The 72,089-nt window shown below is 38.0% G+C and overlaps 4 protein-coding genes across 5 annotated transcripts in view; 2 read left to right on the top strand and 2 right to left on the bottom strand.

Moving 5' to 3' along the window:
* LOC138883556 (serine/threonine-protein phosphatase 7 long form homolog) overlaps window positions 1-758 on the bottom strand; it is a 913-nt gene extending 155 nt beyond the window's left edge. Inside the window, exons 1-3 of the mRNA XM_070164253.1 lie at window positions 381-758; window positions 106-291; window positions 1-28 (exon numbers count right to left, since the gene is read on the bottom strand). The exon at window positions 1-28 is cut by the window's left edge and continues 155 nt beyond it. Of these exons, the coding sequence (XP_070020354.1) occupies window positions 1-28; window positions 106-291; window positions 381-758 (592 nt within the window). The remainder of the gene's footprint in view (window positions 29-105; window positions 292-380) is intronic.
* A 3,030-nt stretch (window positions 759-3,788) lies between these two features.
* LOC104243110 (thioredoxin-like protein CXXS1) lies at window positions 3,789-7,541 on the top strand. Its single transcript, XM_009798259.2, has 3 exons — window positions 3,789-3,957; window positions 4,153-4,278; window positions 7,184-7,541. The coding sequence occupies exons 1-3, from the start codon at window positions 3,856-3,858 to the stop codon at window positions 7,334-7,336; spliced, it is 381 nt and encodes a 126-aa protein (XP_009796561.1). The 5' UTR covers window positions 3,789-3,855; the 3' UTR covers window positions 7,337-7,541.
* A 27,034-nt stretch (window positions 7,542-34,575) lies between these two features.
* Window positions 34,576-37,659, top strand: LOC104222751 (transcription factor ILR3-like). Its single transcript, XM_009774040.2, has 5 exons — window positions 34,576-34,946; window positions 36,191-36,253; window positions 36,645-36,719; window positions 36,880-37,042; window positions 37,128-37,659. The coding sequence occupies exons 1-5, from the start codon at window positions 34,822-34,824 to the stop codon at window positions 37,392-37,394; spliced, it is 693 nt and encodes a 230-aa protein (XP_009772342.1). The 5' UTR covers window positions 34,576-34,821; the 3' UTR covers window positions 37,395-37,659.
* Window positions 37,660-38,149: 490 nt separating this feature from the next.
* Window positions 38,150-41,504, bottom strand: LOC104222750 (sulfite exporter TauE/SafE family protein 5-like). 2 transcript variants are annotated; one of them, XM_009774038.2, is made up of 4 exons: window positions 40,242-41,504; window positions 39,200-39,334; window positions 38,816-38,965; window positions 38,150-38,723 (listed from the first exon to the last, which is right to left on the bottom strand). In XM_009774038.2, exons 1-4 carry the CDS (start codon window positions 41,037-41,039, stop codon window positions 38,415-38,417), a joined length of 1,392 nt encoding a protein of 463 aa, XP_009772340.1. In that variant the 5' UTR covers window positions 41,040-41,504; the 3' UTR covers window positions 38,150-38,414. The 2 variants fall into 2 exon arrangements, with proteins under 2 accessions (XP_009772340.1, XP_009772341.1); XM_009774039.2 differs by having other exon boundaries at window positions 39,233-39,334.
* Between the last annotated feature and the right edge of the window lie 30,585 nt (window positions 41,505-72,089).

Genomic DNA, 72,089 nt, shown 5'->3' with positions numbered 1-72,089 from the left:
ACTCATCGCTGTATGGCGTCCAGATGAACTACCAAATAATAACATAAAAGTGAGTATGCGCAACACAACTCAATTTAAAACAAGTAAGTGTAGGTACATATTTACCTGTCCGTCCACCAACATATCTAGCACATCCCTGATAAGGGGGAGATTGTGATGAGCATCGGTCCCTCGGTAGTTCCCACGCCGGAGAATCCACCTAGAAGATAGAGGGATAAATGGATAAGACTCACCGGGCGCAAGTGGTGGTAGATGTGGCTGCAACGGCATGATCCGCTGCCAGGCCCAAACCTAAGATAAAAGGTTGATGTAAAATTTATGAGTCATTTCGACCATATAGAATTCGGAGTAATGAATAGAGTATTCGAAAATGTTGTCACCTGTAGGAGGGGCAGAAAATCACATATGTCCACCGCTGGGCCCATGCTCGACCGGCACATGCTCCTATACAGGTATGCGAGAACAGCAGCACCCCAGCTGTACTGGGGTAAATCATCCAGCTGCTGAAGATGATGGAGAAAGCGCATACTCACGAGACTCCCCGAAGTGTTCGGGAACAAGACACACCCGAAAAACAGGAGCAGCGCCAACCGCGTGTACCTCTGAATATGGAGATCCTCCATCTCACCGGTAATGTCTGGGTGCAAAACAGCCATATGATCTCTGATGGCTGACAAAGCAATGCGACTGCCCCCAACATCATCCTGAGGTCTATAACCAGTAAAATGCCCCATCATATCCAAAAACTGTGCACGCATTATGGATCTAATGTACTAGGGCAGTGCCACGGCCCATCCATCTACGCGCAGCCCGTACAAAACCTGAACATCCTCCAGCGTGATGGTGTCCTCTCCAGTGGGCAAGTGAAAAGTGTGCGTCTCCGGTCGCCACTACAATACCAAGGCCGTGATGAGAGACCAATCAAGTTTTATCCGTCCAAGCTCAAAAATCGTATAGAAGCCCGTAGCCTATAGGCGCGCGACTACGCGGGCATGGAAAGGATGCTCCACGATGAACTCCCACAAATCGTCAAGTCTCCTGGGGCGGAGAGCCTGCATCGATAACTGTCCCTCCTATACAAAGGAGGACCTATGGTCGCCCTGCAACAGTAGTAGCTAATCCTCGGCAGGTCCAGGATGCGCAGACGGAGGAAAGTTCATATCGTCTACTATAATTTAAACAAAATTAATTGTGTGTGTTAGTTTAAGGAATTAAATAATTAATTATGTTTAAAATTGGACTGAATAATTATGTATGGGTTCCAGGCTTGATTTTTGAGGCCCGGTAGCACCGAGTTATCTTTAATTATTATGTTTGTCAATTTCAACATTTTTAGAATTTTGTTAGTTTAAGGAATTAAATTAAAAATTATTGAATTGAACTGAATAATTATGTATGGGTTCCATGCTCAATATTTGAGGCCCGGTAGCACCAAGTTATCTTTAATTATTATGCGTGTCAATTTCAACATGTTTAGAATTTTGTTAGTTTAAGGAATTAAATTAAAAATTATTGAATTGGACTGAATAATTATGTATGGGTTCCAGGCTCGATATTTGAGGCCTGGTAGCACCAAGTTATCTTTAATTATTATGCGTGTCAATTTCAACATTTTTAGAATTTTGTTAGTTTAAAGAATTAAATTAAAAATTATTAAATTGGACTGAATAATTATGTATGAGTTCCAGACTCGATATTTGTGGCCCGGTAGCACCAAATTATCTTTAATTATTATGTGTGTCAATTTCAACATTTTTAGAATTTTGTTAGTTTAAGGAATTAAATTAAAAATTATTGAATTAGACTGAATAATTATGTATGAGTTCCAGGCTCGATATTTGAGGCCCGGTAGCACCAAGCTATCCTTAATTATTATGCGTGTCAATTTCAACATTTTTAGAATTTTGTTAGCTTAATAAATTAAATAATTAATTATGTTTAAAATTGGACTGAATAATTATGTATGGGTTCCATGCTCGATATTGGAGTTAATTTTACAACATATATTAATTTGCTACTTTTGTAAGTTTATTGTTATAAATTAAATAATTAATTTTGTAAAGTATAATTGGATAGAGTTTGCAGTTACTACATACTTAAACTACATAGACTCTACGCTAAAAGGCTCTATATTTTACTACACTAAAAGGCTCTATATTTTACTACACTAAAAGGCTCTATATTTTACTACGCTAAAAGGCTATTTATTTTACTACGCTAAAAGGTCACTATTACATATAAAAACAACTAACAAAAAATACAAATATGAACAACAAACAAAATAAATAATATTAATTTTTTAACAATACAAATGATTCATCAAATTTTAACAATTTTTTGTACCAAAGCTAATAAATCAATCCGGGTATAAATAAGATACAAATTTAAACATAAACATAACACAAATTAACATGGAAACACATTAAACAATACAAATATGCACGTACTATACGAGTTTCGACACAAACAAAATCGAAATACCTCGATTTAAGTTTTTTTGAATTTGATTGAAATCAAATTTTTGCACCCGAAAGAAGGAATCCAAAGCTTATCTTGTGTGTGGGACTTACACTCCTTGCTCTTTAGGTGACGGGTGGGGCCCAATTTTTTTTTTAAAGTTTGACCAGGGGGGACCAGCAGAATCCGAAATTTTTTAATGGGGTTCGTCGGTTCTATGGTCCAAGGAAGAAAAAGGGGCTTTATTTTATTAAAGCAATTCTCAGTATTATACTACGTTTTAGACACAGTATAATACTGCGAATTGCTTTAATAAAATATAACTGGGCCCAGATTTTAAGTAAAACGCAGTATAGTACTGCGAATTAGTTTAAAAAAATAATTTTTAAGTAAAACGCAGTACTATACTATGTTTTACTTTAACAGCTAACTTTCCGTTAAAGTAAAACGCAGTATAGTACTGTATTTTACCTAGTTATGTAACTTTTTTTTAACATTACAAATGTACTTTGTGTCCAAAAAAACATCAAAAAGGTTTCGGACTCTTCCTTGTCCCCCTCCCCCTCCCCCTCCCCCAAGTGGACCCATAAAAGTTTGACAAAGTTGCAAATCAGCCTTGTCAGGATACTCTTCATAGCTGCTCTTAAATAGGGCTGTCAAATTTGGCCTAAGTCCAAATAACCTCTTCAACCCGCTCAAGGTTGGATTGGTTATTGACTCGCCCATTTATTAAACTCAATTTATCTTGACTCAACAATTTAAGTTGAGTTAATTTTTAGCTTAAATTGATGCATAAGTAATTTTGTCAAAATATTTTAAAAATAAATTAATTTTTTTGGTAGATATATTATATATGATCATAACAAAAGAAAAAAAATCTCCTTTAGTAATTATAAAGTTCATAAGAAAACAACATATATTAACTAAAGATTGATAAAAGTTGTACGGGTTGAACTATAACTCAAATTTTAGCTTATCTTAACTCAAAGTAACTTTTAGACAGATTATTCCACCAATCCAAAAAATAACTCAACCTATTTTAATCGGCCCAACCTGTCCATCTACGCCCCTAATGCTCTAGAATGTTACTGCAATTCCTTAAAGAATAATTGTGCAGTTGGGTGCCTAACCCAATTGTCATTACAAAAATCATACAAGGAAACACAACAATGATAAAGTTCCAAACTTTCATGCTTAATATCTAGTCCCAATTGACATTATTAAAACCAGATAAGGAAGAAACTTCGAAAAAGTCCAAAATTTCCATGCTTAGCAGAAAATAAATTAAAAAATGTGGGGTCCAATGCTTAATTCTATTGAAACTAGACATTCTTTCTCATCTCTACTGTTTAGGATAAACACAAATTTGGCCTTGTCAATAGTGAGTTCACAGTAAGAATGGAAAACCAAGAACAGGGGTCCAAATCAAGAGTTATGAAGGTAGACTCTAAGGAATCATGGGATTTCCATGTTAATCAAGCCACAGTTCAAGGATGCCCTGTAAGTAAAACCTGCATGGCTATTTAAATCTTGATTTTTTTTTACCTGTGAGTTTAAGCTTTTCCAAGAATATTCCCCCTTGTATTCGTGATTGAAGCTTATTCTTTTCTTCAAGTTGGAAACTCTTTTTTGGAGTTTTTTATTTGTAATATGTGTCAATTCATTTTTCCCTTTTTTTTGTTTGTTTGTTTGTAGATTGTGGCACACTTTACTGCTGCTTGGTGTATTCCCTCTGTGGCAATGAACCCCTTTATGGAGGAGTTGGCTTCTATGTACCAAAATACTATTTCTTTTCTCACAATTGATGTGGATGAGGTCAAGGTAATTTCTTTAGCCCTTTGGTGTAAAAGACACTACTTTAAAGCTTAATAGATGTAGAAATTTCCTTTGCTGAACCTACTGTTAAGTGCCAAAGAATGGTCTGGTCAAGGGAGGTTAGTTGCCCGTGGCCAGAGGCGGATCCATGATTAAATTTAATAGGTTCAGCTTTTAATATTTTTAGTATTGAACTCATTATACTGTTAAAATTATGAGTTCAAATCTAATACTTGTTGAGATTTTAGTAGGTTTTTACATATAAATTTATACTATGTGTCAAAAGTTATGGTTCAGTTGAATCCGTAGGGGAAAGGCTCATCCGCCCCTGCCCGTGGTTGTGGCATCCCCTTCCATGGTATAAGATTTTTAATGGTAGTGTCTATTATATTGTGTGTCTTCCTGACTTTAGTTAAAGTGGTAAAAGGAAATGCAGGACTTTAATGCATGTGACATAGCTGAATTGATGTCTTATACTAGTCCTTTTTAGCTTTCCAGTAGTATATCTCTCTAATTAAATGCAGCATGTTGAGATCTCATAAGCATAAGTATAAAAGATAGCGAGAACCCAATTATCGGGCTGTACCAATTCATCCTTGTCTACAAGTTTGTCGATACTATCCGTCTAAAAGCTCACATCTTCATCAGGAAGGAACTTTGAGACAGAGATTTGGAAAAGGATGTGATATATAAGACTAGATATATCCTCTGATCAAACATTTAGTTGTCACGAACTGTTCTGGTTTCTATCAACCTTGGGTTTAATTGGTCTTGCTTTTACAACATAGTTTGATGTCATAGGTAGTGATTTCATTTGGCATCATGAGGGTCTTTTATAAATCCATTACACCAAGAAAAAAAATTGGTCCTCAAACTGATGACTCTTAGAATGTCCTTAATTGAGATCATCTCTTTTATTTCTCTTTCACTCAAACGTGTAATTCATGAGAAAACAATTTTAAATCTCTTTAGTTTCATGAGCTACTGATGCACGCATATCATGCCTGTCTCAGAGAGTTGCTTAGTTGTGTGGCCTTACTTGTCTTCATCTGTTCCAATGTCTTATAGAGTCTTGGTTATGAGTTATGACGAATCAGTCATACAATGATGTCAGAATAATCTCATACGCATGCAATATGCCAATATTACATTGTGCAACAAGAATATGTTCGTAGACAAAGTGAATAACACAATTAGTTTCATAAAGTGGTGATTCCTTTTGCCTGTCTACTATGATGAGCCTTTCAATTTGACGAGGAGGCAACTCCTGTTGTAAAAAGGCTGTGTCTTTTTCTACCTAGTTAGTATCATCCACTTGAAAAAGAGATTTGCATGAAAAGGAATTGTTTGGAGAATAAGATGCTTCAGATGGAATTTGTTTCACTAAAAATCCTCCAACTCCCTAGTGAAACAGGCTTAAGTTTGAGCTTTTGGATTGTCTGCTTAGCTTGTATGCTACAACTTACTATTGTTTTGCTTACATGAGTGGGTCAGAGAGATCAACATCTCTATTGTTTTGCTGAAAAGTTTTTCTACCCTTTCTATTTTCTGGTGTAATATTCCGAGTTTCACTTTTTCTATTAAAGGCATTTATTCTCTAGCTGTCCCAACTTGACACTTGGGGCCAATTAAACTTGACACTTGGGGCTAATTGGCTTCTACAAAGTCATTTGATATTGTTCGCAACTTCACATGATTGTCAAATGTCAACTGAGTCAACCATAATGGTATTTTTTGTCATGTCTTCACCCAATGTAAAAAAAATTGTTTTGCTGTTCTTCATTTCCTGAAATATTGAGCATTCAGGAAGACTTACATCTCTCACTATAGTACTTCTAGAAATCCTCCCTTACCTTTCTCTCGAAAAATACTTGAAATCTGAAGAAATTAAAACCATGAAATGATTTCCAAAGAAGTAATGTCTAACACACAATGTTGGAATTTCCCATATTGAATCAGAGAATAACCACTTGGTTTTCGTCTTTCAATTTAACAAGATATAAGCTCATTGATCTTTAAGATATTTAAGAGTAGAATAGTCTTTTCAATTATTTGCAAGTGGCCAAGTTGAGAGATTCTTCCTCTCCTGGTCGCAAATCTTCTTATGTGCATTGCAATCAGACACGGAATATGCAAATATTTTGTCTAGGGAAAGGCTTCACGTTTTATAATCATAAAATATAATGCAATCACTTCAGATACTGTCTAGCATTACCATAGATATGTTAGATTAATACTACAAGATTCTCGTTTGTAGAGTGAGTTTGATGATTATCTAACCGGATTCTTCTCCAGCGATTCCTGATCTTTTCTCTATTAGTTGTGGATGGAGAATCTGATTGATAATAGCTAGGTATTTGCATTAATTTTCGTAACGAAAAAAATAATAATTCAAGTTCTAACTAGTATGAAACTGTATTCTAGGAAACCAAATGCATTTATCATTTTGACATTGAAGTGATCGTTGATCAGCTACCAGCGAACCCGTTAAGATTTTCTTTAGCTACCTAGTTTCTAATCTCTGTTTCTGAAACAGTACTCCTCTGTTGTCTATTTGATCTGTTGAAAATCCAATGGCACAAACCTTCGTTGACAGATGAATTTCTCCATGTTGTCTGAAGAAACTATTGTCCACATTCAAATGCAAGATTTTGTTATTTGTTGTATGTATTATTCCTTTTCAGTCTTGCTAGTTTCTGGTGTTAAAAAGGCTGTATATCACAACCTAACTGCTTATACTGGTAAATATGGCAGCTATATTGTATTTAGCTACGATAGAGAACCTTTTAAGTTTTAAGCAAGGACTCTGAGTTTCAGGTTCCACCTAATATACGCAGATTAAAATGTTTGAATCTTGTTTTACCGGGATGATAGGTTGGTGATTCACATTATTTTTGTTTTTGTTTGCCAGGAGGTGGCTAGCAAATATGAGGTGAAAGCCATGCCAACATTTCTTCTGCTGAAAGATGGAGTGCCAGTAGACAAGCTAGTTGGTGCAAATCCAGATGAGATAAGGAAAAGGGTTCAAAGTTTTGCTCACTCCTACCCTACAGATATAGCCTAGTCCAAATAATACATATATTTTGTTATATAATGTACTGAAAAACAGATTATTTGAGTGTGTGGCTTGTGCTATTTCATCGTTAAATTGTAGATAATTCCATATCCACTTATAGAACACTGTTTAATAATAGTGCTTTTCTGTCTTCAAAGCGTGTAAGTAACAGATAAGTTTAACTTAATTACCCTATGAATGGCTTTTGTGGACACTGAGAAGGTATTTGGCCTTGTGTAAGATAGTGGTCCTGGAATCTATGTGCATGCCAAGCGCGAAAAAGGAATCAGAAAACGAAAGGGCTCTGTGTCATTTCTCCTTGCACTAGTAAAGGAGCGATAACTGAGACTCGTGTTTTTATTTCAACTTACTGCGAATTATTAATTTGAATTTTTTGTTTTTTATTTCTTTTATGGATGTCGCTATTGTTTGACCAAAAGATATATTGAAACTTTTTTGATTAAATCAATTAAAGAAGTTGAAGGGGTAAATCTTAGAGCTCGTTTGGATTGGCTTGTTTTAAGTGTTTTTAAGCCAAAATAACTTTTAAGTCATTTTGTAATGTTTGGATAAAGTAAAAAAGTGCTTTTAAGCACTTATTTTTAAGCTAAAATGACAAAAACAAGTCAAAAGCAAAAAGTTAGAATTCCTAATTTATGGCTTAAAAGCTATTTCGGCTTAAAAGTAACTTAAAACAAGCCCATCCAAAACGGGCTCTTAGTCAAACATAATAAAACTCCAGATCTGTAAACAAATCGTGTGATGATACGTAAAATGAAATAGGAGCAATAAATTGTCGAAACCTTTCATTTCTTCTTTCACCAATCGGTGAATATGACTGTTGTACATTTTCCATGGAAGATTGTTTTACTTTTTTTTTTACTAAGGAGATTACATAGGAGAGGAAGAGAAAAAGCCCCCTTTTCTAGGAAGGTCCCATCCCTTTATACAACCATGGAGTCTTTGCTATGTATTTGGGCCAAAGCCCCTTCGTACCACGTCCGTTTTCATCGTTTCCCGAATATTGTCCTTCGACTTAACAGACATTGCGAGCACGGGATTCGGAGCAAGTCATGGCGTCTTTCCTTACCCGCTGTTGTACGGGGTCCTGGTTGGGTTGGCCACAGCGGTCAGATTTTGACCAATACAGTTAGTTCCTCGTCTGCTGGGGTCATCTCTAGTCGGGCCTGGTAGACGGATCATGATGATCGCTTATCTAAGAGAAATCTGACTGTCTAACCCTTGGGTATGATTTTCAAAATCAAGTAACGTATCGGCGCTCTTCCGATATCTCTAAACCGTTGCAGCCGTTTTGGAATCGAAACATCGTTTAATCTTGAAATGTTATTCGTGGTTGTCGTCATTATGACATACGTTCCCTGGGAATTGAACCGTTTCGTGCCCCATCAACTTCGATTGGCGACTCTTGGGTTTCGTGCTTGGGGAAATTATGTCTCTTATAAATAGAAGGAATGCACCATTCGAGCGACACACTTCCTTACCTTTACTTGAAAGAACTTTGCGAATTTTCCTTTCTCTTGATACTTCGGATTTTGATTTTCTCCGGTTAGCCAAGAACTTTCATCTTTTCTTTTCTTTGCCCCTTTCCTTCATCAAACTGATACAAATGGCTGGTGATTCTTCTCGCACTGACCTTCCCACCACAATTTCGGCGCCGGAAGATGATGTTCTGGCCACTGGAGGAGTAGAAGTGGCAGAAGATGAGGAGGTCCCGTCGATGGCTGAGATCTTGCCTCGCCCTGGGAAAGCATGGACTGATTTCCACAGTCCCGTCGGGGAGGAACCAGAACCTACTTTTTCCGTCATAAACGAGGAGGGGATTGCAGACTTGAGGGCTAGGTGGGGAATTCCTCACTATGTCGAAATACTGCTTGCAGTAGGGAACAACATAGACCGTTTTGATCGCCCAGGGTATTGTGCGTTCTACGCCTACCCCTTTATTGTTGGGTACACGCTTCCTCTCCCTCTCTTGGTGGTAGATTTTTGCCGCTTTTACGAGGTATTCTCGGCTTAACTTATGCCATACCTGTATAAATTATTCCTCATGCTGCTCAAATTTGCGGAGCTTGCCGGTCGTGAGATCACTTTGGTGCACATGCTCAATATCGTCTTCCCTCAACTCATTCGTGGCACGATGATTCACATGCGCCACCAAGGGTCGAAGAGCTTGGTGGCTAAGATGGACGACAGAGCCAACCGTCGCTTCTACGAGAACTACTTTTATGTGCGGACTGAGCATCTTGTGGCGAATCCTATGGGGTTCCCCGAGAAATGGAACTTTGCACGTAAGTCCCTATACTTTGGGTCGGAGTGATACCCGACTGCTTTCCTTTGAAAAGTACTAAAACTATGTATGTTTTTTCAGCCGCAAAACGGCCTCCTGCACCCGTTGATGGTATCCGCAAATGGGTAAACACCATCCTTCCTCATACGGCGTGGGTACGCATATGGTCGTCCTCTATGAGAAATACGGATGCAAGCCCCTTACCGGTGAGTAATATAATTTTCGTTCATTGTTCTTCTTCCTTCCCTTTTTACCTTGTTTCTTATGTGATGTTCGTCGATGTCAGGGAGAGTGCGGAGAGTGAGGGCTCCTCCATTAGCCTTTCGTCAGCCTATATCGTCTGTTCGCCCTGCCTCAGCATCTACTGCCCGACCTTCGTCGAGGGCTGCCTTAGTTGAATCTACGACTGCGGTTGTACGTACGGAGGCTACCCCTCACGCTAGGACTCTGACCCATGTCATTTACCCAGCGGAGGGACCTTCCCATGCCGCAGAAGGGGAGGGGCCGTCAAAGAGGCGGCGAGTGGAGACTGAAGCGGCTTCTGCAGTTGTGATAAATCTGGAGGAAGACCTTCCCCTGATGGGGTCTGAGGCGAGATTTGATGCCACTCCACCTGTGGAGATAGATCAAGCCGTTGTGTCTGCCCCATCGACAGAGGTCCCGATTGCTATGATTGACCGGCAGCCTGCCGCGATGGGGGGTCAGACTCCTGAGACCGTTGTTGCTGCTTTGGACGGGCCTTTATCTTCAGTGTTGGGTCGTGCTTCCTCATCGGCCGCAGAGAGGAGAAAGGGTATCGTGGTCGACGACTACGAATCTGAGTCTGACCTTGATCGTGATGATGTTCGGATATTTGAAGAGGGTCTTACCCGTTTGGTGGTTCATGCGGGAGGTCCGTCCTGTATTCTTGAGATCTCGTCGAATATCAATCTCCTGGGGGATATGGAGGACCTGGTGCCGCAATTTGACATCTTGTGCTCTGCTGCTGAGAATGCGTCTCTTCGGGACGTTCCCGATATTGATTTGATGCATGAAGTAGCCGCTATGGGCTTGAGAGTACGTTACACTTTTCTTTCATATTTCTCTCATTTTTCTTGGTGATATGGTTTTAACCCATCTTTTCGTTTTTCAGACGTACATGGTGGAAATAGAGAGTGCTAGTAGGGCCAACATTTGGGCCAAGATTTTCTTGAAGATGCTGGAGAAGTATCGGCGCTATGGAAACAAGTGACGTGAGATGCACAAGCGGCTAAAGGCGAACCCTGGCGATCAATCTCTCGGCGAGGAATTGGAGAAGAGGGATCATGAGTTCATGCAAGCTATTTGCAGTAAGAATGTACTCGAGGAGCAACTTCGTGCAAATGACGAAGAGCTTGAGTTGGGCAAAGGGGTTGCTGCAGAGTGCGAATATCTTCAAGGGAAGCTGAGGTCGATGCAGTCTAAGATGGATCAGAATCTTATCAAGGTCGAGGCGATGAGCGCGGAGTAGATGGAAAAATTGTTCGAGTTAGAGAGAAAAGTTTCTGGGTTGGAGAACATCGAGACCGCCTGGTTATTGGCACTGGAAAACACTATCTGCGTCCTTCGATCAGAGCAGGAGTCGGAGAGGGCGTCGGGCACGCTAAGGGAAGCGAGGTTCGAGGAGCTTATTGGTGAGATCGACCGGAAAACGTCGTCCTTAGGAGATCGGGTCGCTTCCCTAGAGGCCGAAAAGGTGCAATTGTTGGCTCAAGTCGAATCTTCCTCCGCCGATGTTTCCCGTTATTTGCATGAGCTTTGGGTTCATGCTGAAGCCCAGGAGGACATATATAAGAACTTGTGGGAGGCAGGCAATGTTACCAAGGCCGCATATGAAGGAGCTCGGGCGAAGGCACGAGAGGCTCGTGTCAACTGTGGATATGACTCTGCGACGCCGGAATCCGATGAGGGAGCGAATGATGATGGAGGACTTCCTGAAGATGGTGGTGATGATTGTAAGCATGTGATTTTTTCTCTATGTGAGAATTACTCCCAAAAAAATTCAAAATAAAATAATTTTCCTTTTGTGTGCAATTTTGAGAATTTCGTGGCATTTTTGGATAATTATTTGTATTTGTCCATGCATGTTTATTTGTTAAATTAATAAAAAATACAAAAAAATATGTCGCATTTGTATTTAAAATTTAGTTCTACAATTAGGAGCAATTAAGTTTGTTTTACAAGAACAAAAAATTATAAAAATAATGTACGTTGCATTTTTAGCATTTAATGTCCAAATTGTGTGATTTTATCGTAATTGCTATTTAATTGTGTGTTAATTGTTATTGAGAATTAATTTACACTTTTATAAATTAATTAAGTTCTATAGGATAATTTAGGATTTTTAGAATTTAGTTTTAGTTTAAGAAAAAATAAAAGAAGAAAAAAGAAGCATGAGAAATAAGAAGAAAATCGGATTGGGCCACCTTTTAATTTAAATCAACCAGGCCCAAACCAAATAAACTCCTACGGGGTCGACCCGACCCGGTCCACCCCTAACCCAAACACCCCCCCTTCTTCTTCCATTTTTCATTTTTTTTTCATCTTTCTAAAAAAAAACCTAACCCACAAAACTAAAAAAAAAACTAAAAAACCACCCCCACATCTTCTTTCTCCTCCTGCTCCAACGACCCCAAGCTCCCATGGCTGTCCTCCCATGGTTGCCCTCCCCGTCATCCCCTTCCCCCTCACGCCATCCATGGCTGCCCAAACCACCATCATCTTCTTCCTCGTTCCAGCAACGAACCAACTCCATCGTCCCCAGCCCCGTCGTCGTCACGTCCAAACGACTAGTCACGACCCTCGTCGACGACACTGCCTACGACGACCATTTACTTTGTCGCCCAGTTCGTCGTCACACCGCCTCCAGCCTTACGTCCAAATGCAGTTGTTGCCCTCCCCGTCATCCATCTCCCTTCAACCAATGAACAGCTCAAGCTCTCATGGCTGCCATCTCATCGTCACCACCCCAGCTCCACCAGTTCGTCGACCAGCAGCTCGTCCAAACAACCAACTTCATCTCCTTCGTCGAGCTCACCCCAAGTTGCCGGAAAAAAACCATCGCCAAACCACCAGCTCCCTCACGACAAGCAGCGCTGCTGCTGTCGCTGTTGCTTCTTCTTCGTCAGCAAACTCCATCTCCAGGCAGCACGTCGAGCTTCATCTCGCATCGAGGTCGTTGGCAGTCTTGGTTCGAGTGGTCCGTTTCCGTTGAGGTCATTGTTGTTCGTCGAGATCCGGTACGTTGAGGTTGTTGTCCGAGTTTCTGTTCCGTTGCGGTCATTTCGGTTAGTTGGTTTAAGTTTCATTTCTGTCCGTATTTTGTTTAATATTCTCGGATCTGAAATCAGTATATGTTTGATTCTTTTTCTTTGTTTATCATTTCTTGATTATTTCTTTAGTTTGTTTTTATTCATTTGTTCTTGTTTAGTTTTAATATAGAAGTGTGTTAGATTTAATTCGTGTTCATTTTTTGTTTGAAGTTCGTTAGTTTTTCATCAAGTGATTTAATGTGAGTGTTTATGTGTTGGTCTTTAGTTTTTGATTTAGTTTGAATCATTCATCTTTGTTATGATGTTGTTTGAATTTAGTTTGAGTTCAACTGATGTTGAGTTTAGCGATTTAAATCTACTTGTTTGTCCTGTTAAGTTTGTTGATATGAATCTGACTCTGTTAGTAATTTATGAATGTTGTTAATTTGGCAAGTTTATTATGCAGAATTTGATTATTAGTTGGAAATTGATTAGATGAATTGGTTATAGCTGCTATAGTTTGGTTAATTGATTTAGGAGGATTGGATATAGCTTAGGGGGTAGAATGGTAAATTGTAGTATTTTCAGGGGTAGAATGGTAATTTCAGTAGTTTCAGGGGCATTTTCGAGATTTAAAAGAGTCTTAAAAAATGATTAATTTGAGTGCTCCGTCCACTAGGTACTAATAATATTAAATTAATACATAGTGGGGGACAAGACATGTAGTAGTGAGAATTAATACATTGTTTAATATAGTGGGGGACAAAGCATGCGGTAGTGGGGAATAAGGGAATTAAATAAAGAAAAGATATATGTTAGTGGAAATTAATATATTTGTTTAACATAGTGGGGGACAAAACATTAAGTAGTGAGATTCAAAAGGGGAATGGATGGAAGATAGTGGAATTTAATTTAAATGCTTCTGTTTTTGGACACAAATAAGGAGTTTTTTGGACAGAATTGAGGAAGACTTGAAAAAAAAACCTTGGAGAGTTAGAATTAGAGAGTTAAAAAAAATATATAACTAATTAAGGATTTTATCATAAAAAATTCAGAGCTTAAGTTGAAAAGAAAACCGGTTTGTCAGAACTTAAGAAATTCAGTCTTTGAGAATTAAAAATTGAAAGTGAAGCCTTTCTTTACTACTAAGAATCAGAATATTGTTACTGCTTCTGTGGTTTGCATTTGGTACTACTGATTTTCAGATTGGTTTTTTTTCCTGGGTTTTCTTTTGGTTTTGGAGTGTTATTTCACTGAATGCTTGGGTTTCTGGTATTGGTGTTGCTGTCGGGTTATTTTTGAATCTGTTATGGATGTGGAATCATCTCTGTTGGTTTTAAATCCATCCCTGGGTGTTCAATTTTCTACTGTTGTTGCTGATTGTTCTTGTTGCTTTGCTACTGCTGATCTTTCTCTTCTTTTACTTCCAATACCAGGTACATGGCTGTAACCTTGTCGATATAGTAAGCTGAAATGTGAAAGCATGAATACATATGAAGAATGGAATTTTGAAGTTTTAATTTAGCTTTTTCTTTGTTTCTTTTACTGATTGTATTTAGGCTATTTCATGTATTAATATTCTGTAAATTTCTGTCGCTTTGCATAACTAGGTATCTTGTAGTGATGTATTAAATAATACTCTGCTTTAGTTTGGATATTAGGTAGTATATGTTTAAGCATGCTCATTACTGTCAAACTGTTTAATAATTGGAATAAGAGGAAAATAACATAAGTTGGTCTTTAGTGAATCGGCTTGGCAAAACTGGTTAGTTCACTAGCTATGAAGGTTATAATATTGTCAACAGTAGGTTAATCGTGAATATGTAGCTAAATTTAGTTAAAGTATGAATTTAAATTAATTTCGTGAATTAGGCATTATGGCATGATTTGAGTTCAAACAAGACGAGTTAACGTTTAAATTTAATAAACTTTCGAATATGCATTAGTAATTAAGATTGATTCTAGTTTCAAATAGTTGTAAATAATTAATTCCAACGGTTCAAGTCATCTAACAATGCGAGTTTAATCTAGTTATAGGATAATTAGTTTCTTTTGAATATATTATTTGTCGATTCCGTATTTTATTTATAATTTCAATTTTAGTAATATTCCTTTCCGTTAACATTTGTCTTAATCTAGCATTTAATATGTTACGCCTTTTTTTCAAGCATGTAATTAATTAAGATTTTCTCTTTTATTTTAGAGACAAATTTAATGGAAATGTAGTCACTTTAGGATATCCTTAAAATAAATGAGGCGTGCTTCGCCAAAATAAATCACAAGTTGCGGGGCCCTCTATACGTGTTTGTAAAGTTACTTAGATACCGGGACGGGCCGTTTAGCAAATTTCACGGCCCTACCCAAAATAATGATACGCTAGTCGCTTTAGGCGCGTATTTAATAAGGTTATCTTCTTAAACTCGGGTGCACATTTATGTGACCCAAATCCAAATCTCAACAAAGTTGAAATGTGCCAACAACCACGGGTGCATTGATGTGACGTGGTTCGAGATGTATTTTCACGATGTTGCAATTCTCGATAAAAACAATAATAATAATAATAAAAGCGGTAAAGAGTTTAAAATTCGCACATATGTTCATAATTGTATAAAATCAGGCAATCAAGCCGAATATGACAGTTAAGCGACCGTGCTAGAACCACGGAACTCGGGAATGCCTAACACCTTCTCCCGGGTTAACAGAATTCCTTATCCGGATTTCTGGTACGTAGACTGTTAAATAGAGTCATTCTTTTCCTCGATTCGGGATTAAACCGGTGACTTGGGACACCATAAATCTCCCAAGTGGCGACTCTGAAATAAATAAATAAATCCCGTTTCGATTGTCCTTTAATTGGAAAGACTCCCTTCCGCGCCCCTTTCGAGGCGGTGCGGGCAAAAAAAGGAGGTGTGACAATGATGGTGGCGGTGATGACGCCGAGTGAAAGAATGTTGTATTTGTCTGTTTTCTGTCTTTTTTTTATTCGTTGTTTGTTGTCGTTGTTTCTTCCTTTTTTTTAGACTCTGTTGGTTCAAGTCGTATGTAATCTGTGACTTGCGCAGTGACTTTGTATAAAGAGGAATTTTTCATTATTATATGCCCTCTGTACTTTTTCCCTGTTTTGCTTTTCGTAACTTTGGTGCGAAGTAGATTCCCGCATGACGAGTTCCCTACTCTTTGGGAATTTAGTGTCATGCGGGTTGAATGGGACCTTGATGACGGCTTTGGCTGGCGAGACGGTGTTTTCGAACTTGTGTCGAGATGCTGTCCCATCATAGTCTGAATGGTAGCGAACTATTTTTCTAATAACGACCTTAGCCGTAGGGATATTACCTTCGGGCTTATATCGAAGTATTATCCCGTCGTGAGTCCCAGTCTTTCTTTCCTTTTTTTTGAAAAAGTATTACACTGTCGTTATTCGATCGAGGTCAAACTTTTCTTTTTGGCGAAGGCCCTTAGCCTCAAGGGTGTTATTTCGAACTTTCATCGAAATATTAACCCGTTGTTGTTCGATCGAGGTCGAACTCTTTTCTTTGGCGAAGGCCTTTGGCCTTAAGGGTTATTTCGAACTTTCGTCGAAGTATTAACCCGTCGATGTTCGATCGAGGTCGAACTCATCTCTTTTGGCGAAGGCCTTTAGCCTTAAGGGTGTTATTTCGAACTTTCGTCGAAATATTAACCTGTCGTTGTTCGATCGAGGTCTAACTCATCTCTTTTGGCGAAGGCCCTTGGCCTTAAGGGTATTATTTCAAACTTTGGTCGAAATATTAACCCGTCGTTGTTCGATCGAGGTCGAACTCATCTCATTTGGTGAAGGCCCTTGGCCTTAAGGGTGTTATTTCAAACTTTCGTCGAAATATTAACCCGTCGTTGTTCGATCGAGGTTGAACTCTTTTCTTTGGCGAAGGCCCTTGGCCTTAAGGATGTTATTTTGAACTTTCGTCGAAATATTAACCCGTCGTGAGTCCCGGGTTTTTGGAGAGTTGGGTATCTTCTAGGGGAGTCCCAGTTCACCTGATTTTATTTGCACCAGGAGTGCGATGTCGAGAAGTAGAGAACGCCGCTGCTTTGCTCACACTCGTTTTACGCGCATATTAGAGTTTCCCTATCTGACTTTTTACTTTCCGGTCTGAAAATGTCATTGGCGGGCGGGACGATGAATTACACTTTAACTTTAGGGATTTTCCCCTCGTCTTCCCCGTTTTTAGGTCCCCAGGAAGGCCTTCTTGGGATGCCTTCTTGGCGAGGACGAGGGAGGACTATTCAAGGGGTATCGTTTCCTAGGGGCTGGGTTTGTTTTGTGGGTGATATTTCAATTGTTTTGTAGTAATTTTTCCTTCTTCAGTTGGGTTGTTTCCTCACTCGCTCGCCCATGTGGTGCCCACGTTCTTGTTTGAGCAATCGGCAGAAGGTGGGCCAGGATGATATTTCCTTATTCCGATTCAATGAGCTGGAGAATGAAGGTGGATATGTGGCGTTACTCGTTTTGCTTGGCGCTTTGATGGTTGATGGGGGTTATGTTTTTTGAATTTAGTAACTGTATTCAGCTTTCTTTCCCCTCATTTGGTCGCGAAGTGCTTAATTCTCCTTTTCCGTCTCCTCCATTTTCTTTGAAATAGTTGTAAACATATCATTATCGTTCTCTTTGGGAGGTGGCCATGTTTCCGGTTTTCGATTTGGAGAAGACTAGGAAGTTTTCACTAAGAAATCCCCAAAGACGGCACCAAATTGTTTGACCAAAAGATATTGAAACCTTTTTGATTAAATCAAGGCAAAATACATAAGTTGCTACCTAAACCTTTGACCTAAATCTCCTTTACACACTTTCTGTGGATGATAATAACATTGCATACGCAATATTTCTAAAGTGTATCTAGTACATACCTCTTTTGACCAAGTAAGTTTCACGCAAAAGGAGCGCGTGAAGAGGTGAAAAATGAGAATCTGCATGATTATTTGAACGCTGTAGATTTAAATTAATTGATCCAATGGTCTAAATAATTTTTTTCCTTTTTATCCTTTTCCACCTTTTATTATTTCACACAAAATACAAAAAGAAAAGACAAAAAAACATAAACACTAATACCTTCGTCCGATCGTCCCCAAACCCTATTCTGGCAAACTGACAAACTGGACGACTTGAGCAAGATTTTGATTTCTATTCGTCGTGGTCTTTTACATCTTCACCTATGCTTTTCTCTAATGCCATGGATTTTACAGAACCCTCTTCTTTTATGTCTTTTGCTTGTCGGAAATGGAGTTTTGCTTACTCCGGCCGGTGAAAAGTTTGGATATTTAGCCATGATATTTTTGATGAGTATTTTCTTGTGGGTTTATATTCCATGGCTGCTGAGGTTTAGAGGAGAAATAATTGCACATTTCTACCAAATCAGAAGCAAGATTAACAGAATCAATAACCAAAAAATTTCAACTAGTAGCTTCTTTTAGGCCGAAATACCATTGACATTAGGAGACCCATCCCTAATAGTAGCATGACATTTAGAGGTTGTAGTTGAAGAAGAAACAACGGTAAAGATGATGAGGGGTTTTGGGGGGCGAGGGGAAGATAAGAGATGGATGGGTCGGGTGGGGCAGTAAATAAACGTTAAGGTAAAAACAAAAGGGTCGGGTTTAATAATTTCAAATGGGCTAATGTCAAACGCGTGCATTATACGGATATACTTTTTACTTGTCCTGGTCAAAAGAGGTGTGTACTAGATACACTTTAGAAAGGTTGCATGTGTAATGTTATTATCGTCCACAGAAAGTGCGTAAGGGGGATTTGGACCAAAGGTTAGGGGACAACTTATGTGTTTTGCCTTAAATCAATTAAAGAAGTTGAAGGGGTAAATCTTAGTCAAACATAATAAAACTCCAGATCTGTAAACAAATCGTGTGATGATACGTAAAATGAAATAGGAGCAATAAATTGTCGAAGCCTTTCATTTCTTCTTTCACCAATCGGTTAATATGATTGTTGTACATCTTCCATGGAAGATTGTTTTACTTTCTTTTTACTAAGGAGATTATAGAGAAGAGGAAGAGAAAAGGCCCCCTTTTCTAGGGAGGTCCCATGCCTTTATATAATCATGGAGTCATTGCTATGTATTTGGGCCAAAGCCCCTTCGTACCACGTCCGTTTTCATCATTTCCCGAATATCGTCCTTCGACTTAACAGACATTGCGAGCACGGGATTCGGAGCAAGTCATGGCATCTTTCCTTACCCCGCCGTTGTTCGGGGTCCTAGTGTTGGGAATAAACCCCTTACCAAACTAATATTCACGGTAATAAAGCGGAATAATAATGTAGCACCGAGATACGGTAATTAACAAGAATAAAAGAGTAACAATGACACCAAGATTTTTACGTGGAAAACCCTTCTGAATAAGGGAAAAAACCACGACCCCGAGAGGAGCAACTGATATCACTATAGTAAGGAATTTTACACTTTGTAGGTCGGAGATAAATACTCCAAAGACCACTACAACACTCAAAAGAAATAACCCTCTTTTGATATTCCCACCTCACTACAATATCGCTCACTCTCTATTTTCCTCACAGACTATTTTCTTATACCTTGTCTGTGAAACCTCACTCTTTCTTTCTCTCTTTGTTGGTGTGTAGAAATGAGAGTTGAAGCTCTCCTTCCAGGTATCACACATTTAGACAACCACTTTGTTAGCGATTAGGTCTTAACAGATTTAACAACCACACGTTGGCATGAATGCACTTATACAGTTATTCCTTTCTATTATGCGTTTGCCCGATTGCATGCGTCATCCCGGCATTTCATTCCTTGTTTCATTTTTCTTCTCCTCGCCTTATCCCTCTCTTGTGCTTTTTCTTTTCTCTCTCTTGTTTTTCCGCTCTTTTCTTTCTTTCTATTTTTCTTGGTTTTCCTTATATTTTCCTTTTCATTCTTTTTGTTTTCTTTTCGGTTATGGTCGAATCTTATGGAGATTGCCTACGTATCGTGACCCCGCACGAATCAAACCAAGCGTAGTTCATGAAGATAAATGTAAAAATAAGGGTGGAAATAAAATGCTCAACTTTCATTAATAAACAGACTCTTACAAACTCGACATCTTTTGTTTTGGAAAGAAACTAACAAACGCAATCTGAAAGCAAACAAAAACTCTAAGCTTGCAAACATACTCAATCCAGAAAGATAACGGACGTACAAAAGACTGACTCAAAATGGTAGACCCACCTCACTACAATATCGCTCACTCTCTATTTTCCTCACAGACTATTTTCTTATACCTTGTCTGTGAAACCTCACTCTTTCTTTCTCTCTTTGTTGGTGTGTAGAAATGAGAGTTGAAGCTCTCCTTTTATAGCCAAAGCTTCACCCTCTAAAGCCTACAATATTTGACAATTTACACACACTTTTCACAATTCAACAAAGTTGGCTACCAAACCAAAGAAATTCAACAAGGTTGGCTACCAAACCAAACTAATTCAACAAGGTTGGCTACCAACCAAACCAAGTCAACAAGGTTGGCTACCAAACCAAAGAAAACTCTTATTAGGCACATGCCTAATACTTCTTCAATGAGATGGACATCATCAATCTCCCCCTCCAGTCTCATTCATCCAGAGGAGGTAGCACTGTCTTCTAGTTTGAGTGCATGCCGACAAGTTCTTTGCATAGCTCGAACTTGTTCCTTGGTACCACCTTGGTCAGCATATCTGCGGGATTCTCATTTGTAGAAATCTTCAAGACTTTTAGAGATTCATCATCTACCATTTCTCGAATCCAATGATATCTCACATCAATGTGTTTGGTCCTTGCATGGTACATAGAGTTCTTGCTAAGGTCTATTGCACTTTGACTGTCACAATAGACGACATACTCCTTCTGATGCAATCCAAGCTCTTGAAGGAATCGCTTGAGCCATATCATCTCCTTGCCAGTTTCTGTAGCGGCAATGTACTCTGCTTCAGTTGTTGAAAGTGCAACGCACTTCTGCAACTTAGACTGCCATGATATAGCTCCCCCTTGAAAATGTAAACAAATATCCAGTAGTGGATTTTCTGTTGTCAATGTCACCCGCCATATCAGCATCTGTATAGCCCTTCAAGATTGGATCAGATCCTCCAAAGCACAAACAATCTCCCGTGGTACCTCTCAGGTACCTGAGTATCCACTTGACTGCTTCCCAATGTTCCTTTCCAGGATTTTCAAGAAACCTGCTGACAACACCAACTGCGTGAGCAATATCAGGTCTAGTACATACCATTGCATACATCAAGCTTCCGACTGCTGAAGAATAAGGAACTTTAGCCATGTTCCCTTTCTCCTCCACTGTTGTAGGACACATCTTCTTACTCAACTTTAGATGACCAGCAAGAGGTGTGCTGACTGGCTTAGCATTCTTCATGTTGAAGCGTTCTAGTACACGTTCAATGTACTTCTCCTGAGATAGCCACAACTTTCTACTTGTTCTCTCTCGAACTATCTTCATCCCTAGAATTTGTTGTGCTGGGCCCAAGTCCTTCATATCAAATGACTTGGACAGATCTCCTTTCAACTTTGCTATCAACCCCTTGTCTTTTCCTACAATTAACATGTCATCCACATACAACAACAATATAATAAAGTTATTCTCAGAAAATCTTTTGAAGTATACACATGGATCAGAATAGGTCTTTAGGTATGTTTGACTTTTCATGAATGAGTCAAACTTCATGTACCACTGCCTTGGTGCCTGCTTCAATCCATAAAGACTCTTATTCAATTTGCACACCATGTGTTTCTTTCCAGCTACTTCAAATCCTTCTGGCTGCTCCATATAAATCTCCTCTTCCAAATCTCCATGAAGAAATGCAGTTTTCACATCCAACTGCTCCACTTCAAGATCTAGGCTAGCTGCTAAGCTCAAAATTGTTCGAATAGAAGTCATTTTGACAACAGGTGAGAAAATTTCATCAAAATCAATACCTTTCTTTTGTTCGAAGCCTTTAACCACCAATCGAGCTTTGTATCTGACCAGCTTGCCATTTCCATCTTTCTTGAGTTTAAAGACCCATTTGCATTTGAGTGGTCTTTTACCCTTTGGAAGTTCAACCAGCTTGTATGTGCCATTTTTCTGTAGAGATTCCATCTCTTCTTGCATAGCTTTCATCCACTGGTTCTTTTCTGGATGGGACAGCACCTCCTTAAGACTTTCTGGCTCCCCCTCATCACTGATGAGGACATACTCTGTGGAAGGGTACCTGCATGACTCTACCCTTGGCCTCTCTGATCTCCTCAGAGGTTGAGGTTGTTCTTCTCCCTGAGTGGGGTGCTCCACTTCCTCGACACCTTCATCAAGTTGCTCCCCCTGCTCAATAACCTCACCAGGTTGCTCCACCTACTCGGCAACCTCGTCGGTTGTACTTTCTGCACTTGTGGGATTGTTAGAAGTAGAAGGAATAGTAACAAAGTTAGGAATTATACCATTCTTCGCTTTTTCTAACATATCAGCAGCAGTTCCAACTTCACTTTCTCGGAAGACTACATCTCTGCTTCTGATGACCTTCTTCTTTACAGGATCCCATAGTCTGTACCCGAACTCTTCATCTCCATAGCCGATAAATATGTAGGGAACAGATTTATCATCCAGCTTTGTTCTCTGCTCTTTTGGTACATGTGCAAAAGCTCTGCAACCGAACACCTTCAGATGCGAGTAGGACACCTCCTTGTTGGTCCAAACTCTCTCTGGGATTTCAAACGCCAACGGAACTGATGGACTCCTATTGATCAGGTAACAGGCTGTCTGAACTGCTTCACCCCAGAATGACTTAGGCAGTTTAGCCATTCTGAGCATGCTTCTCACCTTCTCCACAATGGTGCGGTTCATCCTCTCGGCTACGCCATTGTGCTGTGGGGTTCCAGGAACTGTCTTTTCATGTCTGATCCCATGACTTGAACAATACTCTTCAAATTCCCTTGAAGTGTACTCACCTCCATTGTCACTTCGGAGGCGCTTTAGCTTTCGACCCGTCTCCCTTTCTACTAGAGCATGAAATTTCTGGAAAACTTGAAACACCTGATCTTTGGTTTTCAAAATATAAACCCATAATTTTCGTGAAGCATCATCAATAAAAGTAACAAAATATTTGTTACCGCCCATTGATTCAATTTCCATTGGGCCGCAAACATCAGAATATACTAAATCAAGTATATTCAATTTTCTTTCAGACGATGTCTGAAATGAGACTCTATGCTGCTTACCAAATAAACAGTAGTCACAAGGTTTTACAGTTGTACCTTTGGCATAAGAAATGAGTGATTTCTTGGCAAGAATCTGCAATCCCTTCTCGCTCATATGACCCATTCTTTTGTGCCATAAATCTACAGAAATCTCATCTTGTGCCGCGTTCAATTCACCTTGGCATATTTCTGCATTTGTCCTGTACAACGTGCCACGAGCAACTCCCTTTGCAATCACCAATGATCCCTTAGTGAGTCTCCACTTTTGATTTGCAAAATAACTCTCGTATCCATCTCGGTCTAAAGCAATTCCCGAGATCAAGTTCATCCGCAAATCAGGTACATGCCGCACATCCTTTAGAACCAATGTGCATCCGACATTTGTCTTGATACAAATGTCACCAATCCCCGCAATCTTTGAGTAACTTGTGTTACCCATTTTCACTGTGCCGAAATCACCTGCTACATATCTGCAAAAAAGATCTCTTACCGGTGTGGCATGGTGAGATGCCGCTGTGTCAACCACCCATTCCGACTCTGGACCTGACAGGTGCATGCATTCCTCTTCCTCATTTATAAAGAGGACAACATTATCATTATTTTGCACCATGGCGGCTGTGTTGTCGTCATTCTTCTGGCCACTGGTTTCACCTTTGCCCTTCCTTGGATTTGGGCAATCTCTTTTGAAGTGACCTGGTTGATTACAGTTGTAGCAATTTCTGACTCTTGATTTGGATCGGTTCTTTGACTTCCCACGAGCTCCGGATCTACCATAGTTGTTCGAACTCCTTTGATAACTCCTGCCTCTACCTTCTGTGATGAGAGCCTGTCCTTGATTTTCAGGCTTCTTTCTCATCTTCTCATTGAGTAGAAGAGCCGATGTGACATCTTTCAACTCAATAGTAGTCTTACCGTGCAGGATGGTTGTTGCCAAATTATCGTACGAAGATGGCAACGAGTTCAATAGCAAGATGGCTTTATCTTCTTCCTCGATTTTCACTCCGAGGTTGGCAAGCTGTGTGATTAGTCCGTTAAACACATTTAAATGTGACAAAAAATTCGTACCTTCACTCATGTGTAGGGCGTATAACTGCTTCTTCAGGTACAATTTATTTGTCAGCGTTTTGGACATGTATAGGCTTTCCAACCTTGTCCAAATTCCACGTGCAGTGTCTTCATCAATGATGTTATTTACCACATCATCTGATAAGTGCAACCTAATTGCACTAGCAGCTCTTTCATCCAAGTCAGCCCAATCCTCAGCTTTCATGGTATCAGGCTTTTTGGAATCAACATCTAGAACCTTGTGTAATCCTTGTTGGATGAGCAGATCTCTCATCCTTCTTTGCCATGTTGAGAAACCGTTATCTCCGTTGAATTTTGCTACCTCGTACTTTACTCCGGACATTTTTATTTTTCACCAAGTATAGTACTACCGACAGTGAATAGTATTTCAGTGAACGAGCAGAACCTGTGCTCTGATACCAGTTGTTGGGAATAAACCCCTTACCAAAATAATATTCACGGTAATAAAGCGGAATAATAATGTAGCACCGAGATACGGTAATTAACAAGAATAAAAGAGTAACAATGACACCAAGATTTTTACGTGGAAAACCCTTCTGAATAAGGGAAAAAACCACGACCCCGAGAGGAGCAACTGATATCACTATAGTAAGGAATTTTACACTTTGTAGGTCGGAGATAAATACTCCAAAGACCACTACAACACTCAAAAGAAATAACCCTCTTTTGATATTCCCACCTCACTACAATATCGCTCACTCTCTATTTTTCTCACAGACTATTTTCTTATACCTTGTCTGTGAAACCTCACTCTTTCTTTCTCTCTTTGTTGGTGTGTGGAAATGAGAGTTGAAGCTCTCCTTTATAGCCAAAGCTTCACTCTCTAAAGCCTACCATATTTGACAATTTACACACACTTTTCACAATTCAACAAAGTTAGCTACCAAACCAAAGAAATTCAACAAGGTTGGCTACCAAACCAAACTAATTCAACAAGGTTGGCTACCAACCAAACCAAGTCAACAATGTTGGCTACCAAACCAAAGAAAACTCTTATTAGGCACATGCCTAATACTTCTTCAATGAGATGGACATCATCACCTAGTTGGATCGGCCACAACGATCAGATTTTGACCAATATAACTACCTACTTGGAAAATTGCAGCAAGAGAAAGTTGGATCATGCGAGGCAAATTATATGTATATATAGTTTGAGGTGAAAGCAATGAATTCATTTTATTGAATTCGATTTAGATCCGCGTTTGATCAAGATGTAAAACAACAGTTTTTAATACCTTGGTGCCACTTGCCAAGAGGATACGTCGAGATTCCTCAAGCACTATATGTATGTATTGGGCATGACAAACGGGTGGATAAATGGAGTGTGGCTTTCTCGCTTTAGTTGTTTTCGTGATGCATTAATATACTGTCGTGACTACATATTAGCTTGATATTATTGATAGTTTCAATGCAGTCTATTTCTTTAGGCAGAAGGATGCTTCATATACTTCTAAACCTTTCAACTTATAAGGACATAAATTACTAATCGACTTTGGAAAAAAATTTAGAATTTTTTCAAAACATCTAGATAGCGAAAGATTATTCTTTTATATTTCTGTTCGGCAAGCTAAGCAAGTCATGAAATTGACTAACACCACCTCGAGCAGAGTGAGCTAGCACCCAGAGCGTGGTGGCTGAACGCACCTTCATTGTCACATATTAAAAAGCAATAAAGGATGATTTACTGTACTAAACTCTGCCGAGGTACAAAGGAAACCGATAAACCGTACCAAATCAATAATTCGAGTCAAATCGAAAAAAAAATCCGATTATGATTCGGTTTGATTTGGTTTGGTGTTGACAAAAAAAAATTCGACCATAATTAGTTTGGTTTGGTTTTAACTAAAAAAGGTCAAATTGAAACCAAACCAACCCGACATTACATATATAATTTTTTAGATATATTTAATAAATAAATATACTTATTATGATGTAATTTATAAATATTTTTAAACGTGTTCATAATTTTATCTTTTTAAGGTATTATTTCAAGGTAGGACTTATACCTTTTGAATGTTCCAATAATTCTATAGCCATTAATATTAGTAACTCAAATAATATTAACAAAACCCAGACCAAAATCAAATCAATACTAAGGCTAACAAAAGACATTCAATTCAACACTAAGAATGACAATGTATTGAATACCAATTTTTTTTTTTTTTTGCAATGATTTAGATAAAAATACATAACCTATTTTTATTTTTTCTTTAGGGTTTATGTAATTATACTTCCTTATTAGTCTAATTATTTTAGCATAACTTAGTACTTTTAGATTATGTTTATTTTTTATGTTTTTTAATTAGCAATATTTATATTACGTGATTTTATTGTCTTTATTGTTGAATATTTTAGGATAATGTCACGACACGTCTCATATTTTGTATTATTTTCTTGAAAATACCTTATATTGTTGTATCTTACTATGATTAAAGAAATATTTGGAGCACAAGTTATATATTTTATGCTACGAAGATTTTACCGAAAAAACACAAAAAAATTCGAAAACCCAAATTTTATTTGTTTGATTTGATCTTTAAATTTAAAAATCACACACAATTAATTTGGTTTGGTCTTTACAAAATCCGAACCAACCAACCTATATACGCCCCTAACTCTCGCTATCATATCACAGGCTTCGAGAATGGGGTAGGTTTTATTGATTATACCATACGCAAAATAACTTTTTGCATTTGTATGATCAGAAACTATTTTTGCCACTTATATCGATGACCTATCGGTCAAACAACAATAATTTTCACTATTGCTTGAAGACTCACTTGCCAAAAGGAAATACCGAAAACGTTTAGAGCGTTTCACATCATAGAGTGACTTGTGTATTGGTTACGTAAATGGATAGACAAATGGAGAGTTGCTTTCACGTAGATTATTACTACTAATACAAATGCTAAGTTTGGTTACATGAATATAATGAAGTCAAAAGGAATAGTTGAAAAGGCAGCGTCCACTCATGAATGAAGATAGGCATATAACATTTCTTTGGAATAAAATATCTAAGCATAATTTTGAAGAGGGACCATATAGAAAAGAGACATTTTTAATGGTTGGTAATAATGTTGAAACACAACCACACTTTGAAGGGCTGTGAATGCCTTATTCCCAGGACAAAGAGTATCCTTTCTTTTTTTTTCTTCATTCTTTTCTATCGTTATTGAATCCATAAATTAACTATTTTCATATATTCTTGTCGTCCCAATAAGAACGATGATTTTGAATTATGAGAACCAACATATTCAGTTTTTTGGTATATATTTGAATATTTGTTTCTTATTTTTGTGAACTCAAATTTTGATAAAAAAAACTACATAAAGAGTAATATGATTTACTATATCATTTATTGTTAAATGCATTGTCATAAAGTTTCAAACAATTATATTAGAAACTGATTTTATTCTTTAAATTAAAGTGTCATAAAAAATAGGACAAGGATAGTAATAAACTGAGAACCCTCTGAACTATAAAAGCAGTTCGTGATTTTTATATTCTTATAGACGTGGCAAATTGTGGTACCAGAACACTTCAACTCTTAGTAAAGAAGTGTACCTCTTCGCAATTTCGCATACTTATTCAAAGTAAACCACATATTGTTGTAAAAATAGGACGATATAATCAGTTTTCGGACTAATCATTTAAAAATAATCAGTGTTTACCAAGTCAATAAAAAATAGCCACTATTTTGTTGCAACAGAGACCGGTCCAGCATAATATACTGGAGTTCGGTGCACCTGTGTATGAACTTCCAGCATATTATGCTGAACCGTTGTACTTTGCTCGCTCCAGTATAATAAACTGGAGACTGGAGCACCGGTGTTCCAAACTCCAGTATATTATGCTGGACCGGTATATTATACTGGAACTCCAGTATATTATGCTGGAATATTTTTCCGGATTTTGAACAGTATTTTTGTTTAGATTTATCTTTACATGAAAAGTGGCTAAATTTCAATTACTTTTGAAATTGAGCTATTTTGAACGACCACTTATAAATCTGGCTATTTTTAAATTTCTCCCCATATTTTTACATTGCAGGCCCAAGAGCAGTGTCAGAGCAAGAATTTTCGTTAAAGGGTGTCAAAATATCTAAAAATAAACATACCAAAAAATTAAGGAGAGTCAACGCATAATATATATATAATTTTTTTTACCTACCTATACAGTGAATTTTTCCCGCAAAGGGATATCATTTGACACCCCTGTTGCGGAAGCCAAATGTATATAATGTGAATGAGTCACAACTACTCTACCAAAAATTATGGCAGCCACCAAATAATAAATAATACAATAAAGCAACAATAAAGGAACCCCAGAATTTACGAGGTTCAGCCAATTTTGCCTACTTCCTTGGACACAACCAATATTTTATTCCACTCCAAAAATACAAGTGAAATAGTACTAAAGAGAGAAGATACAAATGCCTTAAGAAGATAAAAAGGCAAATGAGAGGTGTATTTAAATCCTAAACATTAGGCCTCTTTTTGTAAGGGAAAAATCCCAACAATTTTTCTCCCCAACCGATATGGGAGTTTAACAACTTCAACAATCTCCACCTTGACAAAATTCCACATTTTCAATTTTCTCTTAATAACAAATTTTGGTTGTGTCTTCATCTTCAATCTTCAGTGTTCAACAATGTTGATCAAATCCAAACAATGTTGAAACTTGACCGCAATCATCACTTTTGTCAACATATCAGCAGGATTCTCTGTAGTATGAATTTTCTTCACCGTAACTCCACCTTCTTCTATGATTTCTCGTACGAAATGATACAGAACATCAATGTGCTTCGTCTTTGCATGATAAACTTGGTTCTTCGCTAATTGAATAGCACTTTGACTATCACAAAAAATTGTGATACCTTTTTGTTCAACACCAAGCTCCTTTAGCAATCCTTGAAGCCAAATTGCTTCCTTCATAGCCTCCGTAATAGCCATATACTCTGCCTCTGTTGTAGACAAAGCAATTGTTGACTGCAAAGTAGACTTCCAACTAACTGGTGCCTTTGCAAAAGTAAACACATAACCAGTAGTTGATCTTTGTTTGTCCAGATCACCCGCAAAATCTGAGTCACAATATCCAACTACAGACTGATTGTCTTCCTGCTTAAAAACTAACCCAACATCTACAGTATTATGAATATACCGTAGAATCCACTTCACAACTTGTCAATGCTCCTTTCCGGGATTATGCATATATCTACTAATAACTCCAACAACTTGTGAAATGTCTCGTACAGACCATTGCATACATCAAGCTACCAACAACATTTGCGTATGGTACCTTTGACATATATTCTCGTTCAACTTCATCTTTTGTCGACATAGTAGTACTTAGCTTAAAATGGAAAGCAAGTGGAGTACTAACTGGCTTAGTCTTCTCATCTATGCCAAAACGTTGTAGTACTCTTTTCAAATATTCTTTCTGAGATAAATAGAGTTTCTTTGAACGTCTATCTCTTATTATCTTCATGCCAAGAATTTTTTTTGCCTCACCCAGTTCCTTCATCTCGAACTCCTTCTTCAGTTGAATCTTCAACTTATCAATTTCTTCCGAATTCTTGGAAGCTATCAACATATCATCAACATATAGGAGAAGATATACAAAGGAACCATCTTTAAGCTTGCGCAAATACACACAATGATCGTATTTGCTTCTCTTGTACCCTTGCCGCAACATAAACTCGTCAAATCGCTTGTACCATTGTCTAGAAGATTGTTTCAATCCGTACAATGATTTTTCAAGTTTGCACACCATATTTTCTTTTCCAGCAACTTTGAATCCTTCTGGCTGAGTCATGTAGATTTCCTCCTCCAAGTTTCCATGTAAAAACGCAGTTTTTACATCCATCTGAACTAGTTCCAAATCCAATTGTGCTACCAAAGCCAACATAATTCTAATGGAGGAATGTTTTACAACTGGAGAAAACACTTCATTGTAATCAATTCCCTCCTTTTGAGCATATCCTTTGGCCACCAATCTTGCTTTGTAGCGAACATCTACTTGGTTAGGAAATCCTTCCTTCTTTGCAAATACCCATTTGCACCCAATTGCTTTCTTTCCCTTCGGGAGATTGGCCAATCTCCATGTATGATTCTGATGAAGGGACTGTATTTCATCATTCATGGCAATCCTCCACTTATCTTCTTCTGAACTTTGGACAGCGTCTTTATAAGTAGTAGGAACATCATCAGCTACAATTGAGGTTGCACAAGCAACCGTCTCTATGAGACGAGCAGGTTTCGTTATTGTCCTTTTTGGCCTACTGGTTGCTATTGATTCAAGTTGTTGTTGAGGTTCCTGAGTTGGAATCTCCTCTACTGGCTCTCCTTCCAGAGGATAATCTTCATTTGTTTCCTCATCTGCTTCTTGTGTAGGAAAAATAAATTTTCCCTCAAACTCCACCTGATTAGAAGCACCTTCATTTTGTTTGGTATCTTCTGTTACCTTATTTACCATAGCAGATTCATCAAAGGTAACATCCCTGCTGAATATTACTTTCTTTGTCATAGGACACCATAAGCGATATCCTTTGACTCCAGAAGTAATTCCCATAAAAATAGCCTTCTTTGCCCTTGGATCCAATTTTGACTCCGTCACATGATAATATGCAGTTGAGCCAAACACGTGCAAAGAGTTATAATCTACAGCAGGTTTTCCATACCATTTTTCAAATGGTGTCTTGCCATCAATAGCAGCAGATGGTAGACGATTAATGAGGTGGCATGCATATGTAATTGCCTCAGCCCAAAATTCTTTGCCCAAGCCAGCATTGGACAACATACACCGTACCTTCTCCAGCAAGGTCCGGTTCATACGTTCTGCCACTCCATTCTGTTGTGGTGTATGTCTAACAGTGAAGTGTCGGACGATGCCATCATTTTCACAGACCTTATTGAAATGATCATTTTTGTATTCACCTCCATTGTCTGTGCGAATACACTTGATCCTCCTGCCTGTTTGATTCTCCACCATCGTCTTCCATTTGAGAAAAATTCCCAGCACTTCATCTTTGTTTTTCATTGTATACACCCACACTCTTCGAGAAAAATCATCAACAAAGGTTACAAAATAGTGCTTCCCACCCAATGAAGGTGTTTTGGAAGGACCCCAAACATCAGAGTGTACATAATCCAAAATGCCTTTAGTATTATGGATCGCTGTACCAAATTTAACCCTTGTCTGTTTCCCTTTGACACAATGCTCGCAAAACTCCAAGTTGCAAGCCTTTACTCCTTTTACCAATCCTTGATCTGATAAAGTTTTCAAGGATTTTCCTCCAGCATGTCCCAAACGCATGTGCCATAGCCTGGTTGCTTCTGCCTCTTTTTCGTCACTGGATGTTACTGTCGTTGTCCCAATAATTGTACTGCCACGATAGCGGTACATATTATTATTCTTCCGATTAGCCTTCATTACCACTAGTGCACCGGAGCATACTCTCATCACTCCATTTTCTGCAATGATTTTGAACCCTTTTGATTCTAGGGCTCCCACAGAGATGAGATTCTTCTTCAAATCCGGTACATATCGAACATCTATCAATGTTCTGATCATTCCATCATGGTTCCTTAATCGTATTGAACCAATGCCATATGAGGTAAGAGGGCTGTTATCCGCTGTGTGGATGACTCCATATTCTCCTTCTTGAAATTCCACGAACCAGTCCCTGTTGGGACACATATGATAGCTACAAGCCGAGTCCATCAACCATATGTCTGATGATGTTGATGACTCTGTTGTAACTAATGAGAAGTCTGAATCATCACAATCAGCTACATTTGAATCCATAATGGCCTTTCCATTGTTATGTTTGGCCTTATTCTTCAACTTCGGACAGTCTTTCTTCCAGTGCCCTTTTTCTCGACAAAAGGCACATTCATCTTTGCTGGGTCTGGATCTTGACTTGGATCTTCCCTTCTTTGTCCTCGTTTGATTTTGAGGACGACCCCTCACAAATAGTGCTTCTCCTTCTCCGCCCTTCTGTTTTTCTCGCTTTCTTTGTTCATAGCTGTACAAAGCCGAACAAACTTCTCTGAGAGAAACTTCGTCATTTCCATGGAGTAGAGTAGTTTCAAGGTGCTCGTACTCATCAGGAAGTGACGCCAACAACATCAAGGCCAAGTCACCATCATCATAAGTTGTATCCATATTTTGCAAATCTGTGACCAACTTATTGAAACTGGTGATATGTTCATTCATCGTGGTACCAGGAACATAGGTGAAGTGAAACAGTCTCTTCTTCATGTACAATTTATTTTGACTGTTTTTCTTCAAAAATTTATCCTCTAGTGCTTTCCATAATTTACTTGCAGAAGTTTCCTTTGTGTATGGATATTTCTGCTCTCTAGCAAGGTAGGATCGAATGGTACCGCAAGCAACACGGTTGATAATTCTCCAATCTTCTTCTCCAATAACATCTGGTCTTTTTTCTTCAATGGCAAGATCTAGCCCTTGTTGAAAAAGGACATCTAGAACCTTGCCTTGCCACATCCCAAAATGTCCGGACCCGTCAAAAATTTCTACCGCAAATTTCGCATTTGACACAATTCTTGTCATAAGCGAAGATGCCAATGATGACGTATTGTTGACACTTGATGTAGATTCTTCTTGTTTATTGTCTCCCATCTTTGACACAAATATTATTTAATAGCTGACGACACAAATCAAGATTATTTCCTTTCTGGTGTGGAAGATCAGACTAAGCTGCAACCACAGAGCATACTCAGACAGAACCTTGACTCAGTTACCAAGATAAATCTTTTCTGATGTGGAAGATCAGACTATGCTGCAACCACAGAGCATACTTAGACAGTACCTTGGCTCTGATACCAATTGTTGCGGAAGCCAAATGTATATAGTGTGAATGAGTCACAACTACTATATCAAAAATTATGGCAGCCACCAAATAATAAATAATACAATAAAGCAACAATAAAAGGAATACCAGAATTTACGAGGTTCGGCCAATTTTGTCTACTTCCTCGGACACAACCAATATTTTATTCCACTCCGAAAATACAAGTGAAATAATACTAAAAAGACAAAATACAAATGCCTTAAGAAAATAAGAAGGCAAATGAGAGGTGTATTTAAATCCTAAACATTAGGCATCCTTTTATAAGGGAAAAATTCCAATAATTTTTCTCCCCAACCGATGTGGGAGTTTGACAACTTCAACAACCCCTTCGTACAAGGTGGCTCTGCTAGGGAGGGGGAGGGGGGTTTAAACCTTAAATCAAAACAGGAATAGACAGTCTTTTGATATTAATCTAATTTGTTCTTTGAATAATAGCAGTAGCAAACTCTGAACACTCACAAAAATCTTCAGTAAAAATTTACAACTGTCGAAACACGTTTTGCACACTGTTTTAGTTACAAAATTATAAAAAGCTTTTCCAGAAGTCGTCCAAGTGGCTTATTTGATTAACAATTTAAGATTAATCAATACTTCTCTGGTCCAAAATAAGTGATTTTTTAGTTATTTTTACACATATTAAGAAATTCACCTTTTAGCATTAATTAATAATGAAATTGACCATATTAACCTTTATTATCTCTTCACATAAATACTCCTAACACATACTCCAATACTATTTATTCTAAAGGCAATGCAAGAAAAAAATAATTAATTCATTCTTGAAATCTAAAAAAATTATTTATTTTAGATCACAAAAAAAATTAAAAAATCACTTATTTTGGACCGCAGAGAGTAGTAAACTATAAAATCAACAACTAAAGCACTATCCCCCATATAACATTTACGTTTTACGAAGTTAGAAAAAGAAAAAAAATGACTAGCCACTTCAAATTCTATTTTTATCTATTGACAACTCAATTATCCCAATGCAGAAAAAAGGTTTTTAAAGAAAACTGTTGATTATTCTTTTGGAACAATTTTAGCACTTCTTTTGGCATGGCGTAAGGATATGTGTCTACCTTTAACCACGAATTATCATTTTATGGTCAATTATTTTTTTAAAAAGTACTTTTTATTCAAATTTGAAAGGTACTTTGGCTAAGCTTTTAGAAGGAAAAAAGTGTTTTCAATAGAATTAAAGAAAAGTATTCCTAAAAATTATTTTTTAAAAAGATAGTTTGAGAGAAATAAACTTAAAAGCACTTTCTTAAAAGTTTTTTTCAAATGAATTAGTCAAATACAAATTGTTTTCACTAAAAATGCCTTTTCAAAAATAAATTAATTTTAAAAGCTTGACTAACAATCTTGGCTATTTTAGAAAAGAATTTTATCTACCGTAATGGACATATGTTCTAGGTGAAAATTCGGATTAAAATATGCAGAGTAACTTTTTACACTACTAGTAGTTCTATAGCAGATGCTTTAAATAGAAGTAATAATGGTGTCAAAAGCCAATGCCACTGAAGGTGAAGGTGAAGGTGAAGGTGAAGTAAAAGTAGGGCTCACTTTTTTAACTGTCAAAAACCAAAATCTCCCTCCACCACTCATATAATTTCCTTCCACTTCTCCATCTCCTCCTCATTTTCCTCCATTTTTCCCGTTCCACCTAACACGCCCGCCACTGTCCAAAAACACTCTTCAACAGAAAACTTTCCGGCGCCGGATAACTCTCAGTTCCGTTCACCTTTCGGAGAAAAGAAATGGCGGAAACAGAAGAAGATGGTTCAAATTGGCTTATAGAACTTGGATTAATGGAAGACCTTCCTTCCCTTGAACCCAATGCTCAATGGCCCTCTACTGCTTTTTCCCTTCCTAATAATCTCAGGTAATTTTTAATTCATAGCTTTGTTTTTCAAGAACTTTTAGTAAATTAATTGAAGTTTACTCTAGTTGATATCGCTTTAGGTTGATTCTTATATTATTTTGCAATTCAAGTTTCATTCTTTTATTAATCCTTTTTTAAAATTAAATTAAGTTGGTGAAATGGGAATGTGGGGTTGAATTATCTTGAATTAAGAAATTGAAGTGAACTATTTAAAATGCCAATAACAAAAAAAAAAAAAAATGAACTTTAAGTGGACTGCTTAAAAAGCCAAAAAGAAGATAATAAAAACTTTTCTTGTGGCAGTGCATGTAACTCATTATCTGTTGAGTGTTGACTGCTACAAGTAATTTTAGCTTGTTCACTTCGTTATTGAAAAAGAAAAGGAAAAAATAATATTTTTGGTTGTACACTTGTCAAATAGCTTTAGTTTCAGTTTCAATTAGCAGAGGAAAGTTCAATTTGAGTTCTGAGGGTGATTTTGTGCTATTATGTGGTGTATTGGTTGTGAGTAAGATGAGGATGGTGACTATCTCAGTAGGTTATATAAATGTTTAGTTTGTGATTAAACTAGGGCAATAATGAGTTTCGTAGTATTTTCAAATTTATTTCCTACTGCCAGTCGTTTGCGTCATCTGTAGCATAGAAGTAAGAAGATTTTGTTAGTCTAAATGGATTCGGTCTGTAGGTGCCCCACTGTTCTGAAGCTGTCAAATGATTGATTTTATTGTTATTTCGCTCTTGGTCTGATAGAGTTATCCATAAACATATAGGTTTTCAAAGATTTTCAAGTTAGATTCTTTAGCTGATCTCATAAAATACTGATGAATAAATTAGGATTTATGCTAAGATGCAGTGATCTAGGAATAGGAAAATTATTTCTGTGGCCTTCCTTCCTCTGCACCCATTTGCCTTTTCCCAAACAAGAAAAAGGAATGATTTGAGTATGGATGTGTTTTTCATATATAAAGTTGGAGATTTAGACATACTTGTTTTTGAAGAGATTTTTTGGCAATTATCTCCGCCTGAAGATTGTTGCTGCAGCCTTAGTCCTAGAAGAGATACTCATCTATTTTTAACATTAATCTTGTAAGAGGAGGATTGTATGTGCTAAGTAAGTCCTTTCGGTCTTTTCAATATCTTGCACTCTAATTTTATGAAAACGTTTCCATTTTTGTGTTGCACGACTAAGCCGATTGATCGTTAGAATTGGTGGTGAATGTGATGTGTTTCTTACCTAATTGCAGTTCTGGATTAGATGATTCCTACGGCAATTCAGATAGTTTGAAGGACTGCGGCTCCAAAAAGAGGTATTTTTCTTTTAATCAATTATTTGCTGGAATTTTTTAAACAAGAGTTGAAAAATTTCAAAACAGTAGCCTCTAGCACATAACATCAGAATATCTCTTGTTCTACTATATTATAACAACAACAACGACCTAGTGGAATCTCACAAGTGGGGTCTGGGGAGCGTAGTATGTACGCAGACCTTACCCCTACTCCAGAGGAGTAGAGAGGCTGTTTCCTATCTTGTTCTACTCTATTATGTTTTCTATTGTATTGTATATCAGAAAGTTGAAAAAGCATCAGTGATGTCTTGTAGCATTATCTAACAATATCATGTTATTCTTTCTTTGTTTTTGAAGTGTTTCTTTTCCCTCTTTCCCAATCTTCCATTATATGAAACTTTATTTGTTTCAGGGCGAGATCTGGAGCATGTGCGTCTGATTCAAAAGCACACAGGGAGAAAATGCGTAGGGACAAGCTGAATGACAGGCACACACATACTCTCTCTCTCCTTCTCTTTTCTGTGTGTGATCCAACTCTTGCATGCTTTACTGATGGTTAGGGCTGCATTTAAATTCGTTACTGCTGGTTGCTGGAATTATTTTTAAATATAAAGTTGTTTTTTATTCTTCTATTTTATTTCTTCAAGGTTCCAAGAATTAAGTTCTATCCTGGAACCTGGAAAGCAGCCCAAAATGGATAAATCTGTTATCTTGAGTGATGCGGTTCGAATGGTGGTGCAGTTGAGAGATGAAGCTCAGAAGCTCAGAGAGTCTTATGACAACTTGCAGGAGAAGGTTAATGAATTGAAGGTGTGATCATTGAACTCATTATTTTGTTGTTATTTTCTCGCCCATGAGCTATGTATAAAGTGGTTATTCTTTTGTTCTGTTTTAGGCTGAGAAAAATGAACTCCGAGATGAGAAACAGAAGCTGAAAGCAGAGAAAGACAAACTTGAGCAGCAACTGAAGACCACAAACGCTCAACCTGGGTTTTTACCACACCCTCCTGCAATGGCTTCTCCTTTTTCAGCTCCACATCAAGTCTATTCAAGCAAAATGATGCCATATCTTGGCTACCCTGGAATCCCTATGTGGCAGTTTGTGCCTCCTGCTGCAGTTGATACCTCAGAGGATCATGCTCTCCGTCCCCCAGTTGCTTAAATCTTATGCGACTTTTTGTTACTAGAATTATGGGAATGTTTTGACTCGTATGTCAACAGCTTTGTTGACGTTTGCTGACATTTTGTTCTCCTAATATAATCAGATTGGTGCATCATACTATAATGAGGTAGTCAATCAACTGATTATGTATATTAACGTGTAAATCTTGTTGAAGTTTACATGAATATCTTATCTGATTTATATCATCTGACCAAGCAGAGCATCCTCAAGACATGCTATTCTTGGTTGTTCAATTTTGACTGTACATTTTTGAATCTAGAGTTGCAGTCAGCTAACAGCTTCTAGTCTTAGAGCAGGAATGGTTAATACATTCATATCCTCTAGGTCAGCAATGACAGATGTTTTAGAGCGACTATGTATGAATGCTACACTATGCTCTTTCTTGTCATTTACCCCGTAGATAATATATTGTCAGCTACAACTTGCTCCAATTTTTATGGAGTTGGAAGGAAGAGGTTGAGCACTCATTTAATTAGTAAGCTGTCATGCTAGTTATTATTTCTTGATTATAATCTTCCTCATCCGCCTAGATAAAACGATAAAAATGATTTTTTTTCTGGGTCTGGTTTGCTGTATGTGCAATTTATTTGTTGAGAGTCATGTTCGTCCAGACAACTTTTTACTCTGTATTTCAGTTAGCTATTTTCAGAAACTATGTTTTTGATACTAAGTAGGTATTCATTGAAGAACATCTTCTGTAAAGTAAAGATAAAGATCCACTGGAAACTCATCTCTAAAAGAGACAACCATCGTACAAGCTATTGTTATATAGGAGTAATCAACATGGCTTAGGCATAACAATTGGAAGTACATAAGTATATCTAAAATCATGGCTTAAACATCATAATCGGCGTTACAAACATCTCGGAGCTCACTTCTTCACTCATGTTCACTAATATGAATCTCTTAACAAAAGCTTCCCAAGAAATAGAGCATAAAAATGCAAAACTTGGACAATGCCTTGAAGTGGATCATTTCTTAAGAGATCTTTTTCTTTTCTCAACAAGGCGGTTTGAACCCCATGTAATTCCCATTAGCGTAATCCCTCCAGATATCAACAGCTCCAAAACTGGTCATGAGAACAGTGCTTAAAGCCATAACTGTGCCAACAGAAAACACAATGAGGGATGCCCTCCCATGATGTTCTATGGCTCTCTGAACTACTACTAATCCAACGATCGAGGCAACACAACATACAAGTGCAAAGATGAGGGCATCGTCCACCTGCTCCATCCCTAGCAATAGATATTGCACAGCAGACATGCTAGAGGAGAAAAACACCATGAATGAACAGGTTGCTGCTGTCACCTATTGTAAAACAAAGTCATCAGATCCTACAAGAAAAAAGTCAAATTTAAGGATAACTAAGATGGAATAATAACAGGTAAGGGAAAGCTTACTTCAGGAGTTATTCCAACTTGGATAAGAAGGGGACTAATTAGCATCCCACCACCAATTCCAAAAACGCCGCCCAGAACCCCTGCTAGTAGTGCCATTAATGGGAATATGAGCTTCCCTGAAGGTCCATGTTTAGTTTCACTGCTTCCTTCCTGCATTTAAGGAACAACCGAGTTAACTTTTAATCAAGAAATGAAGCAAAAGAAAGAGTTCAACTTTTGTGCACCGATAATATATAGTTTTTCTACACCATCAGGTAACTGTCTATAGTAATGCTAATTTGCTAATCAAGAAATTTTAAATAGCCTACTGTGACGGGTTAAATTACAACGATAGTGCAAAAATTATTTACTTAGCATAAGTAGTATAAACTCTCTTATAGATACCTGCTTCTTGGAAGGTATGTTCTGCTGACTTACTCTATTATACAAGATCCATGACGTAAAGATGATAGCCATAGGAAACTGAACCGACGAGATGATCCAGTATCCCACTCCACATGCCTCCATAGAAATGATTCCCTGCACATTCATTGAACAGTTTCTATTACAATGTTACAAACAGGTAATCCAACATTTCAAAATTCTTATTCTCATCACCACTTTCCTTTTTCTACTTCTTTCCTCATCTAGCCATTACCGTTCTTAAGCAGTTGGAATTAGTAGCAGATCCCACTTCAGCAATAACACATCTCAAGTTTATAAACTAAAGTACCAGATCCCACTTTCTTTCCAGTTTCAAGAACTAGAGCCAAACAATTCAAGTACTTTTTAGGTGTTGGAGCTAATTCTGTGAATAAAGCTGTGTGTTTGGATAGAAATGATAAAGCTGAAAACAAACATGTTATCCACCTCTGTAGCGAGGAACAAACGAGTTATTAAACATGATAGCAAAGACTACTTAGTTTTTTCCAAATTGTAGTTTTCATGGTCTCAACACAAACTATGTCATTTTTTGGGACGCAAAGAATATTACTTTTAACAGGGGAAGGGGACAGAGCTCACTAAACTGAAAGAGGACAGGAATCGGCATCATGTTTGTGATACTAAAAAGAGTAGTAGTATAAAATATTAAATTTCAGCATTATATTCTAATGATGAGAAATAAAACTGAACTTAACCTTAAAGTGCGAAGATCTCTAGGTAATTCTGGTGACCATAGCGAGAAATGAGAACACCAAATTGTTTAAAATTGAAATAAATTTTTATCCCATTCAAACCAAGTCCATGATATAGAATGTAGAAGAGCAGTACTATAAATTACTTTATGTAGTTCCTCCTTTATTTAGTATCTAATATAAAAATCGCAGTTATGTTACTACATAACAATATATAATAGGATCATAGGACTCAATTATGGCATGAAGTGTCCCAAAAAAGAAAAAATAAAACAAATGAAAAAGATACGTGTAAACAAAACAGAGCATACTTGTCCATATCGATTTCCACGAAGAAGATAGAGGAAAAAGAAGGAAAACCAGAACATCACCAACACCCCCATTTTCATCCATGGAATGCTGCTGCTGCTTTCTAATCCCTTTGCTTCCTTCTTTAACAAAGGCTCACTCTCATTTTTTAGCAACCCATTTTCCAATTCTTGATTCCCATTTTTTGGCCTCATCACCTCTACTTCTGATTCCAATTTCCAAAAACTAAACCCTGATTTACATGTCTTGAAAGTGCAAAAACCAAGAAACACAGCAAACAGTATAGTGATGAGCCATTCCGGGAGTACACGATTGCATATAACTCCAATGCTAACACCCAACAACATGCATGGCTGCGACAGCAATGCTATATCAAAATCAATCAAAATCTTGCCACCATTTTTAGGACTTGTAATGAACATGTTACAAACAACATTAGCAACAGAGCCACCTGTGACCATAAATGCAGAAAAGCTTGAAGCTGTTTTGAGGTCTACACCAGCTATTATAGTGAGAATTGGTACATACAAACCTCCACCTCCAATCCCACCAGCACTTGATATAGAGGCTGCTAAAAAACAGAGCACCCCTGCTACTACAGTGGGAGCTTCAAGTAATTTTAGACCGGTATCTGCTTGTTTTTGCTGCTGATTAACCCTCCATTCATATATTGCATTCAAGAATTGATCCAATTTGGGGATATCTGAAGTGGAGTTTGTTTGTTTTGCTATAGAAAATCTGCAGGTGGTAAGAAAAATAAGGAAGAATGTCCATTTCAGGTAGCTGTTGTGACAATTCATTTTCTTGAAAATGTTTTGTTACAATGAGAGTGTGCTTTGGAGGAGAGGTTTTAAGGTGGTGTAGTGTCCTAAGAGGAAAAAAATGTTGATGGTTTAAAATATGGGACTTAATGACGGTTTGTACAAAGACATGGGAGGAAAACTAGAGTTTATTTTGGATCTTTTTGCCACTTGTCATCGTCTATATAACTTTCACCAATTGTCCATGTCAACATCCAAGCATATTTGGCTTCTTAGGATGAGATATGTGACTGATCAAATTGCTACTCTTTTAAGTGAAGAAAGAGGTCGAAGAATAAGTTAAAATAATGGGACAAATTAATGCTTAAAGCCTCAAACTCTATGTATGTAACATTGTCTTCATGGCAATAACACGTATTTGCAATCACAATAAATAAGCAGAATTTCAAAATGACTTGTTGAGAAATAGAAGCTATATGCATGTTTTTTTGGATTAAGTTTTGAGAAATTGAAAACCTTGACCCTTTTATGGTTTTTTTTGGTGTGTGTGTGTGGGGTGGGGGGTGGGGGGGTGGGTGGGGGGTGGGGAACCATACATGCATAGTGGAATTTTGTAGCCAAGTTTATGATTATGGTTTTGGGTTGGGGGGAGACCGTGCATGTTCCCAAATATCGTGGAGGAACAAGATGGATGATCAATACATGGGGATGATCAACATAACTTTTCTAACATATAGTTCTAGGTGTTTTATTATTACTACATGTATATGTTCATTTTGAACTTATTCTATTACTTGCAAGTATATAATGAATAATGATGATAGAGCCTGGTACTCACCTAGAATAGACGTAAATGACGTGTAACTTGCTTTTAAAATCAATTTAGACATCACGCAAGAAGCTTATCAGCCATATTTTGGAGTGCACGGGTGAAATGAAGCATCATAGAAGCTTCTTGGATTTGATAAGTTGGATGTTTTTTGGTTTACTTGGTGGAGTAAAGTAAACTGGAAAAACATATATGCATGTATCCGGTATTTATAATATATCTTGTATAAATAATTATTAATCAATCATGTAGTTAATTAATACACATTTTCAATGTTATAGAGTTTCAGCTCTAAAGAAAAATTTCTTCCTTAACAAGACTACATAAATTTTTTTCAAAATTTACACCTCTCTAGTCATTTGTTTTGCTGCATATTACGTCGACGCAGTATACACCTACACCTAACTCCTGCTCTTTATATATTTGTCAAGCCGAAAGATTGAGATTACATTGATTGATTATGTCAAGATTGGAAATATCATTACATATTTTGTTGCCTATTCATTACTAGTCCTTGTTATCAATTTTCTTTTTCAATTGACAAGGTGGAGGTCTAGAATCTGAAATTATATTGGAATAACCTTTTCTTATCCAAATTTATTGCTAATGAATTATATTCCTTTTGAGCTGGGGAGGAAGGATGGACTAGTGTGTAGCTGAAACTATCAAGTGGAAATTTTCTATTTTTTGAAAAACTACTATAGGTATTACTGATGGAACCAGATAATTAAGCCTGAAATTATGGTTTAAGGTAATTGTTTAACTTTTTTTTAAAGTCAAGATTGATGGTAATTAATGACCTAATACTTGTAGTTTCGCTTATTCTTGTGAAAATGGGGGAGAGGTCATTCCCCAATTCTGAAGCTTTATTGTTCTAGAAAATGCTGGTGCATATCTAGTTGGATATTTGAGCCCCTGGAATCCATCTTTTGATGTTCTTATCCACAGTGAATCAAATATGTCCGAAGAAAGCAGCTTTTTTAACACTGCTATCTAAGAATGTTGAGCACTTTTGCTCAAAAGATCGAGCTATAACAACAACAACGATCCAATAAAATTTTAATAGTGGGGTATTGGGAGCGTAGTATATACACAGACCTTACCCCTACCCTAAGGGATCAAAGAAGCTATTTCCAAAAGACCCTCGGCTCAAAAAAACGAAAAGAGACAATATATCAGTACCGACAATAGATACCATAGGAATAATAACAGTATCATAAAGACCAGAAAATAGATGAAAAGCAATAGCCAGTAAATAGAGAAGAGTAGTGAGAACACAACATTAACCACTAGCAGTCTAAGACAAAAATCCTATCAGATTAGTCTCACATAGGTACGAAGTAGAAATAGACTCAACTACCTCCTAACCTACAACCCTAATATTCGACCTCCGCAACTTCCTACCAAGGGCCATGTCCTCGGAAATCTGAAGCCACGCCCAGTGACGGAGGCAGGATTTCTGTTAAGGGGGTTTAAAAAAAGAAGTTAAAAAGGATTATAGTTAGTCAAATTTGAACCAACAACCTTACAAAGGTTTTGAACCCACTTGACCACTAAGCTATGCTTTTGGGTTGTGTTAAGGCGATTCAAAATATAATATATGGAGGTAAAAAATAGATTTTGCCTTATATATACAGTGTAATCTTTCGGCGAAGGGAGTTCGGGTGAACCTCTTCTGCACCCCTAAATCCGCCCCTGGCCACGCCATGTCCTGCCTGGTCACCTCTCCCCAATACTTCTTAGGCCGCCCTCTACCTCTTCTCGTGCTTTCCAAAGCTAGCCGCTCACACCTCCTTATCGGGGCATCTGGGCTTCTCCTTTGTACATGCCCGAACTATCTAAGCCTCGCTTCCCGCATCTTGTAATCAATGAGAGCCAAGTGCCCACCTTCTCCCAAATATCATCATTAATTCTTAATCTTATCCATCCTTGTGTGCCCGCACATCCCCTCAATACTCTCATTTCTGCTACTTTCATCTTCTGAATATGTGAATTCTTTACTGACCAATATTCAGCACCATACATCATGATCGATCTAACCACCGCTTTATAAAACTTACCTAACGTACACAAAGAGGAAGAATATGGGACACTTATTTGAGATAGGATATGAAAAGTAATAGGCAGAAAATTTAGCGCTTGTGATGACTTCTACTAATTAGTAATTTCACCGAGTATTTGCTGAGTAAACTGCCATGAAGATTATGCAACATGAAAGTGGAAAAGGAAAAAAGAAAGGGAAAAATAACATTGTATAACCGCTTTCAAAATAATAGTAATATATATATATATATATATATATATATATATATGATATATACAAAAAATATATAAATTTTATATACTTTTAAGACTATAAGTAAATAGTTGCGGCCGCGGGCTAAAAGTGATTTTTTGTAGCCCAAAAAGAAAGGCATGGGACGAAAGATACTATAACTTTGGTCATATGACTTGAGTTACTAAAACTTTATAGCTGGTGGTGATACCACCTTATTTTCATGCTCTTCAATGTTCCAAATAATTTTTTCTGCATCGTCTCTAAAGTCTGGACGGATGAAAGATAAGATGGTACCACCACTCATCAGCTATTCTTTGAAAGGAAAAATTAAAGTTAGCAAAAACCTATGCTCGAACCAAATATGGAGTAGTAATTTAGACCAAAAAAACAAAAAACAAATAGTACTAAGTAATATCTAAGGACCTTTTACTTTCACTAAATTGTATCAAATCGAACCTTCTTTCATCTATGATTTGTACATGGGTATATATATTTTTCCGTAATATGGATTGCCCAAACTTGTGGTTCTTGATAGAAAACTCAAAACTTAAGCTCTTTGTAGGAAATTCTTCGAAAACGTTATCCAATAACCAAAAAAGCCATAAGCTAGAATACAACAAAACAGCATGTCAGTGGCTTTCTGAGTCTATAATGCAGTCTATCCTTATAGATGAAAAATGTATGTGCTTGTGCATATTTAAGCATGACCTAATTAAATAAGGAAAAATACATTTCTATCACTAAATGAAAATTTTCCACCATTTTTGCTGGTGTAATATACTTGCGAAACAAATTGAATCCTTTTTGAAACACAAAATCATCAATCTATCAATTTCAATTCCAAACTTATTGGAGATTGAGCAAATATGATACTACGTCAGAACATTAAGGAAAGGGGGGGGGGGGGTATATTGGGTAGAGTCCGGAACCAAAATATGATTCTTTTGGACTTAAAGAACAAAAATATGTGAAAAAAAATATAGTGACCAAAATATATATAGCGTTCTTTTGAAAGACGTTATACCTAACGGCCGTTTGGCCAGTTAAGTATAGCGTATTTCAAAAAAATGCTATATTTGAATTAATTTAAACGGGAAACTATAGTGTCTTAACAAAAGACGCTATACATATAAATATACATCGTCCCCTACCCTTCCCCCAAAACAGAATGGCCCCCCCTCCCCCCACCACAAATTAAATAATCCAAACGCCACCTCCCCCCAATTTTTAAACCAAAAAAGCTTGAGTGGAGCCCATCCATCCCACAAAAAGTAAAGATTTTCGGTCCCACGTGCTAGTTAAGGCGTTATCTCGTACATTGTTGCTTGTTTCGGCTCCAAATCACAAAATCTTCGACTTTCTAAATACCTTAAATCGAGGTATTCCGACTTAATTTTTTGTTAAAACTTGTATAAAAAATGCATCTTAGTTGTTTTTTATGTGCTCTATGTTTTTATAATTGTTTTGCGATTTAACTAATTTATTATTTTTTTATCCGGACTATAGTATTAGTGTGCTAAAAAAATTCGTAAAATAGAGAAATTGTTATTAGTTGTTAAAAAAATGTTAATTAGTTACTTTTCACTGTGGTATATGTATTTTCTGATTGTTTTGTGATTAAATTGATTTGTTATGTTTATCCGGTTTAAATTATTTATTTGCTAAAAGACTAGTAAACTAGATAAATTGTTACTTTAGTTTCCTGTAGTGGTATCTTGTGACCTAATGTAGTGCTCGTATTTGTAATGTAGTAATCTTTTAGCATAGTATCCTTGTAGTTATAGAAATTAACCATTTAATTATCTCTTATTCCCAAAAATACGTCAAAAAGTTGATAGTTTAAACACAAACTATCTCCAATTATAGTCAACAAACGTAAGAACACAAGAATTCAGGATATATTGGTGCTACTGGGCCTCAAATATTGTATCGAAAACCAAAATATGAATATTTAATAATTAAATCTTGTATAGTTATGAAAATTAATTATTTAAGTTTAGTATAGTAAAAAATAAGTCAGTAACAAACAAACAAACATATAAAATAATAAAACTAACATATACAATAATAAACTAAAATATAAAATAACCTATATAAAATTATAATATTGAAAATGTATCAACTGCGTAGCCAAATGCCTGCAGGATATGGGTTTTTGTAGGATCGTTGAGATCGACCGACTGCTGCTAGATTGGTCGTTGATCACGGCTTTGATAGAGCGGTGTCGACCAAAGACGTACACATTTCATTTGCCCATTGGAGGGGCCACTATCACGTTGCAAGACGTGGAGGTTCTGTATGGGCTGTCGGTTGATGGACTTCCTGTTGCTTTGGAACAAGGGATGAGAGATTGTACGGGAGATCAGTACCTGGAGATGTTGCAGCGGCTCACCGGTTTTCGGCCAGAGGATGAAGGTGTATTGGTTGGGGCTAGTCGTCTTGCGTTGATGCCCGTCCGACTACATTTGGAGGCCATGCATGATGACATTACTCGTGATACATCGGATGTTCATATTAACCGGTACACGAGGTCGTTGTTGTTGCTTATGTTTGGAGGAGGGAAACCTAGTCGTTGTTGTTGCTTATGTTTGGAGGAGGGAAACCTAGTCAGCTTGAGATTTCTTCATCATATTGAGCGGCTAGATGATTTACATCAGTATAACTGGGGTGCTGCTGTTCTTGGTTGCTTGTACCAGCAGATGTTCCGGGCATACATGGGCACCCAGCGAAATGTTGCAGGATTATGCTGCTGCTGCAGGTGAAAACATAGTAAAATACTCTCTTCATTATAACATACATCATAAAAATATACCTTAAATTTTACGTCTAAACTGTATATTAGGTTTGGGCCTGGGAGCAATTCCTGCAGTTTGAGCCACCTCTACCACCCATAACTTAGGATGCACCATCTCCACTGTTTCTCCCTTTGTCTAGGAAGTGGGTTGATAGGCGGGGATACGAACGCGAGTACGAGGCTCGACATAATCTCCCATATTGCATAGATTCGTTGGATTTGCTGGAGGACGTGCAGGTAATTCTATATTTAAGTTTACTTAGCCTGGATTTATAGTGTTGCATATACTCACGGTTCCTATTTTTATGTAATAGTTCATTTGGAGGCAATACAACGATGAGCTAATTGCTGGTTTGCCCGATTATTGCTCGACCGAGCGACTTATCTAGAGCTCTTCCGTCCCGTTGATGTGTCTCGATATTGTCGAGCATCATGCCAACGAGCAAGTCCTTCACCAGTTTGTTCGATCGCAGCTTGTACCCCCACCGCCCGCTTAGGTTAGGACACATTACCAACGGGATGATCGTTCGAGGGTTGACCAGGCATATGAGGCATGATTAAAGGAGCAGATCAAGACTTGGGACAAGCGGCGTGACCTGATTCCGCCACCCCCTCCACCCGATCTTATGGATGGTGAGCATGCGCATATGGACTTGTACCACAACATTACCCAACTTATCGTCATGAATCCCGTTCATCGCGCTGGCGGTCGGTTCGTTCCATACGCCGGGAGGCATGAGGCGTTGGTATGTTATTTGGTATACTTAGTTATTACATTAACATTACCATTTCACAATTAATATTTTACATGTTATGCAGGTTATTGGACTACATATGTTCCACCAGTTGGGACTGCAGATGCAGCAGTATACTAGCGAGGGAGCAACCACTTTGCATGACTATGGACGACAGGTTACAAATTTGGCTGCCCGGACATTGCAACGAGCCCGGGATGATAAGCGCTTAGGACACGAGGCTGATTATATGGTGCCAGAGCAGTACCATCGTGGGCCAATAGTGCAGCCTGAACATGGTCGATGTGGCAGGGGTGTGCCACGAGGCGGAGGTATGCCATGAGGTAGGGGTATCCCACAAGGTCGTGGGGGTCGGCGAGGAGGTGGTCACCAGCAAGGGGCGTTGAGGCACCTATTGAGGATGTTGGAGTTGATCAGTCGGGTGACCACCCTGATCCTAGTGATATCCCGTCATTTAGCCTGTGGCTTACTCCAGGGACTTCGCAGGTGACCCCGTCAGCTCCATTGTCGATCGCGGGCACGACCTTTACCTCACATGACTGGGATGCGTTGTTTGCTGACCCTCCAAAGGCATCGACAGTTGCTGATGCTCGTCTGGTACGAGATGTGGATAGTTGGCACCGACTTTCTTATGGCTCACCACCGAGGGATGCTGAGGATCTTCCACAGGATTTAATTAGTTTGTATTACTATTACTTATATTTTGTGTTTATCTCATTGATTAGTCATAAATATCTAAAGCATTTTTTTTAAGCCATCATCCTCGCCCGTCGCCGAGGCCACTATGTGTGACACTCACATGCTTGAGACGGATGAGTATATTCAGGAGCCCACTGCGACCATGGTAAGACATCTTAAATATTTTTATGCAGTCAACCCGTACACATTGATTTTTATTTTATTTTATGTACATATGATAATCAGTAAATAATAGCAACTTTATCTATAGTTTAGCATTATATGCACATTATGTTTTTATGTCTTAGTTTCTTTAATATTTTAATATTAAAACTAGGCAAAAAAAAAAATAGCAACTAACATAATTTAAATTCGATACAACTAATGAAAATACATGATACGGAAAAATAAAGATAAAATACCACACTCAACACATACATGTATTTGTTTACTCACTACCGCCCATTATTCTCTGCTCCAACCACTTAAATTCACGTCTTTTTTTTTTATTCCGCCTCTTTTAGTTTCTCCTGCAACGCAATAATTTGTTGTTGCATTTCAGAGATCTGGCGTTGGTATTCAGCGTTCATATTCCAAACATACTGCAAAATTAATTTGTAGTATTCCTGGTTAATGGGTTCATCATACTATTCCTCAAACATATAATGATTTCCATCATTGCCTCCAAACCTGTATAGACACATCCAATATTTGCGCCCAACATGACCATCGGACCAACATGCCTTCATAATCGTTTGCCACAATATCACTTTGGTGCATCATTGCATCCAGACATTTGTTAATGCAAGAAAAATAAAAAAAATGGGAAGTTTTGCTGTTTGTTTTGGTTAAGCATAGAAAACATAATTTTCTTTCATACATTCTGCAAGATAAATAAGTACATACACTTATTACAACCACATTATAGAAATAAAACACTACATGAATCCTTGATAGTTGGGCACATTAGATGAACTTCCACCAGGAGCCGGATTATCACCGACACCCAAACCAGCTAAAGGACATTTACGGCAGTCGTATCCTATTTGCAAGCATATGCCACATTTACGTGCTTAAACGGTATCACCAACATCCATTTGGTTCCGTATACGTATTCTTTTTTGCACTTGTAGCTTACGCAAATAGTCCTTGTTATACACCATTTTAAATGGTTCCGACGACCAATAATGCTCAGCACCCACTAGCTGCAACTGCCCACTATATATGTTTAATTATGCAGTAACACTATATTGTTTATCAACGTACCAGGTTGCCGCAAAACTTGTATGTTGAAAGCACTTCATGGCATGCGAGCACGACATGTGGTTGATGGACCATTTCCCACAACAAAACAACCTGTTGGCTTCATTTATAGTGTGTGTATTATTCCCCCAGTTTTGATGGATAGCGATGCAAACTTTAAAAATATTTCGCTCGTTGCAATATTGTAAAAATAAATGCCAATGCGCTCGCCTCCAGTCATGACCCAAACCGATGGGCCGCGATGGACACCCGGTACCTTACTCAACCGAGTACCAACGTAACATATCTTTCTTATTACATCATCATATACACATGACATACGGGCCTAATAGGCCAACATGATCCTTTATAAACTCAAAACACAGGCCGGCAAGACCGTACAATCTTTTATGTATACGACATATGTCTACAAGCCTCTAAGAGTATATAAATATCATAAAGATCGGGACAGAGTCCCGCCATACCAAACAATACATGTCTAAATCATAATAACCAAACGAGCAACTCTGAAGAAAATTGAGCGCACCAACATCTTCCGTTGAGCTGATAGCCTACTTGGAGGGCTCTCGACCTGTCTATCGGGACCTGCGGGCATGAAACGCAGCGTCCCCAAGCAAAAGGGACGTTAGTACGAATAATGTACCGAGTATATAAGGCACATAAATAAATACATAAGAGACATGGAAGACATATAGAGTACATGACTCAACCTGTAAGTTTGAATAACTTTGTAAATCATAAAATTACTTTTAGCGTCATGCGTATGCGTATAAATGTCATGTCGTGCATATGTACATGTTTCATAACATCATCAGCCTCTAAGGGCATCCCATCATATCATATCGGCCACTGTGGGCAAAATCATCATCGTATACCAGCTGATCAGGTGGTGGTGCGTATATAATGCCATAACCTTTTCCATATCCCATATATATATGCATACATATATATGCGTATATAACTCTGTTTGAATCATATTTACATATATATGCGTATATAACGCCGTTTGAATCATATTTCAGCCACTATGGACAACATCATCATCATATACCAGCTGATCAGGTGGTGGTGCGTATATAACGCCGTAACCTTTTCCCATATCCCATATACATATATTTACATATATACGTGTATATAATGCCATCTGGTCATGGGTCAATTCACATGAATGCAATGCATGAAAAGTACGCTAATAACATCTTTCAGAATTTCATAAGACCATTTTGCCTTTGAGTAATATCATAAAGTAAACTCTTTTCAACTTTCATATTTTTCTGAGACCCATGAACAAATGATAAAATATTATGACACAGGAAAATTCAAGAACATAGATATCTCTAATACTTCTATGAATAGAGTCATTCATGGAATTTGTGCATTTTCACGTTTCGTTCGTATCGTTTGGATCATGCCAAAAGAAAGAAGGGATAGCCTTAACATACCTAGAATAGGGAAAAATCCATGTGATACTTTTGATAAGGGTTGCACCGTACTTGCAAAATCTTATGTTGCTTAAGATGCTGCGAAATCTCGGTTTGAATTATTGAATATCCACACCTTACTACGTTGCTTCAGATTGCGTTGCTATTCTTTAATATTGAAAGATGAGTATAGGGTCACAAATAGGAAAACAGAAAGACCGAAACACTTATTTGAGAGTTGGAACTAGACATCTCCCATTCAACCATCATAATTGGGATGTATGATGGAATTCTTCTACAACAACATATCTATCACTTATAATGACTATATCACATTTTTATAGGATATTGACCAAAATAGTCTACAGATGTGCCATGAACATTACAATGTCAGGTGAAATATGATGCCATTAAACATTACAAGTCACCTCAGGTACCATGCGTCATTCACAAAACTGCTAAACTATTCTTATGTAGAGGAGAAGCTAATGCAACTGTAAAATATTTATATGTTTCATTCTGCAAGTCCTTCTCAAGTGTGGTCATCCACTTCAGCAACTATTAAGATGTGCAGATATAAACATCATATGGCAACAGAAAAGTGACAACACTAGTCCCTTATGTTGGAAGGTAAGTATCCTTTGGTTCCCACCTAATATAATATGACTTAAGAGTCGTTCACATGCTTTAAGGGGTGCTGCCATGTGGGAGGAGGAGTGGAAATTGTTAATCTTTATCCATTTATTGGGTAATAGGTAGTGTCCCGCTACCCGGTAATTAATCAATTACCCACAAAATTGAGAATTATTCTCACTTACTTAAAATATTACTCACTTTTCGCATACCTTATATACCTTACTATTATGGTCATGTGGTATCTTGTATGGTACTAGTCCATAAATACCAAGTATTTTAGCTCGAGCCGTATTTTATCCCAACATGCCAAACTTCGACAAAAAATCGTTTTCTTCGATATTACTTACCCTCTTACCTTCACAAATTTACTCATCACTTATAATCCTTATAATCCCTAAATAATCTTTTCCTTGGACTGATGTCAATTATCTTATGACAAATTCAACGTACATTACTGCAGGGTGCAACATTGTCGTAACTTATTACTACGAAGCGTAACATCACCGTAATGTAATACTGCTGGGTACAACACTGTCGTAACTTAATACTGCAGGACGCAACATCAATCGTAATATATTACTGCAAAGGGTAACATAATCATAATATATTACTGCAGAGCATAACATTGTCGTAATATAATACTGCCGAACGTAATATTGCGGGGCGTAACATCATTCCCCCTTTGGTACATTCGTCCTCGAATGTTGACTGATGCTCTTATCATTTTCGTACTTATAACTCTTGTGAATACCTTAATAGCCTTCTTGCCATTTAAGCAGTTGTTCTGTTAATAAATCCAAAGTCTAGGGTATTTCCCCCTTTAGTCTTTTTGCTCATATCATGACCTGTGGTCGAAATCTTCCTAATCTTGCAACTTCTGTTACCTCCTGTCATGCAACCTGCATGACCCTGGCTTTATAGGTGCACTTATGCGATTCATCTTTCCTTTTTCCTTTTATCTTTTAGTTAATCTCTAGGCCTTACTTTGTATATACAAGGCTTAATAGGATGCCTCTCTAGGCCTCTATAAGTATACTGAAGTCCTTTGCCCGATACTTTGTAGAACTTGCGAATATGGCCATATCTTATTTCGTAGATCTGGTTACCCATTCACATGACTTTACTGCATTTACGTGGGTTATATTATACCATAATTTTTGCTTCAATCTACCTTTATTGAGGTGTGCTTACCAAGTTCCCAGTTACTTTTGTTGCCTACCCTTTAGGTATAAATCTCAGTCCTTCAATGCCCTTTGTGCTTATATGGTTGCTTCTGAACTGATATTTTGATTGCCTTCCTAGTGACACTTTTTTTTATCCCCTTAACACTCATATGATACCTTTAACTACCCCGTCTCTTGTTTGAATATATCTTAAGTATTATAATGATATTCTCCGAGGCTGAATTCTCCATGTTGGGTTCACTATGTTTATCTACATGATCTGATGACTCGTCTGTAACCTCCTATTTAGCCATAACTGAGATCTTCCTAACCAATTACTAACTACTCGTTGGCCTATTCTCATATCAATATTCCTCGTAATCTTTCTTGGGTTATTTACTTTGTTTTAACTTACGTCTCATACTGGCTCTTTATTTATTAATAACAGCTCGGGCAGGAACCTTTAATTCCTCTCCTTGACATCGTGCTTGCACAATATTCTTGAATCGTAGTGTATCTGTAAGACTTGGATAAGTGCCATCTCATTCCTATTTCATTTATCACATTCTTCCTTTACCATTTCATAGTCACTAGAACCATTTAATTTTGACTTAATGCGACATTACTCTATATTCTCCCCTTTAAGTATGTACTAAAAGCTGAAGCCACAAGGATCTACCTATAGATATTTTACCTCTTCATCTTTGGCGTCGTTTCTCAACATAAATGATCCTTACTCTCCTTGCGGAAATTATTCTGTACCAAGGATGACAAATTCCCTTACTCGCGAGGGTGACACTTAGCGTAACTAGCACATACAGTCTCTTAAGCTTAACTATGCTCACATTGCTTGCTCTAGGGAAGCGTCTCCCTGAATGACTATTTTTTGAATTCATCGTGAATCTTCTTCTGTGTTCCATTCTATTACTGCCGGAACGAAATCTGAAATTCCCATGATGCCGAGTACTTTCCAATCATTCAATACCTAATTCATATTTAGTTTATCTTGTTTACCAGTCCATACTAATTCCTGTTTCTCTAGGGATTAACTCTCCCCTCTAGTAGTTGCGTTGGAGTCATGAACTTATTTCTCAAAATGAGGATATAACCTTATGGCCTATACTCTTTCGTTGTCATAAGGCTCATCACCTTTCATCTCTTCCTTCATTTGACTATAGGTTCTGTAACACTCTACCGTTTTTGTCCATGTATCACTCCTTATTCATAATGCTTTCTTATCCCTCTTCTCATTATTCTGCTAATATTTCTGCATATCCCTTTTCTTGTGAAAACTTCAATACGACATTCTTTCACTTTTAGCTTTCCTTTGCTCCATCCAGTGACTCATCAAGTTGCTTAACGCTCTCGCTTTACTAGGGACACGAGCAACACTAAGGTAATATTTATCCCTTCAAGGCTTATAGTGCATGTCTTTGTAGCACTCATATCTGGCTGCACTATTTTAGAGTGCACCATCTAGGCGTCTCATAATGAGATCTATTAAGACATTTGCAATATCCTTCGAAAATGTCAACTGACACAATCAATTCATCCATCATATTTTCTTATACTACTTTTGTTAATCCCCATTGGGCTTATCTGGAAGAGGTGCGACCAATTGTATATACTTCTATTACTATTGAATATAACTCAAAAAACTTATGTTCCTCTGCCTGAATTATAAGCACCGTTAACCTTCATTAATTGGGCACCTTGTACTTTTCTTCATCTTACTTCTTTTACTTTTTGCCACTTATATTTATCTTCTTAATCTCTCATTGTCTTTCACCATAAAGATGGATAGACATTCTTGCCCTAAGGCTTCTTATCAGGAAGCTTACACCTTTCAGTACACCCATGATCTGCTAAAGACCTCACATTTACTTATCGTAAGCATCATACAAAAATCCAATTCCTCTCACTCAGCTCTTCCACAACTATCGCTCTTTCCAACCTTCTTTCCGGATTTAGGTATCATCTTATTACGAATAAAATAGAATTTTGAAATTTGAATTCTTATAAGTGAGCTCTACCACACGATCTAAAGTAAAAAGAAAGAGTGACAGTCTTAAATGCCATGTAGCCTCCTGCTTATAAGTGTGGTGCACGACACACCCATAAACAAAACTCTACTAGACACGACTTGTAGACTCCCTAGGACAGAACTGCTCTGATACCACTTTTATCACGACCTAAACCGATGGGCCGCAATGGGCATTCGGTACCTTACTCAACTGAGTACCGACGTAACGTATCTTTCTTATTACATCATCATATACACATGACATACGGGCCTAATAGGCCAACATGATCCTTTATAAACTCAAAACACAAGCCGACAAGGCCGTACAATCTTTTATGTATACGACATATGTCTACAAGCCTCTAAGAGTACATAAATATCATAAAGGTCGGGACAGAGTCCTGCTATACCAAACAATATATGTCTAAATCATACTAACCAAACGAGCAACTCCGAAGCAAATGGAGCGCACCAATATCTTCCGTTGAGCTGATAGCCTACTTGGAGGGCTCTTGACCTGTCTATCGGGACCTACGGTCATGAAACGCAACATCCCCAGGCAAAAGGGACATTAGTACGAATAATGTACCGAGTATGGAAGGCACATAAATAAATACATAAGAGACATGGAAGACATATAGAGTACATGACTCAACCTGTAAGTTTGAATAACTTTGTAAGTCATAAATTACTTTTAGCGTCATGCGTATGCGTATAAATGTCATGTCGTGCATAGGTACATGTTTCATAACATCATCAGCCTCTGAGGGCATCCCATCATATCATATCGGCCACTGTGGGCAAAATCATCATCGTATACCAGCTGATCAGGTGGTGGTGCTTATATAACACCATAACCTTTCCCATATCCCATATATATATGCGTATATAACGCCGTTTGAATCATATTTACATATATACGCGTATATAACGCCATTTGAATCATATTTCAGCCACTATGGACAACATCATCATCATATACCGGCTGATCAGGTGGTGGTGCGTATATAACGCCGTAACCTTTTCCCATATCCCATATACATATATTTACATATATACACGTATATAACACCATTTGGTCATGGGTCAATGCACATGAATTCAATGCATTAAAAGTACGCTAATAAAATCTTTCGGAATTTCATAAGACCATTTTGCTTTTGAGTAATATCATAAAGTAAACTCTTTTCAACTTTCGCATTTTTCTGAGACCCATGAACAGATAATAAAATATTATAACACACGTAAATTCAAGAATATAGATATATCTAATACTTCTATGAATAGAGTCATTCATGGAATTTGTGCATTTTCACGTTTCATTCGTATCGTATGGATCATGCCAAAAGAAAGAAGGGATAGCCTTAACATACGTGGAATAGGGAAAAATCCGTGTGATACTTTTGAGAAGGATTGCACCGTACTTGAAAAATCTTATGTTGCTTAAGATGTACGAAATCTCAGTTTGAATTATTGAATATCCTCACCTTACTACATTGCTTCATATTGCGTTATTATTCTTTAATATTGAAAGATGAGTATAGGGTCACAAATAGGAAAACAGAAAGACCGAAACACTTATTTGAGAGTTGGAACTAGACATCTCCCCTTCAACCAGCATAATTGGGATGTATGATGGAATTCTTCTACAACAACATATCTATCACTTATAATGACTATATCACATTTTGATAGGATATTGACCAAATAGTCTACAAATACCAGTCGAAAATCAGGGTCCAAGATAACCAGCTGGGAGCCCCTTCGGCTCAGTATACCTAAGCAGGCTCTTGGCAAAGGAGCCAATGCCGAACAAAGAAAGATATATACCATACACCAAAGATAGGAGGAATGCCCTGAGGCGCAACCCACATCACAATGATCGAAGGATAGACTAAGGACATGATCCTCGGGGACTCATCAACAGAGCCAGATTCGATAGGAACGCAGGACCAACGGGGGCACCTCACTTATCGGAATACAACTTCAACGTCTATGTATCGGATATCTTGTTTGCCATCAGTAAAATCAGAGACACCAGGTGGCCCAGGCCTGTACGATCAGATCCTTCACAAAGGAATCATAACTTAGCATGCGAATTTCATAACACACACGGCCACAGGACTGAGGATTGCCACCAACTCCAAGAAGAGGTAGCCCGACTACTTAACAAAGGTCACCTCTGGGAATTCCTCGACGACCGAGCTAAAAAACAGTTCCGAGAAAGAGAGGCGGCCAAAAAGAATGAAACGAATGAGCCACAACATGTCATCCACATGATTTTGGGAGGCATCAATGCCCCACAGGAGCCCGTGATAAGGAAAACAAAAATATCTATTGTCACGAAAAAGAGAACTCAGGGTTACATACCCGAGGACGCTCTCACAGTCAGCGACGAGGACATCGAGACCTTGTCTCAGCCTCACAACGCTGCACTGGTAATCTTTTTCATTGTAAATACATTTCAAATTAAACGTGTACTTGTGGATCCAGGTAGCTCGGCCAATATTATCAGGTCGAGGGTAGTAGAGCAGCTCGGACTGCTCGACCAAATCGTGCCCACCACTCGAGTCCTCAATGGATTCAACATGGCAAGTGAAACAACGACAGGAGAAATCACCTTCCCAGTCAACATGGTTGGCACGACCCAGAATGCCAAATTCCATGCCATTGATGGATACATAAGATACAACGCCTTGCTAGGAAGACCGGGGATACACTGCATGAGAGCAGTACCATCCACCCTCCATCAAATGATGAAAGTCCCGACAAAAGGATGGGATAAAAACCGTCTATGGGGAACAACATGCGGCAAATGAAATGTTTGTGGTGCATGACGTAGCGCCGGCGCCGATACCTCCACCACCGAAGGAGCCAAAGGATAAGCAAATGCTAAAATAGCGATAACAAGTTACATTCTCGGCTACGCCCGACTTAACAAAATGAAAGACCATACCGAGTCCTAATAATAAACGGTAGAGTCACACCGAGATCCGAAGCGCCATTTGCACAAAGGTATGACTGTTTCCCTTTTTCAGTTGCATTTTATACTAACCGAAATGCAGGTATCCGGTCAAAACAACCAAAGTCTCTTACCAACCTAAGGGCCTTAGGTTTCAAAAGCATGCGTTGTACTCTTTTACTTTGGCCGGGTTTTCATCCCAAGAATGGTTTTACCGACAAGGTTTTTAACGTGGCAGCATCAATGTGCTACCTAAGGAAGATCCAACAAGTATTCAAGACGTCTTTTGCAATCAACCTCGCATGCTGAGGGGAATCCCCCCCTCCTCGGGAGGCCATCCACTCAGAAAAACCAAGAAATGCCAAATAGGGTCCTGATAGAAAAGTGATGTACCAGGCCAAACGGTCGAACGAACTGTGTCCGTATAGTCGGGCCCCCGATGGCGAAAACATGTACACTTGTACAAACTAATTGAGGAATATCTTTTATCAAAGCATCTCACACTCTAAAAGAAGCTTGGCATCTCCGCAAAAATGACTTCTCCGTCGAAAACGTCACGAACGCTCAGGGACTGACGTCAACAATTCAACATCTGTACGACCTCCGGGTTGGGACTCCGAGCTTATAAGCTCTCAATGAGGCAACATGAAAATCACAAAATGTCTCCAAGTCCAAAAGTGCCCCAAATACTCGGGGACTGGCATCAAAATCTCGAAAAGCGCACGACCTCAGGGTCGGGATCTCCGAAATTGTAAGCCCTCAACGAGGCAATACTAAATTTACAAGTAACGACGAGCCAAGGCACCCTATATGACTCGGGGTTTGTCACCACTCGCCATTCATTAAAAAACCTGAGGCTGTAAGACCCCGAGAGGGAAAAATCGGTCTCGTAAGACCTACATAAGGCAACAACTATATCTGTAAGACCTCAAGCAAGGCATGAACTAGATTTGTACCAAGTGACAACTGTGAGCACGTGATTTTTGCCCTATACGAATTACTCCCATAAAATATAAGGAAATAATTTTTTCCAATTTTTGCAATTTTATAGGATTTTTCGTAGAATTTTATTAATTATTTGCATTATTGTGCATATTTAATTTTCATTAAAAATAAAAAATACAAAAAATACCATGCATTGCATTTAGTTTTGATTTACCAATTTTGGAATTAATTAGTAATTATTTCTTTATTAAAAACGAAAATCACAAAATAGCTCGTTTTACACCTTTTAATTTTAGTCTATTGATTTTTCCTTTAATTTAGGACTAGTTAATTTTTTAATTATTGTGACTAGGAAACTAGTTTAATCCTACAACTTGGATTGATTTAGGAGTTAATTTTGGGATTTTATTAATTAAAGAATAGAAAAAAAGAAGAAAAGAAGAAAAAAGGGAAAAGAAAACGAATTTGGGGAAAGTGATTCGTTCAAATTGGGCTGGAAATCAACCCAATTCTCTTCCCGGCCCAAATCCCACTTCTTCCTCGTCCAGGTCCACCCCAAAAACCCCTGACCCGTTCACACGACCCGCCCCATTTCCCCTTAGTATATAAATCCCTTATAAAAGTTTCCCCAAGAAACGAACCCTAAATCCCAAGCTTAGAAATGACACCCTTATGTTTATTGTCTTCTTCACCTTCAATTCGTGTCCAAACTCGCCAAATTTCATTCGAGTGAGCCCAAACTCACCTCACGCACCCCCCATCTCACCACGTCACCAAATATTCTAACAATTTCTGATAATTTTTCCACCCCATGTGCTGGACTAGTTGGAATTTTTGAGGAATAAATTCCGAAAAATGGGAGTCGTGGATTGATTTGAGGATCAATCCTCTCCTTCCATATGTCAGGATTTGTTCCAAATGGGATTTTCAAGTTTTGTTTGTGTGAAGAAGGGAATAGAAGGTTCGAATTTTTTTTGGGATATTTATATATATAAGGTAAGTTTTCTTTGTTGAGAGGACTTTGGATTTTCAGAAATTTAGTAGAAAAGTTCTAGGGTTCTTGAGCTTCTTCTTCCTCAAGCTCTAGTCTGCATTTTTTTTCCAAAAAGAGAAAAAAGAAATATTGTCTAAGTTCGTTCTTCTGAGTTTAGTTTTTTTATTCCAAGAAAAATCACAGAAAAAATTTCCTAGCATTTTGCCTTTTGATTCCTTGTTCTAAAATTGCGTTTGGTTGAAGTTAAGTTGGTTTTGTGTCTTAACGTCGAGTCTCGGTGTTTGCTTAATATTTATGTCTGAGCTTCATGATTTGTACTTGAACCTACTGCTGTTTGGATTGATATTAGCTTTTGGATTTCGTGTGTGTTTAGCGTTTAAGCAGAGTTAGTTGAAGGTGTTTATCAATTCCAGGTTAATTTCTGGTTTTTTCTTTTGCTTTAATTTCAGTGTTAAGAAACAGAATGTTTGAATCTCGTGGGATGTTATACTAATCTGTATCGTGATGTTTGCTTCTCATTCAGTAGTGTTCGGTCCTGTTGTTATATTTGCTAGCTCTTCTTGATGTTTTGTTTCTTTTGCTTATTAAACGATCGAACACATAGCTAAGGTCCAAAACAATTTCCTCCTGGCCTTCGAGTTCATTTTGTTGGTTTAGTTAAGTTTGGACATGGATAATTGATGAAGTTAGAATGTCTATGATTATGGCTTAATGAGAGAATTGCATGAAATGTAGGCAGATTACTAGTGCTCCTATTTCATTTGCATCTGTTGATCTCTTCTTGAAGAAGTTGTATGTGTTTAGCTTCATTGGTAAGCAACAGAAGGTTTTTACTCTTATTTTGCGGATACCATGCTTAAATTAAAAACTAGAAGCTTTGCTATTTTGTTTATATAACTCAATGTTGGTTGTTTTGGTCGCATTAACTCATAAGGTCTTTCTGTCAAAAGAATAAGATCAAATTCCTTTTGAAAGGCCTGCACATGCGTAGTTTCTTTGTACATTAATTATGGATTGAATTTCTATATGTTTCATGAAAAGTCGTACGTTGGTGAAGCTTAAGGTGCATAATCTGAGGTGCTTGTCTATTTGTGATGACCTAGCTAGCCAAAAGTGGTCTTTCAATGGCCCTTCACACTGAGTAATTCAAATCGAAGGTCATCGTTCATATGTTCTGTTGAAAAATCTATGTCATGAGACTGCTATGAGGCATTTCCATTTAATTTCAAAAAAGGTCTTTATTTAAAGGGTATTAACGGGGATTAGATAACTAAACCTCGAGGGAGCCGACATGTCTTGATTAGTTTGTTTATCCATCTTAGTTTACCCCTTATGTGCTCTTTAGTGTTGTTCCAACTGTTTGTGCATTTTAAAATTTTGAGGTGATTGGGAACCGTTTGCTTTAGTTGCTTATAGTAGGAATCAGAATGATTATGTTGTTGTCAAAGAAAACTAATAGCTGAAAGCTGAGGAGTTGATTTAGAGGGACTTTCTGATTGTAAGTCTTTGAAATTTTGACATTCAATGTTTACTATTCGTGCTCGAATTCTAGGTTGGAGGTGGCTAAAAGAGATTTGAGTCTCAATTGGGCCGGAATTGGCCCATCAGAAATGGCCCAACCGAAAGCCCCCTCCTTGGACCTTGCTGTCTATTTAGTCGTTTGTTTTAAGTTAAATTTAAAGTTTAAATCGATTTTTGGTTGGTGTTGTGATGAAGTTTTCTTTGAATAACCACAGTGGTTCTCCTATTCGGGCTTTGTGTCTGGCCCAGCTTAGCCCTTGAGGCTTCCGGCGCTTCAGCTTCAATTTTGGGCTGTTCCTTAAGGCCAATTCCTTTCAAAAGGACGTTTGTTATTTCTGGACTTAATGCAAGCTTGGAATTTGGCCCCTAAACAATTAATTTTAAATATAATGCCTCGTGTAGGTTTGTTTGGAGTAACTTTAGATAGAATTTAATTTAGACAAAAAATCGAAGCATCTTTAGATGGCCTTAGTTAGGTATAATTTCTTAAAGAAAGAATAGATTGAGGTGTGCCATTTTAATCGCTTATGACCCTCACAGATGTTATAACTTAGATATTAAAAATAAATCTCGTAGTTGCTTTAGGCATGCAATTAAATTATTACAACTACGGGTACGGTTCCCGTAACGTAGTTGTGATACCAATTTCAAATTAGATTAAAGTAGGAGCATCTTTAGTTGGCCTCAACAAATACAAATCTTTTCTTTTAAAATAAATTGAGGTGCGCCATACACAAACAAAATACGTAATCTATGACCCTCATATTAATTATCTTAACTGGTGTAAAAAATGCCTTGAACTTTCGTAGTTTGCTTTAGGCATGTTAATTAATTAATTGTCATAGCCACGGGTACAGTTCCCGTAACGTGGTTATGACACTTAATTTCTAAAAAACCCGGGGGTACATTTATGTGACCCGACCACAATTTAATCTTGTTAATAAATAAACACGTTGTGGATTGTAGGTACTGGTCTTGTGACACGATTCGTAACGTGTGACCAAATAATTAGCTGTATAACAATCAGATTATTAAAAGCGGTTTAAAAGGAATAAAAATTCACATAGGTTTCAAAGATGTTTTAAAATCAAATAAATAGGCCAATAATAACAGTTGAGTGACCGTGCTAAAACTACGGAACCCGAGAATGCCTAACACCTTCTCCCGGATTAACAGAATTCCTTACCCGAATTTCTGTGTTTCGCGGACTATAAAACAGAGTCAATCCTTCCTTAATTCGGGATTTAAACCAGGGACTTGGGATGCCATAAATTATCCCAAGTGGCGACTATGAATTTAATAAAATAATCCCGTTTCGATTGTTACTTAAATTAGAAAAAACTCCCTTATACCCCTTCCGGGGGTAGGAAAAAGGAGGTGTGACAGCTCTGGAGACTCTGCTGGGACCGAACCCATAATCTCTGGTTCAGGGTTCAAGAATTCGAGCTTAGAATAATTGTTATATTTGACTTTATTTATTGTCTGATTTTATTTACATGTTTGGGCCTAATGTGCTAAATATTACTTTTTACCGCTTTAATATTATCTGAACTGTATATAAACTGTTGCGAAATCCCTCTCTTCTATCTTCTGAGGAGTGCACGCTGGCGTGACTTCTTTCTGTTAGTGTCATATCCCAATTTAGAACGAGGTACCGACAAGTTGCAAAGCCGAATGATCTTTTGGTTACCGGTACGCTGCCACCCATCGGCTCGAGTTGTCCGCTCGGGTAAGCCAGGTCTAGAACAATACACTCAAGTTTAAAACCTAGAATAACTCATCCTCATGTCGGATCCCTAGTAGGAACGCTTGTTTGTATCATGTGCATTTGACTTTGGGGACTCAACACAGGGGTTGGGTCCGTCTAGGACAGGCGTACCCGAAAATAAAAAACCAACCTGATGCATTTTTATGTGCTACCTGTGCATTTAATTTGTTTTGGATTGCATGTTGACCAGATTCTATATTGAGTGAGGAAAACCAAAAGAAAAATCAAGTTGAGGTATGCGAGAGGATTTCACCCGTTTCCCAAAAATGGTCCCCAAAATGTCCCGAAACTCTGCCGAATTTTTGAAAAAAAAAGAGAAGAAAATATTCCTTGAAAAATAAAGAAAAAAAACGTTTCTTGAAAAGAGAAGAGTTAGACCAAAATGGTTTTTGTTTTTTTCCTTTTCATGTCAAAACTGGCCGAACTACGCGGGTTTGATTCTCATCGGACGTGGGATACGCATGCAACCCTCATCGGGTCTAGTCCCGCTTTTGAAAATTTTGAAAAAAAACATATGAAGTGTCATCATTTTGTCATAAATAAAGTAGGTGATGCCATTTTGTCTGTCACACCTCCTTTTTACCTACACCCCGTAAAGGGGTATAAGGGAGTTTTTCCACTTAAAGGACAATCGAAATGGAATTAATTATTTAAAATTCAGAGTTGCCATTTGGGATAATTTATGGTGTCCCAAGTCACCGGTTCAAATCCCGAATCGAGGAAAGAATGACTCTGTATTACAGTCCGCGAACCAGAAATCCGGGTAAGGAATTCTGTTAACCCAGGAGAAGGTGTTAGACATTCCCGAGTTCCGTGGTTCTAGCACGTTCACTTTGATCATACTTGGCTTATTAAGTTGTCTAATTACTCAATTTTAGAACCTATGTGCATTTACCCTTTACCGCTTTTAAATTAAGAAAATTATCTTTAAACGGGTCACGCGTACGTGTACCCATTTGTTTGGTGCGTCAAAAATTATGTCACGCGAACGTGTCCACAATTAATAATGCTTTATTATTATTAAGAAAGTTTGGCCGAAGTTGCGCGAATGCATACTCTGGTTTTGTTTTTTAGAAATCGCAATCATGTTACGCGGACGTGTCCACAATCGCAATGGTATATTTAACGTGCTTAAAGAAAACTACGATCATTTGTTATTTGTTATATCTAAATTATGAAATTAATACGAGGGCCATGCAATTGTCATTTTTGTTTGGCACGACGCATCTCAATTCTAAAAAAAGAAAGTTCTAGCTAAATGTTCGAGGGCCATAAATTATTTATGTTATTGAATATGGCTCGCCTCAACTAGTTAATAGTCTAATTAATTAACACTAAATGTAGCTAAAAGTTCCATTTAAACTAAATAAGATGGCTTATACGAGGGAAAACTAATCCATTACATAAAAGGGCTTGAACTAATACAAGAGGACTGATAGTCCAACAAAAGAAACGACCCAGATCTCGTTCAAAAGAACTTTCAGAATTGGGCCTCATAATTGAACACAAATTCGGAGCCCTGCAGTTGAGAAGTGGAGTCTCAGGATCGAATCCCTGAGGCACCCAAATTGCACAGATTAATCATGAAAGATCCAATTATTAATGAAGCATGCCACTGATTTTAAACACAAAACAAGATTCCGTTTTGACAACTAACTAACATGCAACTTTAAATCTTTAACTCTTCAAATTAATCTTCAGAACTATGTTGGAAGGAAACATCAACGAATTCTGGAAAATTGGCACCTAACAACCGGAGAATCATGGTACCCATTATTAAATATTGAACCATCAATTAAACTTAGACTAAAGGCCACTTCAAACTTAAGCTAATGAATACTCCAAACCATCAGAAAGGAAGCTTTGATAACTAAAATGGGAAAGTAGAACATGAATTGACTGTGTCAGACCCAAAATTGGAATTAATGGATTTGAACCATGGCCAAGCCAAATAACTTCAACTAATCAACTAAAATCCTTATTTCTTAATCACACCAACACATTTAAAAGTCCAAACAGTCCTAAGTCATTACATTCAAGCAAATTCAAACTCCAAGTCTCAAAATGAAATATAACATTGACCATATAGACAACTAGTCATGATAACTACACAGAGAACATGTGGAGAGACTATAGGGAAAGCCAATAAGCATTTGATCAAAGAAACATGTAGCCACTTCAACTTGGTTGCATAACCTTCAACTCTACATTTCATTCATGATTCAGGAGTCATTACATACCTGGAATTGAAGAAAGAAATGAGAGATCAAGGAGTTAATCAACATCAACAATACAATCAACCCAGAAACAGCAAAACCATTGGTTTGATTAGGACTCCAAACACAAAACTCAATCCAGAATTGGTTTGCAGAAAAACAACCAAATTCAACTCATTCTAAGCCTCAGACGAATCAGAAAATGTTTCAGCACTTGGAAAACTTTAGAAATCAAAGAAAAAGGAGAAAATTTCAATGGAACAGTGAAAACTTTTAGCCGTCTGCCTTTTTTCTGGATTTTTCTCCCCTCTTTCTTATTTTCAGCAAAGTGATCCTTTTATACAAGGTGCTAGGGCAGCAGATATAAGTTTCAACTTTTGCTCTTTTACCCTTCTCCAATTTTCAGTTTTGCTACTTAATCCCTGAATTTTTGGCTTGTTTGCCAAGTAAGCTTACTTTTCAGCTTCCAGGAAGCTTCCTAAGTCTGTTACTAACAGATTCCCTTCTCCAATACCTAAACTACCCTTTTAAACCTAGGTTATTTACCCTTTACCTCATGGGTCAAAGTGACCCAATGGCTTGGCTGAATAAACATGCTGCCCTTCCCTTTTAAATGGGTCAGAGACCCAAAGCCCAAACCAATAATTGACCCAGCAAAATTCTATATTCCTTTGGAAAACAACATGCCACAAACACTGAAACGACTTCCCTAATAAAAAAACTAACTAATCTACTAACATGTAGGGCATTAATTAAGTTGTCAAAACAAAATAATCAAATTGAACTAAGAGGTTAAACTGGATAACAATCAATAACTTAGACATACTTAACAAACTAAAGAATTTAGTGAAACAAACTTGGAAAATAAAGCCAACAAGGAATAGAGCCACACAAATTAACTTTCAACCAGAAGTGTTGGTCACAATTTACTTGAATTGACCAGAGAAAAAAAAGGAAAAAAAAGAAAGATAGGCGAGGAAGAATGACAGTTAAAGTGACACCAATATGAACAAAACCGAAAAGAAACACCTACCGACTAAAAGCTCGAACCGGGACTCGACCCACTGATTTCATCTCCAAATAATGTTAATCGCTTGTTCTTTGTCAAGAACAAACGAACAACGTCATTTTGAGACCAAATCGCCTCTGAATATTAATAAATCGCTGGAGGAAGGTCCTGACATGAATAAATCGACTTGGCTTCTAGAACTCAAAACCCTAGATTTAAGATTCGAACGGTTTTGGGGGTATTTGAGAGAATTTGAATGTGGATTTGAGATGAGGGGAACGAGGTGGTGATCGGGTGTTATTTTGGGAGATATTGGAGGTGGCGCCGCTGGGCTACTAGGAGGTGGCGCCGCTGGGCTACTAGGAGGTGGGAATGGGGCGGCTAGGGTTTGGGGAATTAATCTCTGAAGGAGGAAGACGAAAATGGGGGAAAGATGGAATGGGGGAGTGGTGGTGGTGGTGGATGCAATTCAGACACTCTTATACTAACCCCCACCCCAGTTCCCGTCCGTTAGATCATATAACATAGACTACTAAGATTAATTAGGGGGGAAACAGGGTCGTTTGGAGTTAATGGAGATGACTGGAACCGAGTAAGGGTATTGGGCCGGGTTAGGTGGGGTGTTTGGATGGGTATTTGATTGGGCTTGGGTCAATTTCGGCCCAAAACCTATCTCTCTAATTCCTTTTTCTTTTTTCAAAATTAATTCTTTTTCTTTTTTTTCTTTCAAAAATTAAAACTAAAATCCTAAATTAAGTTATAAAACCAAATTAACTTATCAAAAATACTAACTAATCCTAAATAATTACCACAATTAATAAACTAAAGAAAAACAACTCAAAATCAAAATTAAAATTAAAAGGTGCAAAATAACTATTTTTGTGATTTTCCTATTTTTATAAAATAACTTAATTACTTAATTAATCCTAAAATGTTAAATTAAATCTAAATGCAAACACACACATTTTTTTATATTTTTCATTAATTAAATAAAATAAACGTGCACAGACAAATGCAAACAATTAATAGAAAAATGCCACAAAAATCCATGAAATTGCAAACAAAGAAAAAAAATTATTTTGTTTTGAATTTATGGGAGTAATTCATATAGGGCAAAAATCATATGCTCACAACTGCCCCTCTTTGCTCGGAAACACGAAGAATTTTCGTGCAAAGATAAAGTGAGTGGATACGAGCGATTTTTGCCCGTTTGGATACTCCGTAGGAAGAATTTTTGAAAGATTTGACCGCACCCGGCTTCCGAGTTTGCCTACATATACTTGGCAATAAAGGAATCAGGTCAGTGTAGTTCTGGAAGTTTCGGTAGCTGGGACTACAATATCGCGTATTCTCCCGATGAAGTCCCTTTGTTGTCGATTTGAATTATAATCTGAGATGCTTTCCCTTTTCTCCAGGTGGATGCCTGATTGCTGAATTTTGAACTGTATTCCCATGCTCTCCAGGTGGGCGCCTGACTGCTGAACTTGAATTGTATTCCCGTGCTCTCCAGGTGGGCTCCTGTCTGCTGAACTTGAATTGTATTCCCGTGCTCTCTAAGTGGGCACCTGATTGCTGAACTTGAATTGTATTCCCGTGCTCTCCAGGTGGGAGCCTGACTGCTGAACTTGAACTTTATTCATGTGCTCTCCAGTTGGGCGCCTGATTGCTGAACTTGAATTGTATTCCCGTGCTCTCCAAGTGGGCGCCTGACTGCTGAACTTGAACTGTATTCCCGTGCTCTCCAGGTGGGCGCCTGACTGCTAAACTTGAATTGTATTCCCATGCTCTCCAGGTGGGCTCCTGTCTGCTAAACTTGAATTGTATTCCCGTGCTCTCCAAGTGGGCTCCTGATTGCTGAACATGAATTGTATTCCCGTGTACTCCAGGTTGGCGCCTGACTGCTGAACTTGAATTGTATTCCCGTGCTCTCCAGGTGGGCGCCTGACTGTTGAACTTGAACTGTATTCCCGTGTTCTCTAGGTAGGTGCCTGACTGCTGAACATGAATTGTATTCCCGTGCTCTCCAAGTGGGCTCCTGACTGCTGAACTTGAATTGTATTCCCGTGCTTTCCAGGTGGGCACCTGACTGCTGAACTTGAATTGTATTCACGTGCTCTCTAGGTGGGCGCCTGACTGCTGAATTTGAGTTGCTTCTCCCTATTCTCCAAGTGGGTACCTGATTTCAACACAAATAGACAAAACAAAGAAAATTTTCTGCCCCAGTTTGGTAGCTGGGCACATATGTGAATGTTAAATTGAATCATATTACCACATATTACTAAGAATTTGAAAGCTAGATCCCGTTATCCAGGAGGGTCCTAACAGCTCCTAGTTAAACGACAGTTTTAAATCTAAATTATATCTCCTAAAGGTATTACTTTCGCTACATCTTGTTATCTAAGCCGATCTTAAAACTACACCCCATTATCCAGGAGGGTCCTGACAACTCTTAATTAAACGATAATTTTAAATCTAAGTTATATCTTCTGAAGGTATTACTTCCGTTACATCTTGTTATCTAAGAAAGTATTAAAGCTACATCCCATTATCCAGGAGGGTCCCGAAAATTGCAAGTCAAGTTTTATCTTAAGAGTGACTATTTTACGGATACATTATATTACCCTACACCAGAACTTACGCTAAAATTTTGTTATCCAATGGAAATTTTAAAGCTAGGTCCCATTATTCAGGAGGGTCCTGACAACTCTGAATTAAATCCTATTTTAAACATGTAAACTTTGAAACTAACTTATATTCCTTGGGGTACATTTATGCTAGATTTTGCTACTTATGATTGTTTCGATTTTTAAACTAGATCCCATTTTCCAGGACGGTCCTCAAAATCACAAGTCAAACCTGTCTGGTGCTTGCTTTTCCCCTACGGAGGGTTTCTCCGAAACAATCGAAACTTTCTGCCCCTACTTCAATCAAAGAAAAATCTTGTCAGTTTAAAATGTGATGGTTAGTTTGTGGCATTCTTGCTGAAAGTGGCCTCCTCGTTGCCGTGCTTTGTTTTGACTGACTTCCCCTGAACTGGCCAAAAACCGCTTGACTTCCCGACTGACTTTCAAACCCCTATGACTTTGGATGACCCAAGTGTTTTATACCCGAACCGTCGTTTCACACTTCTGACCCCTTTAACTGAACCTCTGCATCTCTCATGAAATTACTAAATCATTCCGCCGATGGAATTTTGCTAGCACTTTATCCCACTTTACATCATGCTATCTTTGGTATGTTCTAGCCACACTGTGCTTTGCAATTTTTGAAGTTGGCAGTGAGCTTTGAAATCCTTTCTTATTTGCTTGACCAAGACTGAAATTGAAACATCTTAGAGAAATGAAACCCAAAAGAACTGAAATGCAATGATCCTGAGAGTTAAGGATAAAGAAAATCCAAAACTGGATGACTTGCTAAAAAGGAAAAAAGAAAAGAGACTTATCTAAGCAGAACAGCTGGTGCCAATGATCATGACATGTATTTAGGATAAATTGGCCCAATCTGTCCAACCACTCAACTTTCAGTTGCCATACTTTGTTGCCCCCGAGTTTCCATAACCTCACTTCTTCGCCAAAACCTTGACCTTGTTCGGCCTGCGGTGCCCTGAAGGGTTTTCACCAACAAGCCTCTCTCATCTGTTCATCTCTCAACTCACTTTCGCCTTACGGTGCCCGTGAGGGTTTTCACCAATAAGACTCTCTCATTTTTTATTTCTCTCAGTTTCCGTCGCCTTATAGTGCCCGTGAGGGTTTTCACCAATAAGATTCTCTCAGTTTCAACATTTTTCTGCTTGGACCAGAGTGTTGCCCCTGATATGCATTACCTCTCCTTGCTTGACTTGACATTTCTCGAAGACTGATCGGAGGGTTTTTCTTTGGACAGTAATGTGGGATTTTGGATAGGGTTAGAAGAAAGGGTATCAAAGGCTCAAAACAATTCAAGTGGGATCAAAATTACAACTTTTGGAATCAGATTTCTTGCAACAACCACAACTTATGCCCCAATTTCTTTGCTTGGAGACTTTTGGATTTTGTTTTGATGGGACCGAACCGTGAGGCTACCTCCGTATCCTTAAAAGGAATCAGGTCGAACGTAGTTCATGTCGTAGAAATTGCTTTGTTGTTGTGATTTTTCCTTTCTGTTCTTCCTCTTTCTCTTATTTCTTTTCTTTTTTCTTTTTTTTTTCTCTTTTTGTTGTTTTGTTTTTTTCTTATTTCTTTTTTTCTTCTTCCTTTTTTTTCTTTCTTTTTCTTTCCTTCTCTCTTTTTTTTCTTCTTCTCGCTCTTTTCATTCTTTTCTTTTCTCTTTTTCCTTTACTCATCTTTCGCACTTGCGCTTCTGATCTTTGCTACTAATTCCAAAAGAGGAGTATGAAAGGAAATGAATAAGGCTCAAGGGATTAACAAAAGATAAAATATTTAGATAGCAGAACAAAATGCCTTCGTCATTCCAATCTTCAAAACATGCCAAGTACAAACAAATAAAATTTAAACAAAGAAATCATACATAATATCTCTTGACCGCATCGGAATTGATGGCCATGTCTACACATTTGCCTTCTATAGCTGTTAAATACAAAACACTATTGGATAACACTCTTGTTACGATGAACGGCCCCTGCCAGTTTGGGGCGAACTTGACTTTTACTTCAGCCTAATGAGGAAGAATGCGTTTCAATACTAACTGACACACTTCAAACTTCCGTGGACGCACACTCTTATTACATGCTCTTGCTATTCTATGTTGATACAACTGGCCATGACACACTGCTACTAATCTTTTCTCATCAATCAAACTCAATTGTTCCAGATGGGTTTTAACCCATTCATCATCGTCAATTTCAGATTCTGCAACAATCTGAAGGGATGGGATTTTGATTTCCGTGGGTATCACTGCTTCCGTGCCATATACCAACAAATAAAGAGCTACCCCTACTGAAGTACGAACAGTAGTGCGATAACCCAACAATGCAAAAGGCAACTTCTCATGCCATTGCCTGGACCCTTCCACCATTATTCGAAGTATCTTTTTTTGTGTTCTTGTTGGCTGCCTCGACTGCCCATTCGCCTTGGGGCGATATGGGGTGGAATTGCGATGTGTAATCTTAAACTGTTGACATACCTATTTCATCAGATGATTATTGAGATTAGCACCATTGTCTGTAATGATCACCTTTGGTATCCCAAACCGACAAATGACATTTGAGTGCACAAAATCAACCACCGCTTTCTTGGTCACAGACTTGAACGTTTTAGCTTCTACCCACTTGGTGAAATAGTCGATGGCCACCAGAATAAACCTGTGCCCGTTGGAAGCTGCTGGCTCGATTGGTCCAATGATATCCATGCCCCACGCAACAAAAGGCCATGGTGCAGACATTGTGTGAAATTCAGATGGTGAAGAATGAATCAAATCTCAGTGCACTTGGAACTGATGACACTTGCGCACGAAACACATACAATCTCGTTCCATAGTGAGCCAATAATAACCTGATCGGAGAATCTTCTTTGCCAACACATACCCACTCATATGCGATCCACAGACTCCAGAATGTACTTCGATCATGATAGCTGTGGCCTGTCTAGCATCTATGTATCTCAACAATCCCAGATCCGGAGTCCTTTTGTACAAAACCCTTCCACTGAAGAAAAATCTGCTCGCCAACTACCGAATTGTTCTTTTTTGATCCCCTGTGGCTTGTACCGGATACACCACCATCCTGATATATTCCTTGATATCGTGAAACCAAGGCTCACCATCAAGTTATTTCTCTACCACATTACAGTAAGCATGCTAATCATGGACATGAATATGCAAAGGGTCCATATAAGCCT

Source organism: Nicotiana sylvestris, chromosome 2, assembly GCF_000393655.2.
Source record: "Nicotiana sylvestris chromosome 2, ASM39365v2, whole genome shotgun sequence".
In the NCBI taxonomy this organism is placed as follows: domain Eukaryota; kingdom Viridiplantae; phylum Streptophyta; class Magnoliopsida; order Solanales; family Solanaceae; genus Nicotiana; species Nicotiana sylvestris.
Note: the sequence above shows the minus strand (reverse complement) of the source record. Positions and strands in the feature narration are given on the sequence as shown.

Excerpts from the sequence above, each read along its gene's own strand:
- LOC104243110 (XM_009798259.2), top strand. The coding sequence starts at position 3,856 with ATGGAAAACCAAGAACAGGGGTCCAAATCAAGAGTTATGAAGGTAGAC. Across the intron at positions 3,958-4,152 it reads CCACAGTTCAAGGATGCCCT|ATTGTGGCACACTTTACTGC; the intron begins GTAAGTAAAACC and ends GTTTGTTTGTAG. Across the intron at positions 4,279-7,183 it reads TTGATGTGGATGAGGTCAAG|GAGGTGGCTAGCAAATATGA; the intron begins GTAATTTCTTTA and ends TTTGTTTGCCAG.
- LOC104222751 (XM_009774040.2), top strand. The coding sequence starts at position 34,822 with ATGGCGGAAACAGAAGAAGATGGTTCAAATTGGCTTATAGAACTTGGA. Across the intron at positions 34,947-36,190 it reads TCCCTTCCTAATAATCTCAG|TTCTGGATTAGATGATTCCT; the intron begins GTAATTTTTAAT and ends ACCTAATTGCAG. Across the intron at positions 36,720-36,879 it reads AGGGACAAGCTGAATGACAG|GTTCCAAGAATTAAGTTCTA; the intron begins GCACACACATAC and ends TATTTCTTCAAG.
- LOC104222750 (XM_009774038.2), bottom strand. The coding sequence starts at position 41,039 with ATGAATTGTCACAACAGCTACCTGAAATGGACATTCTTCCTTATTTTT. Across the intron at positions 39,335-40,241 it reads GTGGAAATCGATATGGACAA|GGAATCATTTCTATGGAGGC; the intron begins GTATGCTCTGTT and ends ATGAATGTGCAG. Across the intron at positions 38,724-38,815 it reads AAGTTGGAATAACTCCTGAA|GTGACAGCAGCAACCTGTTC; the intron begins GTAAGCTTTCCC and ends GTTTTACAATAG.